Raw genomic sequence first — 72,089 nt, 5'->3', positions numbered from 1 at the left:
ATAGTAGCTTTGTCGAAGACTGAGCGACAAAAGACTATAGAACGAATTACCTGTAATTCATCGTCTGACAGAGTGCAAGAACGACGAACAAACCTCTTATATTTAATGTAATGAAACTATGAAGGAATTTAGATGCTTAATTCAACATCTGGGCCACTTAATTTACTGGTTCAAACCATAAACTGTTTTTCACCTATGCAGCATCTCAAATGCACTAAATTTCCTGATGTTTTTGAACAGAATCTGAATGGTCGTACATGCACAAATATTCTTAGTATAGCCAATGAATTTATAAACAGCTTTGCACAAGCGGGTCCAAATTCAATGGCGGTTATAATATTTTCCCGACTAACAAGTGTTTTTCTCCTTTTTTTGGTACGCCAAAACAAAATATTATTTATTTTTCTTGCCTACAGATTCATTAGAAATTGAAACAATATTGTCTCAGAAATAACGCTGGTCATGATGGTCTGTAATATCAGTCTATGGGCGGCCATCCCCGCCAAACAGACACTTAAGTCATAACGTGAAGGATAAACCTATAACGTGAAGTTTAATGTAGTAACGTGAAGGATTAACTCACAACATGAAGGTTAATGTCATGACGTGAAGGATCAACTCACGTCATCATGGATAAACCTATTATGTCACCAGATGGCGTGCCAGTCGATCAGAAATATGTTCAGTTGTGCGCAGGCGTCATGACATGGTAACGTAAATAAGTTTCTGCGTATTAGGTTCGAATCCCGCAAATTATGAAGTATCGCTAGTTTTCTTTGTTTGCCGCGTAAAAGGTTTCTTATCTCAAGTATGAAATAATAAACTTTGAAGGCCCCAGTATATATGTGTATGTGCTATCAGGTTCGAATCCCAAAATTGTGTAATAGAAAAATATGTTAGGATTTATTCTTACACCGCTATATATCTCAAATTCTTAGCTTACTGCAAGACATAACCCGTTATCCAAAAATGCGAAAGATCTTCTTAAGCAATTATCGACAAAAAACGAAGAATGCCTGATCCTGGTCCGTCCGCAGTTGTGAGCAAAACAGAGTCAATCGAGACTCACATCTATGAATAATTTTTGGGATTAATAGCACTCCTAATAGAATAAATCAGCGACATTGTGGTCATCAATTTGAAATAAGGATCAAACTACAGAAACTATTATCAAACTAATAGAAACTACAGTAACGCTCATGCTGGAGTCATTAAAGTTCACATGTCATGACGCCTGCGAACAAAAAATTGATTTCGACCGACTGGCATGCCATCTGGTGACATAACAGGTTTATCCTTGATAACGAGAGTTGGTCCATCACGCCATGACATTATCCTTCATGTTATGAGTTTATGCTTCACGTTATGGGTTTATCCTTCACGTAATGACTTAAACGTCTGTTTGGCGGGGATGGCCGCCCATATCAGTCCAAAGATCCTCGTGCTATTTCTGTGTCTGCCGTTAGTTCATATTTTCAGTATATATTTGTCTACATTAGCAAATACCCGAATCTTTAAAATCATCGAATATAATACCTCTGGCTAAATCTAGAACAGACCGGCATCATCTCTCCTCCCGTGTGTTTCTACGATCTTAGAAAAGGTAATAAACACATGAGGTTAAAGTATATAATACCGTCTCCATATCGATTTGGATTCTATTCAGGAAGAACCATTGATATAAAATGCCGTTAGGAAAATTTTATGACCTTTTACGTGCATTTGAAACAGTGAATCATAATGTTCTATCGGAAAACTACGGACTGAACTTAAGAAACTATCGAGTGATATCCATTGTCGGCGGCAAGCTACAGAAATATGATGTATAATGATTATTGATCGGCTTGCTTCCATGAGAAAGACGCCAAGAAAATGGACGTAGTTCACGTGTAGCAATCGCATAATCGCGTGTAATCTTCCATCAATTTCATCACTCTCTGGAGGTAATTTCACGATCCTTGCATATAACGAATCGAGGAATTACGTCGACGATTATGGCAAACTACACCGACGTATGCTGCAGTTCGATCTGTGATGGAAAGTTCGGTACCGGTACGTACTCATATGCTGTCTTGATGACGATCGCTCGTGCGATACTTTACTCCATTGGTATCATCTCCAACACCCTTGCGTTCATAGTTCTTCGCACCATGTCACTTAGAGGCAGCAGTATAGTGTATCTTCAGGTGCTCGCTATAGCCGATGCAACGAACTGTTTAACCGGGGTATTTGGACGTGACTTGCGAATTTTATCATCGTACAACCCGTTTGAATTCATTCGCTACGATTACATCTATCGAGCTTACGCCTACTATGTCCACTTGTACGTCGACGTAATATTCCAGATGACCACAAATACGAGTCCCTGGATTCTTTTCGCGTTAAGTATTGATCGCTACATAGCCATTAGGTTCCCACTTTCAGCCAGAAGAATATGTAGAATCGGTATTGCATTCCGTATTTCAGCAATTGCTTGGATTCTAACATTCGCCTTTGAAATACCGACAATCTGGGATAAAGAGACGTATACAGTTCATCACGATCAACCGTGTACGTACACAGGCCAACGGAAACTGTTGCTTCTGAATCGACGATATGCGTTTTATTACGATTTCATTTTCGGTCAAATAGTTCTGAAAACGATCCCCGGTCTGATTGTCTCGGCGTGTAACGTTCATATGGTTTTCCTAGTGCGGGCGGCGGCTTTAACGCGTCGGACACTGCAGAAAAGCGAAAAAGAATCGAATTCTATGCATAGCAAACAAAGTCGACAAATCACAATGACAATACTGGCTTTGAACGTAATATTCATGGCCGAGTACGTATTAGATTTAGTGAACACGTTTCTACCGGCGGTTTTACCGACGAACCTGGCACGGAAATATAGACCTTATCATTTAGGGTACTTATTACACTCCGTTAATGCAATGATAAATCTATTCGTATATATGTGTATTCGAAGAGGGTTCGGACACACACTCGTCTGGATTTGTAGCTGTCATCGTTTCGGGGCTCGGGAGTAAGTGTATAATAGTTGTTTCAGGCCAGAGGTCGAGTGAATAAAAAAACAAATATAAAAAGTAATTTAATTTCTAACTATAATATATATTCATAGTCGTGTGTATTTTTAAATATATTGTATAAACATTTATTCTAAAATATTAGTAATTTTAATTTCAAAGCTTATTGAAATTGAATAAATTGGGAACGGAGCGACCAATTTATATTAAACACAATAGAATAGATTTATATAATTAAATCTTTTCTAGTAATATTAATTTATTCCTTTAATAATTACCTTAAAATACACACGACTATGAATATATATTAAGGTTAGAAATTAAAATTACTTTTTATATTTGTTTTTTTATTCACTCAACCTTTCAACCTCTAGCCTGAAACAACTATTAAACACTTACTCTAATATTTATATACAATATTTTATATATAACATATATCATAATGAAATCAATTTTAATAAAAAATTATATATTAAAGCAAACAAGAAGTACTTCTGCCCCACATGTAAAAAGAATATAGATAAATCTCAAAAAGCAAGACATAATAAAACTAAATCTCACTTAGAAAATAAATCGAAATTAGAATATAAAGATGATATACTAGAAACTAAATTAGAAGAACTGAAGAATGAAAAAGAACTATATAAATGTGATACATGTAATCAATCATTCAGTAACAAAATATATTATTTACAACATTTAAAATCTAAATGTCATATTAGAAATATTAACAATGATATTTTAGGTGAAGATTATTTTGATAAAGATAATGATAAGAAAGAAAAGATAGTAAGAAATATAAAAAATAAATTAAACAATGAAAGACCATACATGGAAGATGTTAGAAATTATATTTGATTCATTAGATGATAAAAAAGAAATAGAAATAACTGAAGCTTTTAAATCAAATATTGGTCAAGCTGCTATTGAATTTAAACTTTATAAAGGTAAAACATTAGAAGAAAATAAAAAAATATGAGAAAATATGAAAGATATAATAAAAATAATTACAGATATAGAATACCAAAAATTAGTATATCTGCTAAAGTTAAATTTATAAAATCTGAAGATCAACCAATATATAATATAAATTCTCATTCATAACATATTACATCTAAACGGCATATAGATGATAGATTAGATAAATGTTATAATGATGTAAAAAATAAAATAGAAGAGACTTATTACAAAGGATCTGGTTTGATATTCGATGAAATAATGTTTATGACGTTACACGTGTACAATACAAAAATTAATAAATCAACTAAGCCAATAGATGAAAAAAGCCAATAGATGAAAAAAATTTATCATATTATAAAGATCCAGATATTGAAGCAACAAGTTATATTAATTTACCATTCAAAACTAATGCTGTTATAAATGTACAAAACGAAGATGATAATTGTTTTCTATGGTCAATCATAAGTTGTTTACATCCTGCAACTCATCATATTTATCGATTATCAAATTATATACCATTTGAAAATAATTATAAGATAGATAGGTATCCCGTTAGATATAAGGATATACCAGAAATAGAAAGAGATAATAATACAAAAATAAATATATTCGATTTGATTAAATTACCAAATACAAAAGGTGATTATACAAAACATTACACATTAGAACCTTTATATTTATCAAAAGATTATGATTCAAATGATGTTATAGATATATTATATTATGAGAATCATTATATCACGTAAACGGCGTGGAGAGCATTTTTCCAAGAGGGCACAGCAAAAAGTATTCAACTATTTTAAACCAAATTTAATCCCAACTTGAAGACACCATTTCTGATGCGGAATTTATTTTATCAAACTTAAACGTTTGTCAATCAAATTGGATGTGCGTCATCAACCGGCAAACCGATCACATAAGAATAAGAAAAAAGAAGAACAAGAATTTTAATCTAATGCTTTCAACCAAACTCTTGATTCGATTAATTATAACTAATTAGTGCGTCAAATCGTCGTGAACTATTCATTTCATTGTTGATTTGATATCATAAATTGCAACAAACTAGCTTGTAAAAAGCTTCTCATAAACTATTCATTTAATTCATTGATTTGATATTTCAAATAACAACAAGCAATTGGTCTAAGTTATATCTAAATTGAGCGATCATTTTCTCAATGTTTCTCACCCGATCTCAATGTTGCAGTCGGGAGTATTTCCGCCTCCATCTTTCCATTAACTAAACGAACCGATATATTAGAAAAAAAAGATATGACTGCTATACAAACAATTATGTTATAAATACCCGACTAAAACATGATTGTATGCGGGCCGACATGCTGGAAATGAATAACACAGTGTCTGATATTGCGGAAATGACCAAGAGAAATATGGAACGAATTAACAACTTAGAGTCCTATGATATATATGATGCGATTTGATGTTGGAGCCGGCGAAACTGAAAGTAAAAATCCAAACCGCAAAAATTGTGCGCTCCTCCTTCGTTCCGTGTTTAAAGATATGTTTGAAGTTAGTGACGCAGAAGGTATTCAGTTTCAACGAGTTTATAAGCTCCCGAAAAGAACGGGTAAAAAGGGGTCGCCTATAGGTGTGTGAAGTTTCCCGATGGGGAGCGCGTATCTCAATTAGCGAGAACTATAGGTCCAGAGACGGCGGCTGAGATCAGACACATCCGTGAAAAAAACAAGCCATGAAAAACGGAGATTCCGTATCCTCCAATGTGGTATCGGTGCTCGGCACAGTTTCAATCGCGGTGCCATCCACTTCCTCCAATAGCCGCGATCACACGGACACGATTTGGCTCGGGCCAAATTGGCATGGATCAAGCTCGGCCCAAATTTGGCCCGTGCCCAATTAGAGAGCGCGTTCACACGCAAACCATTCAGTCGATACTAAACAATGCTCAAACAAAGCGAAGTGGATCATTTCCGGTGCCAGTAGCAATTCAAACGCAATCATTTGTCTGGTGCTAAAATCTGGCTCGGGCCTGGTCCGACGTTTTTGGTCGGGCCAAATTCAGCCCGGGCCAAACAGGCTCGGGTCCATATGGCATCCGTGTGAACAGTTGTTCCATGCCAAATTTGACCTAGGCGTAATTTGTTCGTGTGATCGCGGCTGGTACCAGTGCTCGGCACAGTTTCCATCACGGTGCTGTCCGCATCCTTCAATATGGTGTCAGTGCTCGGCACTTCATTGTCATTTTGTGAATCTGGTATCTATTGATGTAAATTATTCAAGAAATAAATAAATAAATGAATGAATAAATGAATCTGAAACCTATTGAAAATTAAATTAATTAGTCGCACCGCTGTTCGCTTCGATCCCAATTAATTTAGTTTTCAATAGGTTTCAGATTGATTAGAAATTAGAATTATTTTTTCATATTTTTAATTTCATATATATGAATTTCATATGAATATCATTTATATGAATATCATTTATATGAATATCAGTTATTGGAAAAGTGGGTTTTCATACCAGAGGTCGAGAGGTCAGAATATCACTCAACACCACTTTTAATTTTTTCCCCTGATAAATGGGAGAGAGAAAAGTAACATCAATAAATAATAAAATAAAACCAGCAAAAAACAATTTGAAGTAAAAAAGTTAGTCGATGTTACAAAAGAAATCGAACATAAAATATCAAAACTAGAAAAGATAAAAACTGAATATGGAGAAAAAATATCAGCAAATTTGAGTTACTGTAATGTTAGTACAACACGAGAATTTAAAGGATTTTTTGTGATGAATCGGTTTCATTAAGTAAAGAGGAATTAAAAGATTTAGAACGTTTTAAAATATTCTATCACGGAAAAGATGAACACGGTCATCATGAGTTAGAAATTGTTGAATAAATAAAATAATTAAACAAATAAAATGAAAAAAAAACATAAAATAGTAAAAACATAAAATTGTAAAAGAATATAATTATAAAAACATAAAATAATGAAAAAATTAAATAATAAAAAAATAAAATAAGCAAAAAGAAAATGTAATAATAAAAATAATAAAATAATGAAATTAATTAAATATCAAGAATCCGAAATGACTTATCTGGAAAATTAAATTGCTCCTAATAGATAGACAAAAGTAGTGAGATATTTAATTAATTAAAAAAAGAAATATTTTTAGATAAATAAAATGATTTTTTGGTTAATTTGAAAGTTATTAATCCATTTTTATGGTGAATTTTGGAATTTCAGAAGTTTTTTCATTTTCAACAGAATAAGTTTCAGAATTATTAACATCATAATTTTTATTAGATTTTTTATAGCAACTACATTCTATCAAAATGATAACAATTACAAGACCGTTTGATTAATAAAAATATTTATTGAATGATTTAGAGGGAATAGAAATAACATCATTTCCATCTTTATTATCAAAAATTTCATTTTTTCTTTTTTGGCATTTTTAAATTCTTTTGGTTTGATTCCTAACTGCCGAGACCATTCAATTTGTTTCTGTGATCCAGGTTTTTTCTTCACAGTTAATTCTTTCACTTCTTCCACCTCGCTCATTCATTATAGAAAAACTTTTATTATCAATGTATGAAAATGTTATAACTCCAGTTGATAATAATGTCATAAATCCACCTAATTGTAATGATAGATATTCAATCCATTTATTTAATCCAGTCATAACTAAAGAATCATTTTTTAAATCGGAGTATTATTTATTTTCATCTTCAATTGGTAGCACATAATTACATAACTTAGAATAACATGTTATTACATTTTCTGATATCGCGTCATTAATTCTAGCTATTCCTGCAGTTTCATAAATCTTAAACAATTTAATAATTTGATCTGATTTCATTGTATCTAATTCATTATAAGTAAGACCAATAAAAGTTTTACATTCTCCAGATGCAATTAATATTTCTAATTGATGTTTGCAATAAAGATAATATTCATAATTAATTTTTGTTGTAACATCATTTAAAGCACCATTAGCTGGAGTTAATTTTGTTTCTGTTATACCTAAATCATCAAGTTTTTTCAATTGGAACATCACAATTTTTAGATTCTATTTTCTTTTCTCCACCCATTTTTATAACAAAAAATTAGTTGTGTTGTTGTAACTAGAATTTAACTAGAATGTAACTAAAAATATACTACATTAACAAGCTAGTTGAATTATTATAATTTTGATTTATTTCTTGTTGAATTTTATTTGATTTTTGTTTCAAATACCAACAACTAAAAGATAACTAGAATGTAACTAAAAATATAATAGATTAACAAGCTAGTTGAGTTTAAATAAATTCATATTTAAATGGGTGCTGTAATCGAAATAATAATTTTGATTGTTTATTATCTTTCAATTTATCCATATATTCATTATGTAAATCATGTGGAATAATATCAATTTCCTCAAGTGCATTTTTCATTGATTTTCTATCTTTATTATAGAATAAAACCAAAAATCTTATATTCTCTCTAAAATCTTTTACAATTGAATTATATTTTTGATTTAGAACCGACGTTGAAATTCTAAAATGTCTAGCAGAGAAAGCTAGGTAACATAACTCACTTTCTCTAACTTTTGAATCATGTAAATTTGCACAATCATCTATAATAAATAATGTATTTGTTCCATTATAAATATCAATTGCTATTTTAATTCAATCATCTAAATTTTCTTTCACTGTATTAGGATCTAATACAATAAATTCATTATTTCTAGTAATAGTTCTATCATAAGTTCGATTGAATTCATACGTTGGACAGAATAATACTATATTATCAAAATAGTTTTTATAAAAAGTTTCAAATAAATTTATTATAAAACATATTTTTCCACAATTCGTGACACCAGAAAATAACATATTATGAGGTTCAAATATGAATAATTCTTTATTCATTTATATATTTTTAATTTTACTTGATAGTATCCATTCATTAAATTTATCCGGCCACCCAACCCATTTTACTAAAGAATATTTTTTTCTTTTTAACATTTTTTGTTTTCAATAATTTCCAATTTTATATTCTTGTTCTAGATTGTTAGTAGTTAAACTTAATTCTTCTTCATGAAAATACCCATCAACTTCTTCGCCTTCCAAATCTTCTAATTTTAGACATATGGTAATGTTGTTATTATTTTTTTATGTTATATATTTCTCTTGTAATGTTACGATCGTATCCTTTATCAAGTATTTTTTTATACTTAGAAATTCTAACATTTTGACCAACCTTATATTTAGGCTCACCAATTGAGGCTCATCAAAATCATCTACAAGAAATGCCCCGTAATTCCAAACAATTTCAGCATTTTCAGGTTTTCTAGTTCAATAGGTTTCATTCCAATTGATGAATGGTAAGGATTATTAAAGCCTTCTATTAATTTTGGTATGACATCAATCCATTCATAAGTATTATTTGCTGTGAAATATTTTGACATTCTTGTTCTTAATGTTCTATTAAATCGTTCAACAAATGCTGCTTTCTTATCTGATTTTGTTGAAAAATTTCTAATATTATGATAATCTAAGAGTACATGAACAAATGAGTTATCAAATTCCTTTCCATCATCAAATTGTATTTTTTCTGGCTTTAGTTTACCACCTGAAAGAAGTTTGTGCAGCATCTTTTCTGTAGAGCGGGAAGCTCCACACATAACGACTAAAAATATCAATTATTTTTAATATCCACCAATAATCATTATTATCTTTTTTTAAGATTTATCATATCAATTAAATCTCCCTGCCTTTGTTGATCTACGTAACTTACCATAGTTTTACGGGTTTTATATTTTTTTTATGTGTTGTATATGTTGGTTGTTCTAACATAAATTCATCAATATCTTTATATTTAACTAGATTTTGTTGGATTATCTTATTCAATTTATCTTGTTTAACCTGACTCCATATATTTTTTTGCAGAAGAATAAGCAACCGAACTCTCGGGGTTATAACATACATTTCTTAAAATATTGTTCTTTAGTATTTTGAAATTTTTTATCCCCCATTTATATATCATCAATATTAACTTTATATTCTTAATATTGAATACTATGTAATTAAAAATTTGATGTATTTAATTGTGCATCCGATATAACATAAACATGCATTTATAGTTGAGACCTCCTTTTTTCTTTTTCATGAATAATTGTATCCCATCTCTTGTATTACGTAATTTCTTCCCAGAACCATGTAATAAGTTATCTTCAGTTGTTCTAAAATCTAACCATCATGCAAATTTATTACCAGTATTATAATCAATTTGATTAATATTACAATCTTCAGATAGTTTATTTTTTTCATTCATAAAATGTTTTTTAATTTCAACCCATTGATCAATCATTCGCATGCCCTGACAAAATATTTTATTTTTAACTTTCATTGCACCATTAGAATATGTTGTAGTAAAAAATATTAATACACCTTTCATTGAACGTCTAGGAAAGTTAATATTTTCATTGATTATTTTATCAGCCGCAAAATTAGTTACAGTTTTGAATTTGTCAATATAATCATATAATAATGAATAACCTCGATTGTATTGAGTTAGAATTGTACTCGCAATATTTTCATCAGTTACTGTATCATACTTTAAACATGAATTCGATAATTTATAGCCAATATCTTTAAAAACACTCCACAATACTATTTCATTTACGGGTGCAAAGGTTATTTCAAATATAACAACTTCTTGTATATTTATACAAAGGTGTATTATTATCTATTAATTCAAAGTGTAATGGAATTTTATATTTACTACCGTAAATCTTTTTTTATTAAATTATCTACGTCATTAGTTACTTCTGCGTTATTAGCTCCTGATCTTAATTTAGTTTGATTTTCCGATTGGTGGATGCCTTGAAATATCATATTATTTCTATTTTCTTTAGTTAACCACAAATCTTTATAATGCGCGAATAAATTATAATCATCTAATGTTAAAACTGTTTCTGGTCCAATCTTTGTAGTTTATTTTTTTGATTAAATATCTACCAACATTATCTACAAAATAATAATTATCATTACCAGTTACTTCTATATCAGCCGATAAATAAATACTACTTGGCACATAAAAAGTATATTGATTTAACCTAGGAATTCTAACATATAAAGTTTCATTTGGATTAATATTAGAAGGATTATGAGTAATTATATGATGACAACGTTCTGCTTTAATTGCATTCGATATTCTAGAATTCTTAGAGGGATTTATATAACTTCCACTCGCCATTTATTAAGAAGAAAAATTACTTATTTATTTTTTGTCATATTCACTAATCCAAAAATAATAGCATAATAATAATAACAAAAATAATAACAACGATTATTTAGAATAATATTATATGTTCAGCGGCAAAACAAATAATATTACCAGCAGATTTTAAAACAATGCTAACAATTGATGCTATAGCACCAGGTAGAGCAGCAGCTAATGTTTTAGATAGTTCCAATAAATATTTTGCTAATCTTTTTAAACCATCTTTAACTTTATCTTGTATAGAATTATTATTTGGAAGTTTATCTGGTTTATTAGGGGTAGGTGTAGATTTAAATGAATTTGATATAGCTAAACCAATTGTTGTAAATACCATAGTCACAGTTGTTAAGATTGAAAGAATTGTGATACCTTCTAACTTGAATAATAATTTTATTCTATCTTTTAATGATAATTCAGAATTTGGTTTTATCAATAAATCCTTAATAATAACTTATAATCTTTCAAATTATTAGCTTCTGATTTTAGTAATATATTTTTTCTTCTTTCTGCACTTCAAAAATATAATTTAAATCATCAATTTCTTTTTCTAAAGTTACATTTCTTTTTTTTTAAATTCAATTTCTTCAATAACTTTATCATCTCTGTCTAACTTTAACATATTAATATTAATGTAATAATCATCTTTCAAATGATTAGGATATTTAAAGTCTAGATTTCAATTTTGGTACTAAATATTGCGCACCTATATCATTTATATTATATCCAGATCTTTCAAATATAGGTTTAAAATGATGAATTAATTCATTTACTAAATCTGGAATATCATTTTAAGGATTGATTCTCAATTTATTTATTCTATCAAATCCCACTAGATTATTAGAATCAGGACCTTCTAAATTAGAATTATATGCTGTTTCATTATCGTTACTAAAACTTGTGTCAGTAAAATCGGGTGGTTGTTCATCAGTTATACCAGGTTATTCGTAAGTATCCATTTCATAATCTTCTACACCTGCTATACCTTCGAATTCCATTTACATTAAATAGAAATTAAAATACAAAATATAATATTCCGCCTATTATGATGCCTCAAAAGTTATACCTAGTATTTAGTATTTTCATGTGATGTATTATTATTACTTTCAATTATATCACGTTGAATATTATCAGTTTTAATATTTTCTGATGTATTGTAATCTTTTATTTTAGAATCATTATTTAATTTTATATTCTTAGTTTTAGTTTCTGTTGATTGTATATGTTTTTTTTTCATTTTTTTGCGACAGCGCCACGGCGCTGCATTCTCGCTTGCCAGGGGTGTCGGTATCACTCCCGAACTCGCTTCCACCAGCCCGGAGAACAGCTTTAGCGTAGTGGGTTCGAATCCCTTGACGGGTGAAGATGCGGCGCTGGAGCATATTAAGATGACCAAACCACTTGGTGTCTTCCAATACCACCACCTAGTGGGCTCAATTCAAGGTCAAATATACTTTATCAATACTTATTCAAATATACTTAATTATTACTTTATTCAATACTTTATTGTATATCTCAAACTCTATCGATTACAGTTCAATCGTCAGGAAAGACATTTAAGAAATTTCAACGCAGGCCAAAACTGCAAATTATGCTCTTTAACCTCAGTAAAAATGGGAAATATAGCTTTAATAACCACAAAGATATTTCAAAATTAATAAAAATCGCATTTTTTTGAAGCGTGGTTAAAATGTGCGGTCCTTGGTTTCACATCGTCACTGCTCCCAATTGTTGCGTTAAAAAAATCCAATAATCACCGGCAAATACCTGCATTCCAATTCCTTTAAAATGGTGTATTAATGAAGTTAATCAAGCAAGGTACTGCAGAGCTATACGATATTCAATAAAAACGTATGTTTAAAAAATGTGCGCAAATTACCGCAACAATCATGGGGACCTCGAGGGACCGCCACAAAATGGCGCCTAGAAACTGGAAACTTCTTTATTGTCTCGTCAATCTAGGGTTTATGGGTTCAAACCCTTGTGGCGACGGAGTTTCTTGGTCGAAGATTCTTCTCTGGTCCCTGCCCCATTGGGAAAAAGAAACATCGAACCAGCCTATAATGCCCTGTGTGGCACTTAGCGGATTGAGGGTGTAAAAAAAGAAGAAAAGACCTCACCTATTCTATGACTTACTGTAGCCGCTGGCTTGTGACTTGCTAGCGGGACCTTCCTGAAGTAAACATGTGTTATGTCAGAACAGATAACTGGGGTCACTCCGATCATGTTTCAGTGTGATGTCATCAGAAAGAGGTTTCCGGACTCCGTAAAAGAGCGAAGCTTAACTTTTTTTCCGATTTCGTGCAAATTGATTGGATGGATTTGACTATTGATACATGATACGAAGAAAGTGATCATTTTTTTATGGAGAGATCGGTCCATGATTTTCATCGTGACAAAATTGATTTCATCGATTTCATTTTCAAAGTGGGATTCCAGTGTCCAGTCAGCAAATGATTTGCTACGAAAATCTGCACTTTTTCGAAAATGCTGATTGAAAATTGAAAATCAATATACAGCACTACAAAAAGTGCTCGAGTTCAATCAATGTCTCAATCCACCATCTGAGAATAGATGTAAAAGGAGGATCGATAGATTCAGCGAAAAATGAAAAAAATCTTCACAGAACTTCAATACGATATTCGATTGATTATCTGATAAATTTTCGAATAAATATAACTTCAACGTTAATCGATATCTATTTTGGGGGGGGGGCTAGAATTTCCCATCTGCGGTATGTTGGATAAATTTCTTTGACTGGCAGTCTGCACAGATCGCCTCGGTAGAGTTCACAGAACATTTATTTTCGCTGGACATCTCGACGACTCGGTTGCCGTGACCTTCTGCCTGTATGGAGGCTTTAGTTCCGACGAAGTAGAATAGTTCTAACATTGTAAGAAGGGACGCGCCTAAATACAATCCTGCAGAACCGCCTATATCACCTGAAATGAGGTCAGGGTTGCTGTCAGATGATTAAATGGAATTTGAGGTAAATTTCTGAATTAATCAGGTTGACAATTTTCTAATAGGAAATCTTTGCCACAAAGTTGTAATTAACAGCCCAAGAATTTACCACTTATTGAAAGGTGTCTTTTAGTTTCGAAAAATTTTCAATTTTGAACTTTTATTCGATATCGGTCATACATTTGAATGCTATTCTTATTATTCTTCTCGCGACTAAACAGATTTACTATTACGGACAGCATAGCCAATAAGGACCTTAAACGACTGGCATTGGGGAGAAGATAAGAATTAAGAATCTTAAGATTAAGAATCTTAAGTTTCAATCTAAAGGAAAATATAACGTTACTTACATATCAGCCCCAGTAAATTATACGCCCGCGACTTAAGGATTTTTTCGTAGCTCATCGTCGTATAGTATATGTTTAACACGACGAAATTGCGTCTATAATACACGAAAAAGTAGAATCAAAAGAAATATCCATTAATCGTTAATAATAGTTACGCATTATAAATTGAGACATCTCAACCCTAAACCCTAACACATCGAAACCCTAACCCCTAAACCATCGAAACCCTAACCCCTTGAACCTTAATGTATCAAACCCTAACCCTCTAAATCCTTACAATCGAAACCCTAACCCCTAAACCCTAACCTAACACATCTAAACCATAACTATCGAAACTCCTCCGGAAATTTCCGGCATGACTCCGGAAAGAAATCCTCCAGAATTTTGTCAACCCCTCACTCCGGCGGCCAGAATTATTCCGGAAATAAATCCTCCGGGACTTTCCGGCATGACCCCGGATAGAAATCCTCCGGAATTCTGCCCACCCCTCAGCCCGGCCAGAAATCTGCCGGAGAATAATCCTCCGGAAATCTGACCTTCGGCCAGAATTATTTCGGAAATAAATCCTCCGGAAATTTCCGGCATGATTCCGGAGAATTATCTTCCGGAAGTTACTGACTTTCTGTTCTGTGTAATTTCTGGACATGAATGAGTGGGTTAAGCCACCGGTCACTAGTCTCGTCAATTGGTTTTGTACTTTTTTGATGCGACCACGCCAATATTACAAAGTTGTTAATGACTTACATTAGAGCATAGCCCAAACAGTAATCTGCGAAAAACTTATGAAGTAACGTAACGTCACATCACATCAACCGTGCGATAAATACTGTTTTAATAATGGAGTGTACTATTTCGATAACATGTAAAAAAATGTAAAATGTCTGAAGCAATGTAATATTTAGATATGAATCTGAAAACATTATAGTTTTATTCCATACCCAGCGTTTTCTTACTTGATAAAATCTGCATCGATTTTCATACTGGCGTTGAACGTTTCGAGTGTTGAAATGAGACGACTGTAGGACGAGTCGTAATCAGACGAGAGCTCCGTCAATTCTCCAGATTTCCTGTCGATAAGGTCGAACAAACCTTTCATGTTATCGATTGAATCGTGAATCCGAGCGATCACCGGGCAGTAAGGTTCGAGGTATGCCGTGTTTTGTTTTGTCTGAGCCGCCTCGCTCGTAAAATCTGTCAGGTGTTCGTTGAAATCCACCATTTCTTTTGCCCAGCTCGAGATCTTTTTCGCCGACAACGCACTATGCACGCTTTCCATTATCGGCTTCAATTCTAGAAGTTTCAACATCGACCTCACCGCTCCGTGGTCGAACATGTTATTCACGTCCTCGGAAAGTCTGACGAACTTGGCGTCGGTTATAATGCGCTGAATGCGTCCGATACGATTCTGAATCTTCGCTAGGGCTCTAATGGCCGCATTTGCGAGGGGGGTAAGTGATTTGTATTGATCATTTAAGTCCGTATACCTTTCACTCAATTTTGACTGCAGATTAACGATCTGGGACGTAAGCGACCCCGCGTATGGTAGAACTTGCGTTCTGACATACGTTTTCATGGTTTCTATAACCATCGATACCCGCGACAGTTTTGCGGTGTTCGTCGGGTCATCGAGTAATCTGGCTACGCTTTGTGTAACGTTGTCCAGTAGATCTGTCAGATGTACGGACGAAGCGTTGTAGCCGTTCAGATTGAGGGTTATGTAGCCCCCTTTATCAATAGGACCTTTGAAAAATAGCGACATGTTGGCTTGTACCGCATGCACGTTCGACAAATAAACATTCCTCGCGATGTCGTTTTCTAATCGCGTAGATCTGATGAACCCCAGGAAATTCATTTCAAACGGCTCAGCACATTCATTTTTAGCTCCGTTACTACCGTTTTTCTTCAGGCATTCCGTCGCCCGTAGTAAACTAACCGAATAGGCCTCGTCGATAAAACCGAGTAGTTTCGTCAAAGGACCGATGACCGTTACGTCCATTTTATCTACTTCTGATATCCTATTGAACTTCTTAAGCATCCCCTTCACACACCTAATACCAGCGATGAAGGCTACCGTCAACGATCGCCTCGTCGCACTGACGTTGGACACGAGGGAATTGTTAGGAAGCCATTCAAGAAATGTTCCTTGTCGCACGAGTCGACTGAGTGCGGTGCTGTACTGGACGCTCACCGCGTAGTCGTCGTATCTCAGTCGTTCGTCGATTCTATGCAAGACGTCGGTTGCGTTTCGTAACTTGCCGATAATCGCCTGGTCTTGCTCGTATATAATGGCGTCCCTTCGAGCCTGATACCGCGACATCGTCGAGTAGGTGACCATCGTCTCGTACCTTTCGACGAAGCAATCCTGCGGACATCGGTCCGTTCCAACGGTAACTAGAGACGAAATAAGTAAATGGGATAACTTATGTAAATTTAAGAACATGATACAATACATTGATTAATAACAATACAATGAAATGACTTAGGTTTCTATGTCGGACGACAAAATGTACGAGCTCCTAAAAAATCCTGCTCTTATGATCATTGGGCCAATTGCATCGTCATGACTTAGATTCAAGACCATAGTCTACGACCATTGCCCTATAATATATCAATCAAACAAATGAAGATTAATCTTAAGATTTTTGGACCACTTTTGGACGCAAGTCACGACCGTGCAACTTTTCCCGGTACATTATAACCCATTTCTATCAGATTCTTGATTCAAAATCAGAAAAAAATCTGATGGCAAAATGGAGCCTGTTTGGGTTGAAAGACCAAAACGTGCTATGACAATCAGCGTGACACCGAATTCTTAAATACCTCCCATTTTTTGTTCTAAACAGTTATTCGATGCTGTCAAATTACACACGGGCCATTCGGTCAACCACGTAGCGTACCCAGGACGACATCTACAAGTAGCTGCTGCCTCCGAAACGCTCAACCGGATCATACAGTTGTTTTGGCTTTCCGAGTCATCCACACAGCTGCCGTATGGCTTCTGCAGGTTATCAATCTGCATAAAATATAGTGAACTTGGATATACATGATGAGTCAAATCAGTGCCATTGTAAGCTTTTTAAAACTATCAATCAATGCATGCAAGAGACTAAAGACATTTTTATGGAAGCCATGAAACGACATTAAAAATTACGTTTTACGTTTTACCAATTACGTTTTACGTTTTACGAATTACGAGTTACGTTTTACAAATTACGAGTTAGGTTAACGATTTACCATATGAGCTCCCTACATTTCGTATGTCGCGCGAGGTCAAGGTCTTATACAATTAAGTTTTACGAATTACGTTTTACGACTTACGTTTTACGAATTACGTTTCACGACTTACGTTTTACGAATTACGTTTTACGAACGTTTTCCATTGACCTATTGGCTATTGCTTCAAAAGTTTTTCGGAAAAACACGGGCTTTGTAATGAAGTCGAATCATGACGAAGAATGAATCTGACTGAATTTATTTTGCATTTCGAAATATATACATGTATATATCCGTGAAATTGAGGGAGTTTCGTACGCATTTTAATTACAAGTAATAATGAGACCAAGGAAGTCAAAAATTGACTTATGATAATTTCAAATGATTAAAAGTATAGACGATGATAAAGACGATACAAAACTGGAAATTATTCGGGATTCATGGAGATAAAAAGGATTTGGACTCCATATCGGTGCAGAAACAATTCTTCAATTGTAACAAATGATCAGAACAATTCTTAGCTTTTAAATGAAAATATATATTCATATTTGAAAGCAAAGCGTTTGGGCTGCAATGTCATCCATCATCGTTATTAGTGAAGCATTCGGCAAAAAATTACAACCGATCACACTACAGCGCTACCTTCTGCCTGCTACCCAAAGCTTAATATTCACGACACGGAGAGTGCACCTCAACCTTGACCTCTTGTGATAAATTGAACTGAAATGTAGTGGTAAATCGTTGCCCAAAATGTAAGTCGTAAAACGTAACTCATAAGACGTAATTCGTAAAACGTAATTCGTAAAACGTAGTTCGTAATGTCGTTTCAGGGCTTCCATACATTTTGGATGTTTACTTACTAACGAGTATTTTAGACCAACGACGCCGTTCATCGAGGCTGGGACGGCCAAACCTAGTTCAGTTACTCGCGGAATATCTCCCGGAGAATGCACAAGAAATTTGATGCCGGCGCTCGGGTGCGTTCCGCTCATTGATTGGTATTGCTCGACGTTCAACAACAGAGTCAAACCATCGGTTGAACCTGAAATGAAACAAATTGCTAGATTCATTATATTCATTATCATTGGACAGAGTTGTTTCCCATTCAAGGGGATACCGTTGATGTACTACAGGAACAATTAAATCCATGAAATCTTTTTACTCTCCTAACTAGACGTATCGGCCCGATTACGATTACGATTACGATTACGATTTTATTTACACTCCAACCATTTCCATGGTATATGGAGGAAAACTATTACACATGTATATACAAATATTAACAAAACAACACTGAAGTGATCAAAATTTAGAGAATGAAAACGTAACAAAATGTATATACATCAACTATTTACAATACTATATATACTATTGGAGGGATCTATATACATCTAAGCCGGTCTTAATGAATTTAGCTAATTTGACCGTTTGGTTTTTCAGAATATCAAGGTATTAAAGGTATTCAAATTCAAATAGTTTTTGCGTTGTTCGTTAAGTAAGGTACAGTCAAACAGAAAATGGGATTCGTCACCTAAAGTATTACAAGTGGGGCATATTCTATCGGCTCTGTCTAAATGAAGGTTTGAAAATTTGTTCACAGGTAAAACATAGGACCCGACCCTAAATTCAAATAGACTAGTTCCTAAGTCATCACCAAGTTCTATTATATACTTCTCTAACCTAATATCATTTTTATATTGCCTAAAGTTAGTGTATATCGGATTAGTATTTATGGCAGATATGGTTTCTTGAAGGTGCTGGTCACGGAGTATCTGTTTTATTCGTTTTGAAAAAGATTTACTGTTAGTCATGAATTGCTGCGTCCAAATGCAGGACAAACCACAGTCATCAAAGGTTTTCTTTATATATGATAACCAAGGGCTCTTAAATTTATCCCTTAAAAAAAATTGAAAGATATTTTATAAAGTATTGAATTAAGTTTGGTTTGCTTTCCAGATACTGTTTTAACCCAATAGTTTATCATCCTGCGTCTAACATCTATATTCAAAGGATAACGTCCTAGCTCTGATAAAACTTTTAAGTTGCGAGAATATTTAGTCACTTTCAATAAGATTTTACAGAAGAAGCAGTGAATATTTTCTAATAAATCAAGATTTTCGTATCCCCAGATCTCACACCCATACATGGCTATTGGAGCAACACACGTATCAAATAATTTAAACATAACATCTATGGGCAATTTCGAACGTCTGCCTTTTTGAACGATCGAAAACATTGCTCTCATAGCTTTATCGTAAAGATACTTTTTTGCCTTAGCAAAGTTACCATTCCAATCAAATTTAACTCCGAGATAAACATAATCTTCAACTACCTCTAACTCTTGATCACCAAACATAAATTTCGAAATCGTTTTTATCCGGGATTTACTTCGCGCAAATACTAGTACTTTAGTTTTCTCTGAGTTTACAGTGAGACCATTAGCCGCACAATATTTAAATAAGGTATCTAAGTGCCCCCACTCCGCGCGGTTGCGCCACCGCGCGGTATTTACGCGAAGCAGCAGAACACAAACATGGCCACTCTCTCAATTTTCAATGATAGAAATCGTGTGTGCATTTCAATTATTTCGGCTGTCAGGGTTGTAAGGCACAAGTTTAAGTTGATGATGTGACATGGCGATGTTAATTAATGATAATTCCGAAGTGAAGCTAGTCATGAACGGTGCCGATTGAGTGTACAGCTGCCAAAAACACTGAAATGTGCGTAGTTGCGTAACTATTTGCAGTGAATTGCAGACGAAACATGAAGCCTTAACGGCCGTTAAAAAAAACTATACCAATCGCAATTGTAAAATAAGAATGAGATAGAACCTAAGTTAAAATTCTGGCCATTTCTAAAATGTTATTACTAATTTTTAGTCAGTGCCGAACGTTTAGTTTTCCAACAATAATGAGGGGTGGTAGGTAGTCAGGCAATTCAAGTCATCATTTATTACACGTTACTTCCGTGTTGTTGAAAATCTCGCGAGTCCTGGACCAAACCCCAATGAACAATGTGTGATCTGTGTGCTGGCCACAAATGCACACAGATCACACTACACTACCCATTACACACTCCAGTACCCACAGCTTTCATATATCCATCCAAATATTTAGTGTCTTTCTTCCTGGATCAAAAAGCCCAACGGAGACGACGCAGGTAACGCTCGGGAACACGGTTCAGTTTCCCGTTTCCGCGCTTCACAGCGTTATGTGCGTGCGTCGGGCTTAACATAAATACTACTTTATCATTTTCTTTCTACGGTGCCTTACTAAAACAAGCTGATAGCTTATGTTGGATCTCCCTCCTGCTTTTAAATGTTATATTTTTGTTTAAATTTGCGTTGAATATACTAAACAACCTCGGAGCATTTAAGTTAAGTAAATCAAGACTGAAAAATTACACTCATTCTAGAAAACGAACCCGTATTTGTCGTCATTTCCTGCTCGCGAGAATTTCCGTTAAAAGTATAACACACTCCATAATCGGTCAAACGCGTCGTGAAATTCAGATAACTGCATGGCGTCGAACGAAAAAAACAACTGGAAGAAAAACATTCAATTGTTATTAGATCACCCGATCATTATAAGATCCCAACTCACACCCCTGTCACGTGTGCGTTTACGAGTTACGAGAACTGACGATGGTGTTTGCTTCCGTGTTTTTGTGTGTATACGTTCATCATATCACTGACTAACGTGTCAAACTGGGGAAATTTCAATCATTACGATACACAATATGTCTCGCAAACACCGAGGTCGTGCAAAGACAATATTAGCACAACGCAACAATCAGACACACACATCGGATAGACTGTCTGTATGTTGTTACAGGTTGGTGATGAATTTGAGCGACGTTTCGGCTAAAAACGTACTGATTTTTTGGCTTAATTATAGTGGGATTACTCGCGTTTATGTTTCACAGGTAGAAAAATTCAAAATTCTCGACAGCGGCTAAGAATGAAATCAGCATTGAGATATAAATTCAACATATTCTAACATATCAAAATGTAGTTTAAGGAAAGTAAACATGGTTAAACACTCGAGATAACCCCCCCCCCCATAATTTTGCATATACTTACTATTTGATCATATCTTTTTTCTTGTGAGCTAACCGAAGCGCCATCTCAGTTGCGTTCATGGAGTCGAGTTCTGTCATTGTGCTCCTAACGACTCTCGTCGCGGTGTAGTATCGCGTTAGATTATAGAACAATCCGTCCCAATAAGCCGTTGACATCCTACAAAATAAAGATAAAAGGAAACTTCCTTATTGATATTGCATTTTCACAATCTTTTAAATCCACTCATGAAAACTGCTATTTGAAGGGCCGTCGTCGGATCGGTGACATCTTTGAAAAACAAAATAAATTATTCGTTGCCAATGGCGGCCTATTTTAGTCACTGAAAAAATAATTAAGAATCCACCAGCCACGAAGGTTCTCAATCGATGACTTCAAGCGCAAATAAGTATTCGCATTTCCCTTTTGGAAACTAGTGAAACTGATTGAAACTCTCAATGTTCATCTTGAGACTCTCCAACGGCAGAATCCCGCTCAGCGTGGAGTTCATTAGCGGAAATATCTAAAGCTTTGAGTGTCCAGGAACCTCCATACATTATTGAGTGTAGAGTTAAATTCTAGTAGTGCGGTTGCTTTCCTTTCGAAGTGGGCTAACCAATCGTAACCAAGTGGACAGAACCAATCGTCAACAGGGTTGGTCCGATTTGTCTCTATTCTCTATTCCCTTATATTTGACATTAATGTATAATGGCTGATAATCGGACGCGAGAAAATTGAAAATTCCGCGCATGAAAAATAAACATTCTCCGCTACAAGGAGCGGGCTTTATTTTTCAGAATCTGTGACACCATAGTTACCGTATCGATTTTCTAAAAATCGAATCTTTGAAAAGTCGTGTCAAAGAAATACACTATAAAATCCAGCGATCAATATCTCAACGAGTGCACTGTTTACGAACTGACTTTTGTTGATTCATATTATTTTCTGTTATTTCCCGGGACGTTTGCGCCGAACTTCATTCGTTGAATTATTGGAAATACATTTCGAACGAACAAAAGAGATCGCACGAGTGATGTCCTTCCTGCGAACAATCAGGTCTTTCTAACCAGTGCCGGGAGACTTGTTATACATGACTCAACAAAAGATAATCGGGATCCAGTTCCTCGCTGTTCTCGCTCGCCGTTGTAAACATTGGCCGCGAGTGATTTTACTTAATATGAGGTGATAGCAAACATCTCACCTCCTCGTCAACTGATAAACGTGTATATGATTAATACCTACACGAAGCTGTTCGTATTGCAGATCGTCACCGCTGGAAACTTCAGTTCGCTGGCTTCTTCGACTTCGATATTGACTCGGATCGGCAGGCCGAGATAGTACCCGATACGATCCTGAACTTGATAGACGAAACCGGTCGTGGCCAGCAGAAAAACGAACAGCCACATACACCTATAAACAATTGACACACGCTTTAAATGATACGGAAAATGGATCGGAGAGGCGTGTATAGGTAGAGGTACCAGTCGGTCATTCATTTATCTAGCGGATAGAAAAAACGAACCCAGCCCTTCGATATTTCCTAGATCCGCCCATGTAAGTAACCCGCACCGATGGAACAGTGCTCCCGATGAGTTCTTCTAGTTACGTTATACGAACCTCGCAAATGTAGACGACGCGTAAAATATGAACTTCAACCCGTGAAAGTTCGACCCTTCGGCGTATTCCATGGCGTTTCTGCGCATCCTGCTGTACCAGGGATCTGCCATTACGACAGCGCACGTTAGTCCAGTATTGAAAATTGACGGTTTCTTTTTGACAAAACCCAATGATAGATTTCACCGGCGTAGTCGAACAGCTTATACTTTGTACGGTTTTGCAGGTGTATCTATCATCCAATACCGTGCGTTATTCGTGTTGTTTTTTCCTTCAGTCGTTGCTGGATGAATATACACAGCGCGTCGTTTGTGCAAATATCACTCATCAAACGTCAAATAGACAAAACATTTTCCGACATATTGTTTTTTTCGAACGTTTCGCAACTCAAATATCTCATTTTGCTGATATTGAATTTGTAACTTAACTAGCACGCGATTCAGTGGCAATCGACAAACTCCGCTCTTTTGCTAATGTAACTCGTTTATCGTTCTCAACATGCAAATATCATATTAGCATCGATTTAATATTTATGAAGTTGTTAATTCATGCAGAAAACCCGAGCCACATGACATTTAATACAATCAATTCATCATGTTTGTGATTTTGGAAACAATTTAAAAAAGTCGACTCCATCCGAACTCGAGTTCAAATTTCAACCACACAGTCTTTTAACATAAATCATTATCATTATCATTATCATTATCATTATCATTATCATTATCATTATCATTATCATTATCATTATCATTATCATTATTTACGAATTAAAAAACAAAAACAACTGCACAAGAAGCAGGTGCACAGCTTTGGATGCGTAGTGGTCACAGGTTTGGACTTATTGACTGGATTGTCTATGCTTTATTCAGGATACTATAGTGAGATCAGGACGGACTCAGGGCCTACGACCAGGCACATACCAGTAGAACGTTACTAACAATTCTGCGAGCTTAGTATTTAGTATCTCCCATCTCCCCTGTGGAATCGGGCCCTGTGCTGAACACAGTGGTTTCGACAGTATTTGAATCAAACACATATCTAATGAGTCGAGTGAAATGCGATAACAAGTGATCGGGAAACAAAAACGCTGTATTTTATGATTTTTACATCCGAATCGCTTTTTGTCATTTGTTTTATTGCTGATGGATCGGTTTGAAATGGAATCGGCGATGACACGATGCAGTGTTGTCATTAATCATTCAAACATCAATTTCATTCACCCCGTAATCGACGAGGTACTTAAGTGTTTTTTTGTTTGTGAATTTTCGATTTGAAAACCGTATAGAAAAGCGTTCGATCGATATTTCTAAAATGTTAGTACCGAATGTTAATCCAGCATGATTTATTCATTAATTCGTGTTATGAAGAAGAATGAAGATAAGATGATTTACGAAGATAAATGTTTACGAAGATTTTCCTGATTACGCTATGTTTGTATACGATACCTTCAGAAACCTATCGGCCTTCGCGTTTACCGAATAAACACTGGGTAAACACGGTTCCTCTAAAACTCCTCAGTCAGAAACCTCGTGACGGATTCGTCAGATTGTCATCCCTCGAATCCCTCGACAGAATTTGCGTTCCATTTTGACCTATCAGCACCAATAGTTGAGCTACTATCGCCGGGTATCGATCGAAGCACAGCACCACGGCTGTCCGTCGAGTATGACCGAGTCAAAATTATTTCATTTTACAGTAGAGGGTATTTCCGATGTCTCGAGCCCTGGAGTCGAATTTTTACCGATTACTGATGCTGTCAAGACCCGACCAGCCCCTGCCGATACTTTATCACCATATATGATAAAATTTTGATTGTCTAGGGTTCAGGATTTCCTCTCAATTATTTGAATGAAAAATTACATTCTCAAACTTTCATAGAGTGGTCGTCAAGACATCACACGGTGAACAACTCAATGCTTGAGATGTTGATTGCATGACAGTCTTTCTATATTAATGTATAGGATGTATTTCCCTTCTCGAAAGACACATTTATGGTTATCATCTGGTATCCATCGACTTATATTACACCATATTATCATTTGTAATTTTCTAATGTAATTTAAAACCCTTTCAGTGCTGACTAATTAATACCCTATAGTGCTGGAGATAATTTGAAAATTTTTAAAGAATTCCACCCTAGGGTGTTGAATAACGGGAATACCACTATAGTGCGTCTACACCGCGGTGCAGTGTATCGTTAGTTACTAATATTTCACTATGTTTGACAGGTGCTGCCATTTTCCAGGAGAGATAATTACTAATTACATCAATACACCACAGTGCGGTGTACTAGCAAAATCTATCACTGATTTATACACCGCACGTTATGCCTGTTAAACCGATCACCATAACTCACGTGTTCGTGTACAGAATCGCTAGGCTTTGATGTGAAACAAGGTTCCAAAACGGTTCCGCATCTTCTTAAAATGGAATGACCCCCTGATGGAAATTCAGTTCTCTTCGTTCAATATGTTCCCGTAATTATGAGGATTGCATAGAAAACTGATTTTCTTTTTGTATGCAGTTATGCCGCGAAGGTTTCCCCGGGGAGACCAAGCACTACGATCTTGAAGTTTACTGAAAATGCGTTCCAGTTGCTTTATCGTTATCAATAGTATTAGAATAGTTAGAATCATAATCGCAATTATCATGATTTGAAACTCATATTTATTACTGTGCGCGACATTTATTTGATTATATTTGAGATAATTCTGCTGATTTTATTATTCCGTCGATGAAATTCGTGTGCCGTTTATGGAGATGCGACACGTTTCCAAACGAGTTATCTACAGTTAAATTGAGGGAGAAAAACACATAAAATAACAACTTATTGAATTAATACCGAATGATGAATTGAATCAGAAAACGAACCGACACCGGTAAAGACAAGAATGACATCGAACGTGAGTAAATACTTTTAAACAGTATATAGGCACATACGAGTCATACGACGTACTTTCCTGTTCATAACAATTTCAACGATTTGACCATTCTCTAGATTTGCCGTCGTATGAACATTTTCTCTTTCATTTTCTCTACCTGATGATTTTTCCGCTATCAAACAAAACAAAAAACCTCGAATTGTAATATTTTCATTCATTCAGTTGTTTAAACGTATCAGAACAAAACTATTATGTTTTTTTTTCTCAATGACCAAACATATTTTCATATATAAACGAACAGAAAAAAAATCATCATTTCGATAGCTACATAGCATTACAGACAGAAAACACGTACATGTTGAGTAAAAATGAAAATCTTAGAATTATTTTACAAATCTTTTCATTCATCCGGAAAACCATCGAAGTTTTTGAAATTCAACATAGATTTACATTTTCCTGGGTGGTTTTCCTCGTTATTTGTGCTAACTACAGATTATCGTGATATTCGATCGAATATGGCCGTATATTTCGCATATTGAATCGTTATTGTCGATTATTTTTATTACAGACAGGTAAAGCGTTACTGTTGATAATGGCCTTCATCAACTGTTCGTTTATCAACTGTAGACGAAATAAAACTAAACCATTGACTTCAAGGATGGTCTGTATAAACATAGAGGAAACGGCTATTGGTGGTATGTGCTCATTTCTTAATATCTTCCCTCAAAGAACACACTACACGACCTTCACTTATTGACCCTGCTTTGGGGGACCCGAAACTTCTTAGGCCTGGTTGTATAGACATGAAAGAGGTCATCCCAAAGAGGATCTGTAAAACTGAAACTTTTTGAGCAGCTATGGTGATTTTTAAACAAAATTGCAATGCAATATTGAAATCTTGGAAATAATTAGAGGCCTTTAAATCCGCCCTTGGCTATCATTGACCAGCATATGATATACTAATTGGAATGATATGGAATGGTGTCAGCTGACAATCTCTTCTGCTACAGTGCAAACCGTTCTGTAACGCAAGCACGCAAAAAATTATGACTTGAACCCATGAAGACTGCGTATGAAAAATACGTTTTACAACACTTTTTACTTTTCGCTTAACTTGGCTTCGATTCTGTTCATACACTCGATAAACTAGTAATCTAGAAATATCTATCACTATGAGGTTACCGGTATAAACTGAATCTTTCGTAAGGTTTGATAACATCGACCCAGTTACCGCAGGGCTGCACGGAATGTGGTTTCGGCTCATGTCCGACGGAAAACTGCTATCTATCCGAAGATCCTTGGACGGACTGGCAGATGCAAGATTGTATTTGGCTCGATTCTGAGTACATAGGCTTGCTCAGTGGAGATTTCTGCACGTAAGTTCACAAAGACCTGATCAATATCGCGGTGAAATGTTTCGAATGGAACAGAAAAACTAACGGTGAACAATAGGACGGTTTTCAATCTTCGAATTATTTTTCAAGCAGCCTTGAACCCATCAATAACTCTCAATTAGGCCATATTCTATAGAAACCAATGTTGAAAGTTGGTTCTCGGAGGTGCTTAGACTACATGTACCATCGACCGATGGAAAGAGCTAACCGGATTTGCAATCAGATTCAGGTTGGGTCATTATTATCGGTGCATACGGTGATGGATTTTTGACGGCGGTTATAGCTGAGTGAAGGAGTCCATATGCGAGACATAAATTCATCAAACTTGTTGCTTTTAAAGTCAAAGCCGTTTTAAGTTATTTGTCCATGTACTTTTATGGCAAAGATTTGCTGAATTTTCAGATGCGATCAATGTGTCATCGAGAATCCGAATTCTAATCAATGCGACTTTTGTTGAACGCTGGCAGTTGAGAAAACGACTGTTTGACAATTTGGTGGAGAATGCAGTTCATTCCTCGCGTTCACGTAATGACTATCAGTGACACTAAGCCACTGTTGGAAATAAATGTTATCGTAAAGATTGAATATATACTACTTCATTATATATGAATGATTAAATTTTCACCCGCTTATGGGACGGCTAAGTGGTATTCCATATGCTGTTATCCACAATTTTGAGCCCGACGCGATGACGTGTTATCGTAATAGTTCGCAAGTAAGTCGATGTTTGTCGAATATAAACACTCGACAAAGTTCGATCTGGTGACAAAGCGCGGCACAACGTATTCTAGAAACCGCAGTCACATTCGACAGAGGAGGCCTCGTGCTCGAGACGTTTCCGAATGCCTTATCGACCACCGGACACAGTTTAAAATACGTACCAAAACCGAGAGCGACGTGTAAACAAAAACACAGAGATACCGAGAAAGTTTATTGAAATAGACCATCGTGGTCCTTAATTTCATTACAATAAATTTCTATAAATACAGTACATTCAATACGATACAATACATTTCGGAAAATATAACGCCGTTTCTGTATCTAATCAAACATAAGTAGCGAAACCTCGTATCTGAAATAAAACAATAACTAACCTAAAATAATAACAATGGTTAACTAAGCACACGTTATTGAAGGATCGATCGGTGAACCGGACGAATTCTTCACGTACGTCCAATTACGTAATGTTTCGTCGCCGATCATCAGAGATTCTACGACGGTTCCATCGACGCATGCTCGCCGCACGAATGGATATCTGTATTTCAACAGCGCGCAACGATGCATTCCTCGTCGGCCACTGATTTCCAGTTTGTGATTCCAAGGCAGAATTTGACACCAGTCAGTCGGATGACGAACGTTTTCGGTGAACAGGAAATCCACAACGCGATACCAATTGCGCGGACAGGGGAGCCTTAATTCTTCAAAAGGTACCTTTATCAGTGGGAAGATATCGCGCTTATTCATGACGCGCCATTCGTGTGTTTCCGTCACGTCGGATATCAAACCTCCATTATCCGTATAGAAATACACGTCGATAAACGGCCAGGCCCAAGGATAGCGCCGGAAAGGTATCGAACCAGTTCGGTAAACTTTCCAAAGATGCGTCACTCTCGTGCTCCACAAAGTCAAATTACCGACGGAACCGTGCGCCCGTTCGGAGCAGTCGAAAATACGACGGAAATCGTCGGTTTGCGACAAAGGCATGAACACGTCAAAATCGTCGTCCCACGGAATGAACCCGTGATGGCGGTACGATCCTAAAAGAGACCCGCCGTATAACATGTACGTCAACTTGTTGTTCGCCATAAAGCGATCGAAATCCTTAATCAGACCCATGAACGCCCGGCGTTGATGCAAATCCAATCCAGTTTTATATTCATCGAATATCTTGCTTTCAGCGCGTGTATTAGGGAGATCCTTTTTTTACATCGTTTATGTTAAAATCCTTAATAATGATAATCTTTATTTTTCGAAGAAATTATAACATATAATATAAGTATATTAATACAAAGTACAAAGTAACTTTAATTATTAAATGTCATAATATCAATGAAAGGTGCCCATGAAAAGCAAAGTTGCTTGTAATTATGGGTCACCTAACACACACACACACACACACACACACACACACACACACACACACACACGCAGACACTCTCTCTCTCTCTCTCACACACACACACATATAGTATTTGTAAATGTAGTCACATTAAACAGTAGGATAAAATTTAGTAACGGTTAATTATGTCAATTTTGAATTTGTTTTTTAACTGCAAAACTGATTTTGATGATTTAAGGTGTTTACCAAGATTCTGCCAGGTGGCGGGAATTGAACAAAGGAAGCTTCTATTAATTATACTTTTAGTATGTTGAGGTATACGAGGGTAATTGCGTTGGCGAGTATAGTAGTTATGGTTATAAGAATTTTTTTTAAAAATATCATTAATTGGTTAAGGAATTAGATTTTTAGAAAGCAGATGTCCAAATTTCGCAGCTTCAAGCTGGATCATATCTTCAAATTTTATGACATTGAATTTTTTAAATAATAGATTAGTTGGGCTATTGTATTTAGCCTTAGCTATAATCCTGATTGCTTTTTTCTGCAGTTTGAAAATCCTATTCTGGTTAAATTTTGAAATTAACGATCCCCAAGTTATCAGACAATATATATAGCTACTATACAGCATTTTCAGAGTAAAGCTTGGTACAAAATGTTTAAGAGAATTCATCAAATAAATTTGTTTAGCTATTTTTTTGCAAATTGAGTTTACATGCGCGTTAAAATTTAAATGCTCATCAATTTCAAGACCAAGAAAGGTAACTGAGTGTGATAAGTTGATCTGGTAATCATTTATTTTCATAAAGTTTTGATGGGCTGCTTTTTAAGCATTTTTAGGCTTAAAGAGGACGAGTTTAGTTTTACCTAGGTTTAATGTAAGATTGTTTGCAGAGAACCAACTATATAGAGTTTTCAAATCATGTGTAAGGTCTTAAATAATTTAGTGAGTGATTTACCAGTGACGAATATATCAGTGTCATCCGCAAATAAAATTGGTTTACACTTTTTCAAACAGAGATACATATCGTTGGTATAAATTAAAAACAAAAGAGGTCCTAGTACAGAGCCTTGCGGAATTCCGTAATTAAGTGGGTAGACAATAGATTCTGTATTGTCAAATTTTACATACATTTCCCTATTATTTAAATAATTTTCAAACCAGGCTAGTGCCTGTCCCCTTATACCATAGGTATAAAGTTTTTTCATTAGAATATTAAGATCCTTCGTTAGTTCATCTACTTCAACAGCAGCGCTATTTATCCTAGAGCTATTATCATCACCAATTACTGAAATATTCGTCGTATTGCCTTTAGTTTTGTCGAGGTCGGTAGTTAAAGCGGAATCGTTTTGACCGTCTACAAATAATCGGGCAAAGAAGAACATCGCCGACGGTTGCCTGTCGTTGATATGAAGATACAGAACTAAATACCAGAACACGAGCACGCTGCAGATTAGGGCTAAAATGTTGGTCCCATTCATCATTCATTCATATAGCAGTATTTATAAAGCAGCACAATTGTATTCGTCTTACTATTGTTGTAACTAAGCTTTTATACTATTAGATACGCGTATTTTAGTGATCGATTTTGTATTTGTGTGAATCTGTATTACTTTCACAAAAGATGCAGCTGTTTTCATCCTTCTCAGAAAAAAAAAATCTGTACAGCAGTTCTCAAGGAGGAGAAAATCTATTATCGAGTTCATGTAGAAAATAATGCATGTGGGCCTCCAGGAACTATTTCTTTCAGCGAACGCATTCATATGGACGAGTGTGTCTTACGCACCACAGGCAACGTACACAACCGATTTCCAGGCATCGTCAAATAAGCCTTTTCACAGTTTCCAGGCGCCATTTTAGCTGTTTGAGCTAAAGATGTATGGAATCAGTTCGAATTTAAGAGGTGAAGTTTTACCGAAAACACGTTATTGCTGCTCGTAGCCATTACTAGGGTTTTCTGCTTTCTGCTGCCTTCGCAGACAGATGGACAACAAATGAAAAGTGAATTCGATAGCCCACAATAAACCAAATGAGCTGAACATAACGTTTGAATGAGAAATATCCAATTGGTAAATGTAAAAACGTCTCTTTTATTAACACGTTAATGATTTATAACAGAAGACTAATGATATCATATCCAAGACATATAGACATGTATACATGTATTTATGGCAGATCATCTCCAACAAACATGGAAGAGTTACTTTTTAGCAAAATCACAGTTGATTATTGTTAATAATTACGTCCATTATCGTAGATAGTTCATTATATTTGAAGTAACAAAATAACGATATATAACACATTGTTAATACAGTAGACTATACCCAGTAGTCGGATATTTTGTTAAAAGATTTTATTTGATTGAATTGTATATCATCAAACCGATTATCATTTAAATCGGTGAACGAATCTAATCGTCCAAAGTGCATCGAATCGAACGCAGCTTTCTGTATATATTTTAAATCTTCATCCATCACGCGCCGCTTGCACATTTTTAAAAACAATATATAAATCACAGCTGGTCCGGTCCCATTATTCGACCCAACTCTAACAACGACGGATAAACGTTCGTTTTGTTCAACGATGATCGTTTTGAGATTTTGCCACAAAATCGCCATTTGCTTATCATCAACATTTTCAAATGCCACCGATAACCGTAGAAACTGTTATACGACTTTCCGGAATGATTATTCTCGTCACTTTTCTGCTGTTCGAGGAAACATAACAGAATACACCGGATGCGATTGGCTAAAATTCTGTCACCGGTTTTCATACGATGGATAGATCGGTGGGGGCCTCTCAAAAATCGCCGCGTAGAAAGAACACAACAAAACAACGATAATACTAGTTCGGAAACTCGAAAATTCTGTACTGGCACTGTTGTGAACGACTTGTCCGGTTAGCACGCTATTAGGGTCGCTGTTTTGCATATTCCTCAACACGTCAACGGCTGCCGCTCTCAGAGTCGATAGAAGCGGATCCGTTGTCAAGGTCACGTCGTTTGAGTTGATCAGGTGGCACAGCATCATCGCCGGAAATATACATTCCTGTAGAAATAATGTACATGCGTTAAAAGCGGCTCAACCTTAGCTATTTTCCAGAATCTCAATGTACTGAATTAGGCAGCCAGAAAAATTCATCCCAATCACTCGCTTGACGGTTCAGACTGAATGGAAGATTGTTTGCATGAACCGGAACCGAATTTCCAATTATGTACTCCGTTTAAAAAAAATTCTGTTAACTCGACCGCCGATCACACAACTATGTCTGCACTTCGATTTCTGATTTCAAAATCAAACCCCCTGTTTCGCTCCCGGCAGGTGTTGTTGGTCTGTAAGGGACACTCAATCGAAAAATCAAACGAAATTTACCAACCAAATAAATAAATAACGAGGACAATCCCTATTTTAAGATAAAAAAAAAACCGGCCTAAGAAACGATGTGCGACTATAGATCCTGTAAGTCAGAGAATAGTTCTACAAGAGCAGCACATGTCATGGGTGGCTTTTTGGGGAATGATCTCTGGGTCCGGACCCTTTCCTTCCCAACGAAGTCCCACAAAATCAATTTACGATGGAATGTAGAATGATTTGAAATAATTTAAAAGATACGTTAATAAATTGAAAGAATATTCAGAAAATAATGATGTAAGCTTTTTCCAAAGGATAAAGGATACAACTGCTGCTAAAATGTTCGATTTTGAATTTTAAAAAGAAAACGAATTAACACAAAATCAAAAATATGTTATTACAAATATAGACAAAGTAACGTAAAACAATAATTAGTTACTCCCCATTTTCAAAACTTATTTTAGATACTATAGACATAAATTTGATGTAATCTAAGAATTGTATATTTTTAATAAGTCATTCCCCATTTCACTCCTCACTTCTTGAAATTGATACTTAATACATTTTCAAAGATATTGAATTATTTCTCTCTTTTAGAAATATTTCTATCCTTATTTTTTCGACCCTTCGACCTTTGGCCTCAAAGGCCACAGCGCTTTTTCGTATTTAGGATCAAATATAGAGTCTACTTTCATAAGTCATCTTACCTTGGGAACAATTTGTCTGATTCGCGTTTTAGAAGATAATACCTTGAAGATAAAATTCCCGGGATACGCAGATATCATTCTCAAACCACAACCCTGTAAAACAGAATGATCTTGTTAACTTCCAGCCCCAGACCAGGCAAAGTAGAAGTGAGATGTGATTCATTTGGCCACCGGTGTATTTGGTTCAATCTCAAACTAACCAGATGTTCGTGGTTCAGGTTGAGATGATGAACTAAACGTCGAGCGAGAAGTTCGTAGTCAAACGGCACGCCGTACGTCTCCATAATCAATTTATCATTCTGGCTATATCCGATGTACAAAAATAGACCTACAACCGATAAATACTTCGTTTCGTTAGTCGAGTCAGAGATGAGGCTAAAACTCTCACACAGCTCTTGCGTAGAGGATAGATCTTACCGCGACTTTGTCCTATCGTTAGATATCCTTTGGCACAGATGATTTCCCCTCTATCACAGTGACATGTTCCTCGATCGTCCGAACTAAAAACCGACCCATGCCCTGTATAAGTGAGAATAGTGATTAGAAATATTTTTCTGTAAGATATGTCCGTTATCTATGGTTATCTCCAGTACAGCGCATTTCATTTTGTAGTTGGTAACCACACGACTGTGGTTTAGTCTCTATAAACAAAAATTTACCACTAACTCAGCATTTCCAAGACATCATTTCGCCAAAATTAATTATTGTTGCAATCCTTTTACTCTACCTTAACTTAATAAGCCATTTTATTCGTCATATTCGTTATATTCAAAAAAGCTATATAATGAATATAATGAATAAGAGGGTAATGATAAATTCTTACCGTAAACGACTTTGCCTTCGCGACAATGTTCAGGCGGCGGACAAGGTAAATATCTACAGACCATTTTCTCATCGGGAAGACAGTTACAAAGACTCGAACAATCACTACCCGTTCCATTACTATAAACCTTAAAGAATATAACAAATCCTTTAGATAGGAATTTGACCGCTAACAAATCAGCTACAGTCGATGAAATCTCCCTTTGTGGTGGTACTTACCCGAACCATATGTTTTTCATCGTCAGTGGCGTTCCACAACGATGAACAGACCTCTGCAAACAAAAATATCGAATCAATGCATGCGCATGTGATGAAAAGGACACATTCCAAAGTTTGTGAGGATGGATGGAATCGCCACCTTTAGCCAACAAAATACACTATATCGAGCTTGTCCTGCCATTAAGATTTTACTCATTACAAGTTCCATCGTTGTAATGGCATTATTTTGTCATCTAACAATAACGCATGGATTCAATATGCTGCTTATACAATGATTGCTTTATTTTAGAAGTGTTAGAGAAAACACGAGACCGACAAAGACAAACCTGCAGATATACTGATATACGGTGGAGGGATTGCGTACTGTCTTTCTCCAAGTACTACCAGTTGGAGTCTTTTACGTGTCATAATCTCTTTCAGAGCTCTCTCTGGAATATATAGATACAATGCGTGCGAAGCCATTATAAAAACGGGAAAAGGAACGAATGAGGAAAAGAATGATTCGGTATAATGTCTATAAAAGCAGCGCCAAATTGATTTACCTCGGCACTTGTTATTGTTAATGTTGTCTAGATGATCTAAGCACCATTTGTTCAGGGCGTGTTCCGGGTTCGTGTTGGAGCAAGTACAGTTGAGACTCAACGCTGTGCCCGATATCCCAACCACCGCATCTCTGCACAGTTGAGTACCGTGCACGCAGAGTCCAGTACCCGGCTGACTGCCGCAGTAATGTTTATAGTTCTGCCAACGTTTCCTACACGTACAATCAAAAATACATAAAGAGGACATGTTTAGAGAGTCTTTATGTATTTTTGGTACAATAGATTCCTTTTAGAGCTAAAACAAGGTCTTCGTACTAAAACAATTTATATGATATCCACCCGTACTAACTTTTGAAATGAATTAACCAGAAAATATTCAATATTTAAACAGTTTAACGTCACTTACCTGCATCCAGTATCTTCTTGACAAGTTTGCACCACCTTTTGGCAGCTAGGCGTAGGCACGTCGGCAGTCGAACATTGCGGGTGAAGTGACTGGCGCAACGATTCACATTTCGCATCACCCTCGATGCAACCACAGAATGCGATTGCATGCGCATTTCGTAAGGCGACGTTATGGTAGAAGGCCGACATAGCCGACAGGCATGCCTTTCTATTGCACGGTTTTGAACTTGTACCCTCGCAATTGGAGATTAAAGCCGTTAGTTTACGTCGACAGAAGAAGTAGCTATTGCACTGTTCACTGGCTTCTCGGCAATCGGTAACTGAGAAAATAAAAAGTTTGAACCGTTAAAAAGATTTGAGAAGAATATAAAAATATAAGAATATACGAGATACCTACAACCCAGTTCATCATCGTCCGGCTCATCCATCAATTGTTTACTCAAAATACCATCTTCATCCTCAGCAGCAGTATCAATAACCGCTTCTACTGCTCCCGGTTTTTGTGGTATCACATTATTCTCTCGGCCAACCTTTGCGACCTTGTTAGCAACAACTGCACATAATGAAATAGGAAATATCTTTCGTATTTGAAAAATGTATTTGAAATAGAATGTACCAATAATCATCGGTGCTCAAATAGTTTGTGAAGATATGGAGCGAATAAAATCTGAAATGAACTGATTGAAAATAGATTCGATATCTTTCGATAGTGCATAGAAAATTGGTAGATTTCGGACAAAAAAACAGAAGTTATGCTATGGTCCATAATATTAGTTGTACACGTTGATACCAATGCAAAGCTAAGTAGCTCAACTGCTTGAATTGATGTAACATACAACTATTGCTAATCAGAATTCTGGATTTAAGAAATGCGATTTGAGAATTTTTTTCATTTTTCAATTCTAAATCAATCTCTTTATAAATTTGTAGAATAGTTTTTTAAAAATATTTACCTAGGCACATGTTTTTCTGTAAACGTCGCCGTAGTGCGTGGCATTTTTCTCGCTCCAATCCGATATGGTTTTCACACGAGCACTGGAACAATCCGAAGTATCGGAGATTTTCGTACGCCTGGATACATTCTTCCCTATAATAGAATAGGTAGTTAAAGTGACGTTGTTATTCAGTTTCCAAGATACAACGTCAGATAAGTATAAGTAGGTTCACCGAGACGTTTTTTACGAACACCGATTTTGCGTATTTGCGTCTTTCGAACACTTGATCATTTAAATCGATCCAGCAACAGAGACGAACGCAATCTTCCTTTCCGCATTGCTTTAACTTTATCCCGCGATTCAGTCGAGATCGTCGCCATGTTTACGGACGTTGACGCAAAATCGACATAAATCGTTTATGAAAACGATCGCAAATAGCAACTGCCCGTAAAAAGCCATGTTTGCTTCGTAAAAATGGTATTACCGCATTTTCACACGGTGGCTGAGATGCTGCTTGCTTAAATATCATGTTATTAATCATTGGAGTGTCCTAGCGATATATGCGTGCATAGAAAATCGGGTATATTCCGAATCATTCGTCAAAATAAATTGCTAAATTAGTTTCTCCGTTAAAATTAATTTTCAAAATGTGTATTCTGAGTTAGACCTGAAAAAAAACCATGACCGCTGATGGTATGGGAAGGAGTAGACGCTTTCAGCGTTGCATCTCCACGGAAAGATGCCTCAATATCACTACCCTCCCTCCCCAACATTGCTGGTTCCCTAACGTGTCCATCTTGCCGGAGGTCCGTTATCGCTCCCCGAACTCGCATTCACCAATTCGGGGAACGGCTTTAGTTTAGTGGGTTCGAATCCCTTGACGGGTGAAGATGTATTACACGCTGCTTCTATATTTCACCTTGTTTCCGCTTGACATTTTCCTCGCCGGACTTTGCACGATTTTCGGAACTGTTTAAGTCGTGTTTCGCACAGAGCGTCGTGCATACACTCGTCTCTAAGCGCGTTACAGCTCGGACCTTTAACGCGTTTGTTTGACATGTCGCGCCAATCGTCGCCCATATCGTAGTGTACCTCGAATTCATCGTGGTCGCTCGATGAATAGGAATAACCGTTACCTGCAATATCACCAAGAAAAAGAAAAATCTACTTAGATTATGGTCGAAGAAAATACATAGTTGACAGGACGAAATATTGATCTAAAAAGGTTAAGATCGGTTCTTTTCAAATATCAATTCTTTTCAAGTAATCAAACTAAAAAAATCTTAAATGTTGACTGAGAGCGGCTATTTACAAACATTTTTAGGCGTCGTTTTGGTGCAGTCAGGAAAATAACTAAACGTCAACCACACCAAAAACTTAAGGAGGCCAAAAAATGTCGTAAAAGATGTAGTAAAATGAAAGTGCGATTATTGCTCGGTAGAATCGGCGGACGTGTGAAAACCTTGATGATTCTCTACAGACTCCTCCTGGAAATAAGATGTCTGCCTTCTGATATCAACAAGTTGCCCGGTTCAAACAACAATACATGAATTGAAAGGTCGTCGATGCAATCAGTTAAGGGCGAAGGGACAACACGCCGTAATTATATTTGTGTATCTATGCTGTGTGCGGTGAGGAAAAAAAGATATTATGATGATGAAATGATGTGACCGCCGCAAGCCGATTATTTTCGAGAGAGAAAAAAAGCGTGGCTCTTCAGAAACGCTGTAATCCTCTCAGAGGCTCTAAGCTGGTCACAGTTCTTTCTGTCTTTTGTTGTTATTGTTGTGTTTACGTGGTGCGAAGCTCGGAGATTAGTTGATAGATATAATTGTGGTCACCAATGGCCTACATCTGCGGGTTGCTAGGTCCGTAAGAATTAGATTCAACTTGTAGGCGTGGGTATTTTGAGGTTTGAGTCTTTCTTATGGGATATAAGGGAACATATATGATTTAATTTGACTTCACCGTGCAAAATTGATGATGACGTAAGTCGTTAAAGCAGTTCATAAATTTTCTAAAGGCCAATATTAGAGAACGCCGTGGCGTCTCTAAAGAAAGTAACATCTACTTATTTTTCGTAGAAACCTTTGATGAAACGACAGAAGAAAGGCATGTATTAGTTATTGGTAATCTCTACGGGAATTTCAGAAATTTTTTATAGTTAACTTAGGTACAAACCAGATCCGAGTTCTGAGCACGGGTGATGGAAGATTCTATCTCTGAGTTGTTCACATTGCCGATACGTTTCCATCTCTATCGGGCAGTCGCACGTCCTCAATATCGGTATAGTTTGCAGATTCTTCAGCACCGACCGACAGTGACTCATGTCCTGGGCGGCACAATGAAGCCGATCTACAAAAATGAGTTAAGTTATGTTGAGAACTAAGTCCTCCATAAGTCCAAAGGTCTTGCAGATGACGCCATGTTTTGTTTGACAATCAGCTCTGGCCATACGTACATCATCGTACCAGTTTCACAAAACAAACAAAAAACAGTTCTCACCGGGCCTTCATATCAGACTCGATTTCCTCTGATTCGTTTAGGTAAATATATGGACTTTGCCTCGGAAATCGAATCCCGACCCGTTTTACGAAAATGGTTTTACCTCTTAATCCACTAAATTAAATTTAATGAATACTTGTTTTGTGAAATTGTTCCCAGTTGTTAAAAGTTTGGTCTCAATTACCTTTTTAATATAACCTATAACTGCATATTAAAACCTATTTTGTGGAACTGAGCATAGCTATTCGACGAAGAAAAAAGAAAGTTCGTGCGATCGTACATCTAATGTAATTCAAGAAACCGTATTGCAGCATGTGCAATGGATAACGCACCTGTGTTTCCGCAAACTGTGGGCATCGTATTAAACCAATACTGACAGTCTGGGTCAATTCTACACGTATCTTTCGCCTTCAAACAATTAATGAGGCATTCGAAGCACTCGAGGTGAAGTCCCAGAAGCAATACTGAAAAAAGAATCCGATAAGAAGCACAAAACATCTCGATTATTCGTCAGTCGAAGCTATTTTTGCCGCTTCTTCTTTGAAATGGAAAATGTCAGGAACATTTTTGATGAGCGAACAAGAGCAATCGATTTTTATAAATTTAGAAGACTTACTTGTCGTCCAAGCAATAAAACCCATGGCTAACTTGTTGCTTCCACATCAAAGCCACGGAAACGAGTCATGTTTCCGATTTAAAACCGCTCAAAAATCCATACTTTCAAAGTAATTTTCGTGTTTGTAGATCTGCCATCTGATCCTGAATCAGTCGGTAATTGATTGCGTTCAAATGTCATCTAGGGAATATGCTTTTTTTCATCGAGAAACTGGTTGCGATTCTTATGCGGAAAACGAAATGCCACGTCGTGTATTAATGTCTCTAGTAATCATAATTACAATTGGAGTTTCTGTCGTCTCGAAAAAAACCCCAGATAAGCTCAATTCAATGGTTTCACAGTATTGCGTTTTTCAATCGATCCGTCAAATATGTTCAGCAATTCTGCTGGTATTTTTGTCACCGTTATTGTTGCATATTCGTTATCCGTCGTCGAAAAGAGTGATCTGAAAGATTAACGGAACTGGCGATCAAATATCAAATGAGAATATTAGTGACGTTGATAGTTACAGCCGAGATCATTCGTTTTCATTTGCTGATGATAGATTTGTTAAGGGTTCTGCGTATATGACGCGCTCATCGGCGAGTGTGAGAACGAAGGAAACTTATAAAGAACGATTTAACAGCTTACAACGAGATTTAGAGAACGCCGAAGAATGTTAACGTTAGCAGTATGCGCGTGGGGAGATCGCTTTGCTTTATCATAACTAATAATTGTCGTTTCTAAGAATTATTATAAACATTCCACTGTCACCACATCTTGGGTAGAACCTCTTACAATACAGATTTTTCCTGAATAAAAAAAATTGATGTCACGTGGACTAAATGTTCTAGGCATGTTACGTCTCTGGTTGGTTATAAGTATTAGATTTGACGTGCAGTAATTAGACGATGACGGTATACACCGCGCACCTGCGCCCCTCTTTCATCTTCAACTTCAAACGTTTCTCAGAAGAAGAATATAACAGTAAATAATATACTACATAGCCTTATATAACGCATCATATTTCTATGTGCATCATATTCCTAGTTCGTTCACTCTTGGGCCGCGCTTTCAATTAAAAACACGACCATCTCCCAGAGTGGTCTTCAAATTTCAAACGTCCAACACGCGCTGATATCTGGATATTTTCACAAAGAAATAAACCGTCATAAGCAATGTATAATGTTGATGATATCTATACGATGTTGAAGATGATCGATGTAGATAGAAAGCATGCAAACTAGGGGCTCAGGCACACCATTCCCGATTTGTTGAATGCTTGACAATCCGACACGAATGCCAATGTTCAATGCCCTTGGTTAACATGAATATAGAATTATGACCTTGGAACTCACGATTAACTTAGAACTAAAATGTTAGCAATGATTCGTGGGTACCGATACTGATGTAAATGAATTTGACATTTTCCTTCTGGTGACCAAATGGACATATCGCTATATCCGGTGACCCAATAGACGTCATAATCCTCGCTTCTACATCGACGTGGTCAAGGAATAGTCAATATTATTCAGGAGAAATCATTCAATATTATTCTTTTCCCCATTTTCATTATCAGAAACTTGCCAAGCTAAGAAGAGCCATGTTTGCCCCCCAAACAGATAATTGCGGCATGCGAATTGAAGGAGCAACAACATCGTTCATTTACCGACACAGATTTCGCTGTAAGATATGTCACAAGGAAAAAATCTTAATACCTTCTGCGTGTTAACGCTTTCATGTCGTTTCTTGTCGCGCCGAATCAAATGTTGATTTTTCAAACACAGGATTTACTTATCGAGACAAACTGGCAGGAAATGGGCTTTAAATAGCCAGGCACAAATGAAATGTTAAATGTAATCTGGAATACACGAAGATCGAAATGAACAGTGAAAATAGCTTGAATTTTTTTTTGAATGAAAGTCATTACGAAACAAGCCCGAGCTTTAGGTAAAGGCAATATAAACCTTGTCAAAGGATTTTTCATAACGGGCGAATATTTCAAGTCTGTTCTCATATCGATTTTATTCACGAGACAGAAACTGCAATTTCACTCCATAGCTTCAAGCATCTCTGATTTCGCACAGCGCGTGCGTCAGCGATCGTGAGGATATTCGATCGCTTCCCCCAGCGAAACAGATACGAGCTGAACGCCCCGTTTTTGAAACGCTGCGCTGGCGATTAGTTCTTCACGACAGGCTAATTTACCTCGGGAAATCGTGCGCAAGTTTTCTCGCGTGTATTAATTTCAGTAACCAGCATTCGTCTGGTGTATCGTCCCTGTCTGGACACGGTCGCAGAAACCTTCGCAAAGTGATACGATTTTCCATTTTAGAGACTGTACTGTAGTGAAATTTAAGATTCATGTTCAGACGAAGTTTCTCACCTAAGCTTCATTTTGTGTATACATATAATTGCTGGCGAGATCTGTATTCGTGATGGGGCGGAACACTCAACAACGTAAGCCATTTTTGAGCTTATGCAGTCGTAAACTTGATGACGTCATCAACCGTATGCTAAAAGCCTTAGTATCAAAACATAACTTCACGCGTCTCCAGATTTAGACCCGATTGACGAATAAAGCTTAATTTTTATCTGAATCACTTTATTTTCTTAACTGCCCGAAGGATTCATAATCCTATCACTCCGGGTCTAAAAAGCAGGTTTTTGGCAAGTTTTATTTGTGTGAAGCCGGATATTCGTGTGCTTTATATATGCGAAAATATATTCTCTTCGACTTCGTTCAATGGTAATTTCATTAAACTCGGTTGGGTAGTTTTGAAACTTGGGAGCCCTGATTTATCTTCGTTTTCATATACCTGACCCTTCGTGCAAAGACTGGAACGCTGAAATGAGCTTTGAATAAGCATCCAAGAATGCCGTAAGCGAATAGGCATTTGATGGGTGAATGACCAATGCGTTATCCAATGACCCGGTGATTCCACTAGAAAAGCCATTACTATTTATGAATAATAGTAGCAAACACGGGCAATTCTTTATACACGTTACAGTCCATTTTGTTACTAGCTTTCTTGCCTTAACTGCTGTTTATACGATTTTATACGTCATTTTGTAGGTTTAACCTCGTAATTCAGTTCAAAGGCTTCAATGCAGTTTACAAAGTCCTGGTTCCTTAAATTATTGGTTATGATATGAGGTTATGTATTTTGGACAGGGGAAGTTTGGCCTAGATGACTTTTGCTATAATAGAATAACCTATCGTCAGTCGAAAAACTTGATTTTGTCAGTCACCAGCCTCGTTTAATTTGTACTGCCCTAACTTGAAGAACGAATGAACTTCTGATTTGTATGATTATTAGAAATACCCGATGAAACCATGGCTCTTAGCAAGTTTGGTGCCGTATTGTAAACCGGGTTACGAAGCTGTTTCTGCTACCTTCAAGTTTCAAGTTGTTTCGTCGATTCTCTCTCGGGATCTATCAAAATTATGAACATTTGTCGAGTTTTTCAAGATATGATTCCAGTAGATAATAAATTGTGATTCTAGAACTATCGCTTTAATAAAAGGTAGTTTCATTAAAAGTTGACACTGACCAAAATCGAGTCTTGGTGTGTTTTTCTTTTTCTCCAAATCATGACCCATATACGTTACGAGGCACATATTTCGCCTGAACAAAAGGCCGTGCGTGTATTTCAACTAGAATCGCTGTGACACTGAATGCCGATATGGGATAACGTAAAATTACAGATAATCCTAATTCTAAATGTTCTGGCGTGTAGTGCAAGCGAGCCACGGGACAGATGGGACCCTTTTGGTTGGTGTTATAGTTGCTTACCAAGAACACCGTGACCCTGGGCCTAGGTGTTATCAGTTTAGTCCGATAGAATTACAGATACTCATTATACCTATACACTTTACCACTTAAAGGTAAAGTGTATAGTAACGCGAGGCAATTCTCGACTTTTCCGGATAATAAACCATTTTACAGTTGCTAACCGCCATTTTGTTAGGGTACTTTTGTCCCGTATTGTTGGGTCATTTTTTTCTATTTTTTAAAAACTATCCGTGATGCGTGTTGTATCATATTTCATCTGTCCATGGATGGATTTTGACAACTTCAGCAACATTCAAACCGCGTGAATTTTTAGTTTTCAGTTATGTAAAAATCATTTCTCAAATTTACAACAATGCGACATGAGAGCGATATAAAAATCGGTGGTCAGTTTTTGCCGTGCGCATAGAAATCAAGGGTACTGAACTTTGAAGTTCGTTATTTTCAGAAATAATTTTCTAAAAAATCCAAGCATTTCAAGAACTGTGCGCATAAATGCCCCCTTTCAGGTGAACTTTGAAATTTTAAGATATCTTGCCTAGTTTTTTTCCTATGGCACTTTAACTGCAGCGCGTGTATTGTCATTCCGAGATTCGGCGCTGTTTTCTTTGCGTGTATTTCAGTATATGGGTGTTATTTTTTCATTTTTACTACACTTGTCTCCACGGAAAATGGTTTTAATTGTTGGTACGAGTATCAGGTTTTAATATTACGTCATTTATGCAATATAATAGATCGAAGACATTAGAGATGTTGGAGTTTAAGGGATTTTTTTACCAGTTTTAGCAGCGAGACTGAACGGCATTTTGATCACGTATTCGAAGTTGCGCGCGGGAAGAGAATATATGGGCCTATATTGAGATGGAAGAAGAAAAGAAATATAACACTCAAAATCGAGTATGATGACCATTTAAATCAGTAGTCTATCAATAAATTTACATAAAAATCTACTGAAATTAGATGGATTGAGAAGTGGTCAAAAAGCTGGACAAATGGGTTGGGGCAAATATTCAGCTACTTTCTATGAATACTTTCTATTAAGTACACACAAGATTGATTAGATTGGGAAGAAAATATAGGAAAACGTTATCTTGCTTTGGTGGTGACATATCAAGTATCAAGTCCTAATGTCAGACACAGGTGATAAAAAGTAAAAAGTGACATCTACCATCACAAAATCGCAAGAAGTGTGTGGATTGCATTTACAACAAAAGAGTGATATTTTGGGTTTTCTTGGGTGCATGTACGTAAGCCTCTGCCTGCTGTAAAAGCGGCTACCAATACAGCCATTACGAACTAGCGCCGGAGAACGGAATACAGTATTAATGCCGTAATATTAAAACCTGATACTCGTACCAACAATTAAAACCATTTTCCGTAGAGACAAGTGTAGTAAAAATGAAAAAATAACACCCATATACTGAAATACACGCAAAGAAAACAGCGCCGAATCTCGGAATGGCAATACACGCGCTGCAGTTAAAGTGCCATAGGAAAAAAACTAGGCAAGATATCTTAAAATTTCAAAGTTCACCTGAAAGGGGGCATTTATGCGCACAGTTCTTGAAATGCTTGGATTTTTTAGAAAATTATTTCTGAAAACAACGAACTTCAAAGTTCAGTACCCTTGATTTCTATGCGCGCGGCAAAAACTGACCACCGATTTTTATATCGCTCTCATGTCGCATTGTTGTAAATTTGAGAAATGATTTTTACATAACTGAAAACTAAAAATTCACGCGGTTTGAATGTTGCTGAAGTTGTCAAAATCCATCCATGGACAGATGAAATATGATACAACACGCATCACGGATACTTTTAAAAAAATAGAAAAAAATGACCCAACAATACGGGACAAAAGTACCCTAACAAAATGGCGGCTAGCAACTGTAAAATGGTTTATTTCGTACGAATCATGTGCATTAAACGATTCTAGAAGCAAATCGAAGAAAATTCAACGGAACATTCAAACGAGCGATATTACGAAAAATGTATCTATATTCTTTGTATCACAGTCACCGGAAACCAGTTTGAAGTGGTTTTGAAAAACACTCGTGTTGACAAGATAAAAGCGTCACTAATGCAACTTGAAATAAGTGACAGTTTGTACTTCCGGTCTGTGGACTGTCTCACTCGGACTGCACGCGCTGCTTCAAGTGATTCAAATCGTGAATACGATTATATACATATATGATATATAGTGAGTCACGCTTTAATGGTTTCGAAAGTAATGCAATCATAAATTTAATACTCGGAATTCTTTTGCTTATCTTTCACCGATACATATACATATTCACAAAGGGGAAGGTGGGGCAAAATTACTTTATCAAACCAACCGGATAGTGCACTGAAGACATACCAACTTGTCATACACAGATCGTTTCCGTGGAACAAGTGAAGTTTTGAAGTTTGTTCGCCTGGAAAATCTAAAGCAGGCACATTGTCAGACGCATGCAACAGATTTATGAGCGATTTTTGGTAATGTATATAAATTATAATAGCTAATTAGGATAAACTGCCCACGAGCATGAAATAATTACTAATCCAATATCAATTTGGTGGATCATGTTACATCAATTCTTAAGTTCATAACGGGCAATATCATCATGTCATATCATATCATATCTTATCATTATTTACCATCAAAGAAGGCCATAGGCCTATGTACAGACAGCCTAACTAGTTAAGATACTAAATGTCCTTTGTGATATAAGTACTTAAAGTACCACTCTGAAACTGCAAAAACGGACCTTACATTAGGGGTGAAATGGAGCTCAATGGAACGAAAGACAAGGCGATAATTCAATGCCGAAAGTGAAGCAAATGCACATCTTGCAAGTCCAATGGTAGATTAAGACCTGGGAAACCAATTACCTCTAAACTGTGTTTATAAACTGAAAGTTGACATTTTCATTAAGAGTTTAGCAAAGGTTTCATTTTGCACCAGTGTCGAGAACAATGGTCGGGATTGGTTTTATCAATGTGTGCATTAAGATGAAAATTGTTTCTTATCATTATTAAAAGCCTTCCGTCTAAGCCCCGTGTGGCATTTATCGAAAGTCGGCATAGATGGTAATATAAGTGGTTCTAAACCGAAGTAAAAGAAGATCATTGCTAATTTCACTTTGAGAAAAGCGTCGCTAATTATCGGGAGATATCTCGATGGATTTCTATCGCTATAACGACGAAATGAATGATATGTATGTACGTGTATGTCAGTCTCTGCACCGGTGATGAAATTAGCCACCAGCCCGTTTTTAATATTAATAAAACTCTCTTGTAGCCAGTTTCGACGAGCATAAAGAAAATATCGATGTTTAGTATTGACGCCCGTAGCCCCGGCGTACAAGTGCTGATAGAGTGTGGCAGACCACTCGACGTTAGACGCTTAAACTCGATTCTGATGCAACCCTACACCGCCACATGGACTTGTCACGTTTGCGGATAGTGATCTTTACAGACCCTTCAAGAAAGCATGTCCGTCTCCATAAAACCCCTTTGCTGCGTAGACCTAATTGTTATGTTGACATATGATTAATCACACATTTTGGTTCCGGACTGAATGAATTCAATCAAGAAGATCAACGTTGATTACTTTACTGAGATAAAGCCGCATTATCATCTCAACTAGAGCAAACTTCGTTGAATACAAGCAACGTAAAAACTTATGAAAAATTCAAGACTACAATGTTTTCTCATTAGCCGTCACCACAGAGGTCATGTCACGTATATCAATAGTCATTGAAGTTCGAAGCACGTAATTTAAATATTTATACATAGATGTATTACATATATATTACACATACATGATGTCCATCTGAATAAATATCTTCCTGTTATCATTCACGTCACGATTTTCGTGTCAACCAAAGGGAGTTTTCTTAAGCTGAGGATTCAACTATGAATACGCGTCTCGAGTATCCCCCAAATGAGTTTTTCTGTTTACTATTAATATGTTTACACTATTACAGAGATATGTATCGTCCATAACGCAAGTTTGTTTCGCTTAGCAAATACAATATCGATTGGTTTTTCTGGGGATTTTGTGTTCTGTCACGTATGTTTGTGAAAGCATTGTACATCCAGCCACGAAAAAATAATTACAAATTCCGCTACCATTTCAAGTATGAATGCTGTGCAACTCTACCCACGACGGAATGTATTCTGACCTGGAACTCCGGGTTTCCCAGTGACTTCTAAAAATTCCAGGCAAAAATTCCAGAACAAAGTTCCGGTCATTTGGCAAACAATCGATAACAAAATTAGAAAATCTCCACCAATTCATTCATTCACCCGGCTCTACAAAAAAAACAGCTCATCAATATATATTGAATATTCATCCCCTCCCCCTCAAATATTCTATCATGGTCTGTTTATGTTATATAATAGGTATTGTAGTATTACTATTGTATGTTGTATGTTGTTTTGAAAATAGCATACCATGGATAAGCTGTATAATATTGACATTTGTATCATTGTCATCATCCATCCGCTCTGTCCAGAGCTACAGCCTTCAGGCTCTGGACGAGTCCTCCATAGTTCATTGTGGTATTTTGTAAGATAAATAATTATATCAAATTATGTTCCATGAAAATAAAATCAATCAATCAAAAAATTATACCTTTTTCTTTTAAACATGTATACCGATATATGAAACAAGCTGATACACACTGACATGACACGAGAACGATTTCTTAAAAACCGACGCGGCATATAGCGTGAGAATGATGTAAATTCCAATAATTCAACGACCACTTAAAGTAAGCTCTTGAAAATGTGCCTACGAAAATGATTAATATCGAAAGCAAAGTACGATATTCAAGTGCTGATGATTATTCGGATTGAACATACATTTTATTTATCACGGGTACGGTGACAATGAGGCTCAAGACAAGGCCCAATTTCAACAGCAACAACAACAACAACAAAAATATCAGCAAATTACGTCACTTAGAATAAGAATTAATAGAATTTTCCTTCGTGAGCGAGGAGGGAATTGCTTCCCTGCATTTAGTAAGCAACTACAATAACCAACAGTTTAAGCGCGATAGTTAGATTTGATTCTGAATTTATCGAAAATGAACTAAGTCCTAACCATTGGTTAAATAATATAACTATTCAATAGTCTTCGTGTAGAGATAATTCATAAATACATTAAATCAATTTCAAACGCTAACGGTCCTTTCAGCTTGACCTGATCTCGGTTTTTGAAACGTAATGCATTAACTCTGAGGGTTTGGCCAGGGCTGTAGAGATAGGGCAATATTTGTTGTATAATGCGGTGAGAAGACCAATTAGAGAGCTCTTGCAAAATCGATCGAGGTCGGGTTGTCTTACCGCGCTTACCTGTGCTCGTTTAATGAACTTTCCGTGTCGGCGATTTGCAAGTGGTTTTGCCAACGTCAGCGCCGACATTCATTGATTTGTTTTGTAATGCATGATTTTTATCGTTACTGGTTACGGAGCGAACTATAAAGGACAATTCCATTCCCATTCCCGGTCTGCCCAGGAACCCCATTCACATTTTGTGGCACAAGAGAGGGCCACTTCCCCCTTCTAGGACAATGGTTGTGGTAAGAGTTGATCAAAGCCGTCAAACAAGGTTCATGTGGTTATTGGCAGGATCCCTATACCCCTGGGTGGAGTCCATTAAATTGTACGCGTTGACATTCAAATCAATGCAGATTCTTCACATGGGCAATAAAGAAGTTTTCAGTTTCTAGTCGCCACATTGCGACGGTCCCTCGAGGTCCCGATTGATGCGATACTTCTCTCTTGAAACAACAATTTTGATTGTATATCAATTGGCTCTGTAGTCCCTTGCTTGATAAACGTTATTCATACATCATTCGAAAGGAAATTAAATGTAGATTTTTGTTGTTGATTCTATTGCTTTGCGGTCGCATCAATTGATATAACACCAAGGACCGCATAATTTTACCGCGCGTCAAAATATTCGTCCCTTATATCTTAGTATCTTTAAAATCTGTATTCCCAATATTTTCAGAGGTTCAGGACCTTTTTTGGATTTGAGTCTGCATTTTGAATTTTTCAATATATTTCAAAACAACTGATTTTCAATCACTTGAGTTTGAGATTACGCTCTGGGGATTTCCCACTGCAAAGCGCCATTTCACCGGACATGGAGATATGCGAAAGAAATCTCAAAAATAATGAGATCAATATTGTTGTGATTATTGATTATATCTTTTTATGGTTATTTGGCTAAAAGAAATCGATACCTTGTTTCTACCTCCGCTGAGCTTATAAGTTGACCCGGCCGTCCACCACTCTATCCCTGTACATAACTTAAACAGAAATCATCATCAGTCTAACCATAACAGACCCAGCAGCTATTTAGAAATGAACTGATTACAAATTTTATTGTAGTTCGCAAAAGTGACCGAGCCGCTGCGGAGAAACGAGGTATCGTTTTTGATCTTACAATAGGGATTGTCCCCGTTATCTATTTGGCTGGTAAATTTCGTTTGATTTTTCGGTTGAGTGTCCCTTACAGACCCACCCCACCTGCCGGGAGCGAAACAGGGGGTTTGATTTTGAAATCGGAAATCGAAGCACAGATATAGTTGTGTGATCGGCGGTCGAGTCAACGGAATTTTTTTCAAATCGAAGTACATAATTGGAAATTCGGTTCTGGTTCTTAGCCTATGTGACCTATATTTATGGTTGAAAACATCTACATGAGAAAAGTACTCGTTTAATGATTTCCTAAATCAAAAAATTACGATTACTAGCAACTTCTATCTAAAATAAGATTACTAGCTACTACTAACTACTGGACAGCATATTTTCGGGAGCATAAACTCGTAGGACATTGTGCGAAGATGCTAAATAGCCGAGTTTCGATTATGCTTTCTGGGGATCGATTGACTCGATTCTCTCTATACCATGCGGTAATGGCTGACTTGAATAAGTCTTTGGAAACGGTACTTTCTTGGGTACTCCGAAATAAATAGTCGCCACATGATACCCTCTTCTCCAACCAGTTGCGTGTTAGTATCGACGATCATCGATTGTTGAGAACGCATTCGAGATCATTCCGGCCTCTTGAGACCGCTGACCACATCCCTTATCGACCGGAGACAATGCGCCGCCGAGCTTCCAGACGACAATCATTTCCCAAATTGTGCCGAGATCCTCTATTATCAACATAGCGTCCGCGTCGATACCGAAAGCCGGTTATATCAACGCGTAAACTGGATTTCTCAGGTATACCGAAATATCAACGCCACATCGATAATATCCGAACACCTGAACCGATCAGGCGCGGATAGACGTGACCGAGCCATCGCAACAAACTACTCGTCTAACGTTTAACTAAACACGTCGAATATTAGATAAGCGGCCATTTCACTGACAAGGCTTAGGACAGTGTGAGACTGATTCTATCGTCAGTTTATCAACTTAAGACCAGTTTTAGAATTTACCGACCTCTCTTGCAACTAGGTCTTGGATTTTTATTTCCAATAAAGAAGATAAATCTTGGCAAACGACTAGCCTGGACCAATAATTATGGATTTATTTCTTTTTTAGATTGATTAGCAGGAATTAGGAAAAACGTTTTGAATAATCTCTAGGAGACGTCAGAATCTTTCGCCAAAAGAAAACTGTACATCAGTTGCGTGTACCTGAAAATGGCTGTTAAAATATAGCCGAAATGTTTTCCAAAATGTCGTCCGAAAGTTATGCTACAGGTCTGTTTATCAACATGGACTATTCGCTTATAGTCCACGGTATTAATTACGAGAATCAAACTACGGAGAAAGTTTGAGAGTAGAAAATCTAGCAAAAATTCTTCAGAAGAAAATCTCTTCCATTATTCAATTCATGAATGTCTGCACTATGGTCCAAAACAGTTTAATTCCTATTCTTACTTGAACTCGAGGCACATCTATACAGATAAATTGAAGATAACACCGCAATCAGAACCATACTAAAAGATAGCATATACAATAGCAGCATTATTTCTTATGTTCAGTCTATTGGAAAAAGCAATAATTACTCGGGAAGTAGGAAATCAGGTTCTCTTTCAAGAACTCATCCATTTGTTACATTGTTCGGTTTTCACGGATAATGAAAATCCGTTGAACGAAACACTCGAATGTCACTGACAGGAAATTGAAATGTACTTTTTAAGAGTATATTCAAAATACCTGGGCAATAACCCGATTCGACATGGCTATACCACAAGCCGTACATATTTCATTTATGATTTAATCTATGACATAATAGAAAATACAAAATATTGTAAAATGAAACGCCAGACAACTCAAAACTTAGTTCATTTTAGTTTGTTTTTTTAATTACTTCCAATCAAAACAATTAGCCGCCTATATAAAAAATGGCAAATGATTTCTCTGAATATTCTCGGATTGATATCTAAGGTAAATTGGGCAATATTTCTATGGACCATACAATGAATTAGTGAAAATTGTTTCAATTGAATCTTAGAAGAGATCTGGCATCGTTTTCCTTGTTCGGACTTCCATTCTAATGACGTATCTTTGCGATCATCACAGTCGGCGGTGGAGTATCTCGTACGATATAGTACATGATTGATATTTGTCGAGCCATCCCGCCTTAGTAAATTGAGATGTATCGAGACTTGTAAATTCGAGAATTGTTTAATTGCCAATGAATTGATTATGTTTTGGATAGGTCCGTCCCTGGACCGATGTAACGTATGTCGTGAACTATGTCGAGGATTCTATAACTACATGACTAAATAAACTTGTGGTAGACAATTAGAAAATGTAGAAGATAGATCTCATTATTATCATCATTATTAGTGTATTTATAGCACCTGTCCCTTCATGATGTGATCTAAGACACTATGTACATGTAAGTACCATAGATGCGTTTGTCGCCTGAAGATCGCTAAACTGTCTGATGCCCTCATTAATGAGTTGAAAAAAGATAGGGCCACTGCAAAATATATATTTTGCTTTAGAATATAATTTAAAAACAACCGAGGTAACAAATAAGATCCGAGGCGCTATGAGATATTCAGACTTTAAGTCGGGAACTGAACCCTAAAGAAATGTCCAAATCTTACCTGTGTATAAACCCCAACCTGCTGCTACTCCGACTGTTAGTTGGTGCGGTATGTTTGATCGAGGGTTAATTGTCTAACAAGCTTTGGCTCAGTTTAGATACTTGTTGCAACATGGTTTTTATCTCTGGTAACATCACATATTAATAGATCCCGCTAGATCGGCGTGCATGTCCAAGCCATCCCGACTTCATGTTCGTTCGTTCGTTCGCTCGCTAGTTTTCCACCGCTCTCGCGCACTGGCGAGTTGATTTCGCCCTCACGCTGCAGAGAGAACATTTGTGGCGATGATAATCTACTTATCATATACATATATATGTGTATATCAACGAGGAACCGATACACATGACGTAACATGTGAGAGTTCGATCGAAGGGTTACGATTTTTGTCCCCAAGACACAATTCAGTTTTTGCGAGGCGCTACTTCAATTGTTAATTCGACTTAATCTATCAAAAATACTAAACAATTGGTATCAATCAATCAAATAAATGAAAGGGATTAGTCCCCGTTTAGAAACATAAAAAGAGGGAAAACAAAAAATTCTGGGTTTCGCTCAGCGGAACGGATTATTTTCTTGTTCTGACGTTCTGACTTATTTGCCTTTCATTATGGAATTTTGCGCTGTGATCCGAATCAACAATCATACATAATACATAAAACAGTTCGTGTTTTTTTAGTCAACATCAACCGACGACTTTTGATTTTTGGATCAGTGTGTTGGGAAAACACTACTATTATATGTCCTGCCTGAGCATGGTTTAACCAGGATTCGAAACCACACCCTAAGATATGGCCAACACCTTATCCACCGGCCCAACACCTTATCCACCGAGCCACGGACACAAGACAGGGAAATGAATTGGTCAAACTTAACCAACAACTGTGAAACCGGGTCCAGAATCTAGCTACGTAATTTGCCTTCAGACGTCTATATCAGAAAATATCGACCAACGAAGATAAATTGATGAAAACTAATTAGAACACACGTGATCGCGACTATAAGAGCTGGCTCTATGTTGTAGATATTATGTGTATATTAATTGTTCGCTTTCCGATGAATAATACGAAAAGAGATGATCATTTGCGTGTAGCCAAATCCCATTCGTCCGCGTTACCCGATTTAGAGTTTAGTAAATGGAAACTTTTACCGAAGAATGATAAAGAGGCGACCAACATAATTGTCTTTATACATGACATTAATGCGTGTACATATGTACGCCTATGTTCGAAAGAATATGTTGCTGATGCAATACCGAGCTGTACAGAGAGACCACAAAAAAACATTAATTAATGCAATCAAAATGATAGCCTTATTCCACTGGGTAGTGAACGATTCCCAAGCAGACCCGTTCTCTACGAGAGATATGTGACTACCTCGTGGCTCTACTGATTAATTGCCTCTTTTATTTGCGTATTTATAAAAATGAGGATTTTCGCGTACGCGGCAGCTGCGAATTCGAATGCCAAATATCGTCGTCAGTAATAAGCCCCGCCGATTCCGATGGGAAAACGAACGACGATTAATATATCGTGTATTAAACGCGAAGGATGGATAACCACCGTCCTACTGGGATTGATTCAACTACTTTGATAGACGCGCGAGGATCGTCATTTTTGAAAGATAGCCCAGACTCTCCCGGCGATTCATCAATAAAACAAACGTATATTGCCAGTCATGGAAATTGATCCAGATCTAATTCAAAAAGACGCAAAAAGCATCGTTAAAGCTTTTAGATTAAAAGATCTGAAACGAATCGAGTAAAATCTGCTGCTAAGATCGTTTTTTTCCGATAATAAATGTCTAGACTTTGAATGTCTAAATTATCTCTTAAGATATCGTTATTTTTAACCGCATCAAATTTTCAAATAGGATCCAAGAGGAGATCCCGAGTAGACAGTACATTAAAGAAATTCTCAAATCAGCGTTTAACTTCAGTCATTGATTGAGTTGGTAGCTTGCTGTTGCTTCAAAGATAACTGCATTGGTTTCCATGGACAAGCGGCTGTCTTTGAAAAGAAACCCTTGATAAAACCCACTCACAATTGGTTCGAAAAGTCACTAAACCCGCATTTTTGATGTATCATGATTGGGGTTTCTTCTTCGAGCTAACTTTTACTACAAAGCAAGCCTTCATTTGATATTAACACATCATTGATATCTACTCTGAATAATATCTATATATTACACTGTTATTCATTTGAAAACGAAATTCCTGGTGATACAATTACTGCCGTCGTTCATCGTACAGCTAGACATTTTTACCAATCTTTGGCGTGCACTGTCCAATTTATATTCAAGCATTCGTCGATCAAAATGAAAAATCACGGCGAATGTTTGCGGCAGCTTTTGTGTTTGTCGAACGGTTCCGATTTCCGGAATAGACCACACATCGAACGAATGATTAGAATTTAACACCGGCAAATGTACGCTCAGTTTCAATAAATCGACAGCCACTTCTTTGACGTCATTATGAAAATTCGAAGACCAGCTGCGTGCAACTCGTTATGAACGCAACTACTACCGAAAATTATATTTCACCCGATAAAAACAAAACACAATACTCCATATGAACTACGCTATAAATCGACAACATAATAATTGAATGTAACAAAATACTTTTTGTTCTTTGGGGGAGCAAGTCAGGTTTCTGAGGTCAATGAAAGTATAGATAATTTTTCGGTAATAAGATGCAATAACGAAGCAAAAACAAAATATCATTATCATCTCGTAGTACAAGAAAATGTAAAAATCCATTTGAGTAAGGTTATTCATGTATATCATGATCCTTTCTGGTGTAGGCCTCAAAATGCAGATAAGTTCAATGAAAAGGAAACGTCTTTTAAGGCGTATTGATTTGTTGAAAATAGGTTTGAATTTTATATAAACTCGTCTCTATTTCGAGGTATAAAGTCAATGTATGTGTACCTCGCACACTGGCGATGGCAATGGCGTCTTTAATTAACGGATACGAGCTAGTCTGGTTAGGAATTTGTATGGCTTCGACCGTAATTAAAAGCGACTCGACCACAGATTGAATCATATTCTATCGTACAATCAGTGTAATTCAGTTAATATACAATATACGAATTAATCGACGTCTTTACACAAGTCAGCACCAAATCCTTGGTCGTGTCCGCTAATACCATAACTCTACACGTCTGCTGCAAGTTCGTTTGCTATAAGACTAAGGCCTAGTCTTATAAGACGAATATAAGTAAGACAAATCCGAGGTATATTGACGTTTGCTGTTCGTTGGTTGAACTATTTACTATATACGTAGAAAACTACTAGTCAGTGATGGACTACATGTAACTACAGGAATAAAAAATTGAATAGCCATAGTTACAAGTGCATTTATATAAGGTTATTTAAAGATTCCATATAATAATGACCGTATATTGATGCTGTATTGCTGTGATTGAGGATCAATACCTTTGTGTCTTGATATGTCCTGCCTAAGCATTTCGCTTCTCGGGCACCTTCATCGATATTATAACTTTTATAACATATTTATATATCTATCTAATTATGTATAAAACTGAGTGTTATATTATGTTATAATTTCAATGTAAATAAAGATCATTATTATTACCTTTTCTGGCTGGAGGTTTAATAATTTCACGGGAAATTACTGAACAAATCCAAATTAAGACAAATTCATTCCCTTTCCAAGCAATAATTGATATGAATTATCAGTTTTCTTGGATGGAAGCCTTCAGTGGCCGTTCTCTCCTGGTTAATCGGCGATTGTACCTTGTGTTAAAGTGTTTCTACAAAGAGATATGTCATATATGTCATATATCCTTGTGGAAATGTTTTTAAGTACCTGAAGTATGTGTGATATATTATATACTAGAACTATCTGGAGGTTGTTGTTACCACCATATAATATGTGTATTTGTATTGCCTCATGAAATTCCCACTTTGCAGGTACCAGGTGTCCCAAACTAACAATAATATTATCAATATAGACATTTTCACAGAAAGCCGAATTCGGTAAAAACTTTTTGAACTCGTTGTTTCATCAATACAAATACTAAAGGAAATTTTGGAACATCTTAACACTAGCGAATAACATCGTCTTTAGTTGAAGATATACACGAGAAATTATTCTTCTTATTACCAGAAAATCGGATTTATGTATATGAATTTTGACAGCGATCACTATTTCAACATTTCATATATTTGACTGCGAGTCGACTGTTTTCTTTTACTTATTCTACTGATTTATTCAAGGCTCTATACTCTATGTAGCTAACGAACTATTCTCCGTATTTTAACACATTCAGCTAAACTCAGTAATTTCCCAAGGCGACTCGCTGTTGCATTCTAATTCACTTAATGGGTGCATTATCTTTAAGACGTCATTATCCAGAATTAGCAATTAATTTGGAAACATACTTAACTGGGATTTTTGTGTAACGGGAAATCAATGTGACTGAACTAACGCGTATATATATATATATATATATATATATATATATATATATATATATATATATATATATATATATATATATATATATATATATATATACATATATATATATATATATATATATATATATATATATATATATATATATATATATATATAGATTCTCGAAGACCCTGCCGCTGCAGCGCCGGCTTTGTATACGACTCTGTTACTTTCCCCTTTCCTGCAATTAATAGATTGGCAGTTTAGAAATAATTGCTTTCATCCAAGCAATAAACTATGGTTAATGCAGTGTTTGCTCAATTTCATTGACCCCCCTATTCGTAAACACAAGATCAAATCATTGCCGTCGGAGTCTCAGCAATTTATAGTGGTATCCATAATAAAAAGCGTTGATTGGTAAAAATTACCCGGCAGTAAGTCGTCGTTATTGGCCACGTATTATACGTCCCCTGTCGACTTTAATGTCGGCATCAAGAGCTTGTCGGTATTGATCTTGGGAAATCTCGTCAAACGGCCGATTCTTAGTCGAGAAGCCTTGCGATGGACTCTAAATGGCGGTTAATGGCGACTTGAAAACCACTTACAGCACCGGAACAAGCGGGCCTTATTCAAGAGGGTGGATTTGTACGGACAAGCTTGCCGGTTAACCCCCATATGACTAAAGCGAGTGGGGTGCTTCTAGATGTGTCATTTCTGGCTAGCGGATTACACCATCAGTGCTGAGAAAAGTCTTCTCGCGATGTGTGCGGGTAACATCACATGTGATGGAAGCCCGCGAGCGACTGACTTATCCCATCGCTATCGTAACCCTCCCCCTCCCCCTGATTCGGTCATCGTGATATTCAGAATCCGATGATGAAATTCATTCAAAAGTTGTCATTATCAATGATGAAAATGGAATGGTGGCGTGAAAAATCAATATTGTGATTATATGAAAAATTACCTGTCTTTATGTATCCCGCTTCTTAGAGTCAGATGGCAAGTGTTGATGGCTTCGGATTCTTACGCTGTTGATTGCGACTAATCCAATTGCGTAATCAGGTGTCTGCGGTTTAGTGTCGTAACTAGCATCCCCAATACATTACTGAATTGCATGTTGGACATTGGAAGGTCTGTTATAGGTTAGGTCTATACGAACTGTACTAGAGGCCAGATTCCCGAAAGCTCGCATTGTTAATGTTTGACACTACCAACCAATTAGTCTTCGCGAGCTTTCGTGAATTTAGCCCCCAGAACAATTTGCAGACTTTCAAATAATCGCCTCGATTGCACATCGATTGTCATTACACTCGAGACGTTTTCGTTTCACCCGTTAGATTTCCCCTAAAGATTAATACGCGCTAATTGATGATGCATTTCGTTTCATGCTGCAGTGGCTAAATGTGGATGGAGACCAGAATCCCGGATCGCCCCCAATCGAGCATTTTTTGCCGTCAAATGACTGCATCAGTCTTCCGCCTGCCACCTCCACTTGTCGTCGTCTGCACACGTTCTCGTCACCTTATCCGCTATACGACTAAGTAATTGGATCAATGGTGAAAAGATGAGGGTAAATTTTCATACGAGACACGCTACGCGGAATATCGCGGTGATTTCCTCATCTCAATGATATTACCACCTTCAGCGGTGGGGAACAGGTATACGTGTATTGAGAGCGAATCGCATATCAGATTAATTTCTCGATCGACAGGTGATCCGGTACAGCGGTTTCAGCATCATTTAAAGAGGAAAATTCTAACAAAATACTTTTAGAATAAACATAACTATTATGAACGTAATACATACTTATGTTTATTTACAGTTTTGTCAGACGTGATGTAAGCGAAGAAAGTCAACGGATAAATAAGACAATAACAATTGCCCAAACGTATTTTTCGGTATAAGTATATTCAGTATGAAAGCTTCTCCCGAGAACTTAGCAGTGTTCTAGAAAGAAACAACAGGACGTGCCTCAGAAAGGCAAAGCGCCCCAGCTGCAAGATTTTGATTAGAAATCACTATTATATCTATGTATATCATACTATGACGCCATAAACGCCTTATAGTCTAGGATCAATTATTTTTAGCTGTTTCCGACGTACAAACGAATATTTCAAAGTGCAAAACTACAAATAGAGCACAAGACTTGCACCCGATGATCAGAAGGGTAATACAGTGGAACCTCGTAACAACGAACTTGGATACAACGATTCATCGGATACAACAAATATAGAATTTTGTCCAAAATAAGACAGTTCGATTAATTGCATACTGGATATAACGAACTATCGGTTATAACGAACGTATTTTCTGGTCCCGTGAAGTTCGCTGTAACTGTTGCGGTCGCGTATATCTACCAGTGTTGTGGTAATGACTTCTCTCGACGATGTTGCGAGGGACACTCTCTTAGGCCGGATCACAGTCCTTGTTCTTGACTTTCTTACACGGCTCCAGGATATAACTTAACAATTTCTGAAGTTATCTTTCCGTTTATTTTCTCTTATGAGATGTACACAGGATCATTCCCCGGAGCTCTCTTCTCTCCAGCCTCCCTCTAAAGCTTTCTTAAACCCTTTTATGTTATTTTATCTTTAGTAACGTGTGCAGGCCCTCTTCCACACATGGCTTGGAATTATGGATTTGACGTATTCATACGTCACAACATTCCTCCCATCCATGTATGGGTGATGACGTATCTGCACACGTCACAATTATCTATAAATATCCCTTTGCACTCATCAGAGTCCATGGCCGCACCATATTACGTTTACCTACGTAGAAACATACGTCACTTTCAGACTTGTTTATTTATATTACTTATATTTATGTTTATGTATGACGTACGCATCAACGCAGGTTATCTGGCAATAACAACACTGGCCATGGCCTCCAGCTTCCGTATACATTTATCTAAACTACTGAACTATCTGCGCAACATAACCAGGTTCCACTGTATATTACATTTTAGTCACCAAATCGCCCTGAAGCTCAAAATCTAAGAAAAAATCGCCGGAACGATTCTTTGGCACTCGGCGATACGACGGATTTCTCCCTGAAAAACTATAAACATGTTTTAAGAAAATAAAAGAATATCTAATATTTCCCCTGTGACACTTCCGTCCGCACGTCCATTATTCGGCTGATATTCATATCGTACAATTATGAAATAAGCGCCGCATTGATATTACCAATATACCAGCAGCGATCCCGATCAGTCAATTCAGTCAGTCAGTCAGTCAACAGGTCTCTACCGATTTAAGTAGCGTAAATGTAACTGCAATATGAAATTGACAAGTGAGTCTATTATGACTCGTGGAGCGTATATTTTACGCACACCTCAGGGATGTCTCAACCGTACCGGCTTTCATCCTGCTACCATTATATCGTAACATATAAATCCCTGGCGAATGGAACAAATCGAGTTACTCCAGTACTTTTTCCATGCCTCTGATGGCGAAACTCGTAATTGAGTCGATAATACGCTACTCTTGATATTTTTCCGTCCGGACAACATTAAGTATGTGAGCTTTTTTATTGTTACCAAAGCGATGCGGCTAAATCCTGCGAGTTTTACGCTACGGGGACTAAAAGCACCGAACCGGTTTACTCAAACTTTCAACCGAAGTTAGTCGGACAGTTCGATCGATGATCGACCAAAGGGAAAGATATTTACAGACTGGACTTTCTTGCATTGGCATCGTTTTACTCGATTATGTCCAATAGTTATTTGCTAACTCAAAAACTAATATGTGAAATTGTAGTACAGTACTTTTAACACTTTATTTTCGTCGTTGCTGACAATTAATCTACTAGAGCTACGCAAGCAATAACTCTCGGCCGAAATATGAATGATCTACAAATATGGCCGTGGCAGCCATCTTGGCTAACGTACACATCTCAACACAGACCTCATCCTCCTACAATCACTTCCGGTCGAGGGGTTAAAAGCGGTTTCAATCTAAAAGTGCGTCTTACATCAATTAGAAAAACCTCTTTATAATTAGAATCATTGGTGCTCAACTAAGTATCACAGGTCGGTGTGGATTAATGATCCATACGACGCCGTACTTTGAGAATACAGCGAAAACCGTCCGAATAACTTCTGAAATATTGTTTGCCCTGATCTAGAATCGTGTTCCTCTAAAACCTCTTCTTCTCGGCCTTGCATTGCTATTTCCTCTTCATTCTGATCGCTTTCATCTTCACCATCGTCATCATCAAATTCTTCTGCATACTCAGTACCGGGAAATGCATCGTCGCTTCTTCCGGTTTGTGACGAAACATCGCGTCGTTTACGACGACGTTTTTTGTTATTTTCGGAACCGGTCTCAAATCGCGCTTCATCTTGCGTGCTCTAAATTAGCAAAACAAATTTCCAAATTAATACATTCGTAAATTAGTTAGTCATCTTGAAAATCTTCGAAAACAAACTGATTTGCTAATAATGCAGTCGGAACTTAGCTTGACTGTGTGTTTTGTTTGTATACCCATAAACCATGAAATATTCTACGCGAACGTCATTTACTTAATACGTATCACGTGTTCATCTTATCAATAGGGCGCCGGCACTCATGCGCAACAATTCACATGCGTGGTTCGTAGTGAAAATGAGTCCATTTTCAATGAAATTTGAACTTGATTTTTAAGAATTCCAAATATGAAAATATCCTACTTGCTATCGCATAGATAAATAAGATTCGCTTTCTCATCCAATAATTGATTCCAATTCAAATGAAGTTTGGAAGGAATTGAAGCGTACTACTAGTGAATCTGGCGAAATCATCGCGAAATCCTCGCTTGCCACAGTAGCGTTGCCGGTACCCCTATATCAATTGAAGCCGAGATCGCAGTAATGGCACGTTACCTTTACAAATTTCGGATTACCAAACATTAAACCGTGTCGATTGTATTCACTTGTATCCAGTAATTTCGAACCTATAAAATGAAATTCTCGACGTAAACTTCGAGAAGAATCGAGTAGATGAGACAGAAATATTATGATTCACTCCTGCCTCTCACTTACTTTTTGAATTAAGATCCATATTAAAATGGGTGACCACGTATCGCTGGTGCTTCTGCCATTTCAGGAACGGCGCTTTTAGATGGTCCGAATAACTACCAACATCTTCAGTAAACACAGCCCGATTGTACAGTCTTACCTTAAATTGTTTCAAATACAAATGAAAAATATTTCGTCGTTTGCCCGGAAAATATCTTCTATGTATTAATACAAACATCGTCCATGTCTCCGCGAAAGAATTTGCGACTCTTGTGACCATACGAACCCAGATACAAAATCGTGCCGTTTTGCCGAGTCTAGAAAATCGAAAATCATACCGTGTAATTTCAATAAATAGATATCTTCGAAAGGATGATAAGCACCAAGTGGTTCGGGGATTTAAAAGATTTGTACTCAAAACGCAAGACTAAACCACTGGTGGTAACATCAGACACCAAGGTTCTTGGTAAAATCAACCTTCCTGATGTGGAGAACCCTGACTGTCTGTCCTTTTTAATTTCGTTCATTCATACTTGATTGACTTGTTATGACATTCCATAAATTTTGTCAAAAATTGTGTAGTTATTTTAGTTAACGATATGCACTGGTGGTTTACTTACTAGATTATACAGACTAACACTTTGCGTGAACTTTACTTGAGTAGAGTTGACAAACATGTAGAAATTTTGAGCTGAAAGAATAAGATTGTAGTTTCTTTTGGAAAACATTCTTCTTTAATTTCTTTATGCATTGCGAGACTTTAACAATTAAATTCGGAAGTCCTAGTTTTACTCTTTGAGCTTGAACTCAAAAAGTCAAATGTAACGTTACACAAATGCGTCTGTTCGGTGTAATTCTGACAAAGTCTTGCGTCCCAAATAAGGCAAAAAGATTTTTTTTTCAGATTTCTCAACTCTAAGAATTGATCCACCCATTTCTGATCATGTTTAAAAGTAACAAGGGTTATTGTAAAAAGTACAAGCCATAGTCAGCAACCGTTCTCTGGTGTTAGTTTCCAGGACCCAGTTCCACAGTTCCGAGTTAAGAATTGACTCTGAGCTAACTCATCGAAAATGAACTAACTTTAACTCTTACTCACCACTGTGGAACTGGGTCCAGTGTTTTTATATATGTTGTACCTTGGGCCAGTAGCTGAATTTTGTCAAGATAACTTTTTGAATAACGACCCCGTTCCTCAGTTATGAGGTCATCGTCAAGGCCATGTCGCTGCACCGTGCAATTAAATACCCATACCAACAATGTACCCAAGTTCCACGCACACACGCATATGCAAACGCACACGCACATTTTTATTATTTAAGCCTAAATAAGAAGATTTAAAATTTGAACATACTTGGTGCATGATACATCACTCCTAATGCTGTCCAACTGTACATAGGAATCTTAACTCTTCTCCTCGTATAAAACTTATCCGAATTTTTGTACAAAACAGCAAACGAACCATGTCGCAGAAACAAGCCGAATGTTCTCTTAACGTTTGAAATTATCGGTACCTTGCTCGTTTTGTATTCGGGGCTTGTCGGCCGAACCCAGACTGAGATTGTGAAACTATTGAGAAAATAGACGAAACACGGATCCATTTATGTTGGTTTCATAATGAAAATGGAGGTAAAAGATAAAACATAGGTCTCAAGTAAGATCAATTGGAACTATTCGGATATCTGCATCAGCGGGTGTAAAAAAGTGAATTGCTACACCAAATGTTGTCATCTTCATGATTTCACGATTTCCAGAATTTTGTGAATAAACTTTCTTTTTAAACCGGGTCAAGATTGATATGAAACCAAATCAATAAAACCGGCACCTGTTAATTACCTTTTATCTATACCCATATCAGGCAGTGTTTCGGGAAGCTGAACGTAGTCATCAATTCCGTCGAATCGTAGGGCATCATTTTCCCTGAAAGGACATGACAAAAATGCTCGAAATCGATATAAAATTGCACATAAGACGGCATAAATGAAATGCATTTTCTGACCTGTCCTTGCAGACGATTCTCAAATTTGACCAAATAGCTCCATTTTGTGAGTGTGTAAAAAATCCAGTTCGCCCGCCTCGAATATCGGCGTGATAGATATCTCCAGAATCGATAATCATACGTTTCGAGTCGTGTATCGTTATTCTGAATGAAAAAAAATATTTAACCTTAGACCCGTTCCTCTTAAAATGTTTTTCAATTGCTTTTCAAAAGTTTTTGGGCACAGTTTAACCAGTTAAACAGTTTGCTTTGGTTTTCGTATACATTCATGGTTATCAAGAAAATCTTTAAAATCTTGATTTAAAAAATTCTAAAAGAAACGTTGATGAGTACTGAACCGAAGTCTTTTTACTTTAAACTATACGCGTATAAATTGCGTTGGATACCTTATTGACGCTCTAGATGGCCTGTGTCGAACCTTCCAGCGATACGCTTTCTTACATTCCCAGCCGATCAAATTCGGCTCATGCCACAAAAGATCGGTCATCCATGTCGAATGCGAGGCGTACAAATATCTACTGAATTCATCGCCGAGCTTTTTATATGCTTTCACATACTGACGAAAACACAAGATGTACAATTGAAAATTAACATCGCGCGTGAAAATAACGCAAAATATTCGACGAAAGGCCTACTGCGCGTTCGGTATGAATATGTACGCATGAAATTAATTACATATTAAAAGGGTAATAAAGAGAAACAGTGTTCACCTTGAGTTGCATGCCTTTGATGCCGGGAAAAATATGATTTGAAGTATAAAGTGGTTTGTAATTATGTCTCCACATGACGACGTACATTTTGTTTATGCTCTGGTAGCCAAACACGAAACCGATATACCCATCACAAACATCAGAATCCACGAACATCGTACCCTCGAAGTCAACTTCACTAAAACGCTGCATTCCTTTAAATGTGATGAAGTTATTTGAGATTTATAAGATTTAAAAAATCGATCGGTCGGTCATTCGGTACATGCGATTCATCTGAGGATCCGTGTCTAGGGACGGATATAGAGGGGGGGGGGCGTTCCGGGACTCCCTTTTTCTGACCAAGTGCCCTTATTAGAAAAACAGGTGAAAAAGGTCACCTGTCATTTTTCTTTGACAAAAGTCCACGGTTTGTAGTTTCATTTTTATATCGGATTCAGAAATATAATTCAAATCTATTCTGTGTTTATTATTAACCATAGTCGATGGAGACCAATTTACCTCATGGTCAATCACAACATGTCATCCTCATTGTAGGCTAAAATCGCTTTTCTTTGCAGGGAATTTTCACACCAGCCCCACTTGGGAAGTGGTTTTGAAATGTATAGAACGGCATGAATAGACAAATTGTATATAATTCAATATTAAATTCCCCCGGGGGGGGGAGAACAAAGAATTTGGAAATCCCAATTCCACGTGAGGAGATGAATCCTATACCAGTAGTAACAGTTATCTCATAGGTTAAAACTTGAAGACTATATGTTAAAACTTGTTGATATTTTCGTCAGAAAAACCTTTCTCTCTCTACGATTATGCACTAAAATTGCATATAATCTACCGACATTTTTAAAAATTTACTAGACCACATAAGGGCGCATCGCACCTTCGGAAATCGCCGGGACACTCGTCAGGACTATAGAATCCCTATCTATTTCATGTGAGGCGAAACTCCCTCCTTTCTTCCAGCCTGGATCCATCCCTGTAGCCAAGGATTCGAGTTCACCTCGATTAATAACTCACCAATGAGGAATGCTCCTGCAACTCCTGTATTGCTTGTCTGAATCACTTCGCGGCCATCGTGCAAAACCTTCCAAGTTGTAAGTCTCTGATATTTGGATTTACAATCGAACTGGCGGTTTTCCTCGTAATTACATTGATGTATATTTTTGTTCCATACACAATTGTCGATCCTATCAGGAAAATTGTCGCCGTCCAAGTCTCCTTCGCAGTCATCACCTCGCTTGTTGTCTACAAAGAGTGCAATTATATGAAAACTTTGTGTGTAAATATCAAAACCAAATATCACAAATGACCTCTGTGTAACCCCTCCAGCCGTACCACCAAGGACATCTTGACAAACATGATTACTTAGTAACATTTTTTCTTCATTTTGGGCAAAATCTTTAATTCAGTTGCGATCACTTGCCATTCTTATCGATCTGGTCGGGGTTTTTGGTCAGCGGACAATTGTCGACGATATCTAGAATGCCGTCATTATCCGAGTCAGTGTCGCAGGCATCACCTATAAATGCATTGGACACAGGCTTATTACGATAAGCAAAGGCAAAAAAACGTTTCGGAGCATTTAGCTGGTTTTGAAGTCTGTGTGAAATTTGTCCAACGTGTTTGTTATTTTTCTCGAAACCTCGAGCGCTATATGCGACACTTATTTATTTCCACGAGAAGCATAACGGATTATTTCATTACCAGTGCCATCATTATCTGAATCAGCTTGATCTGCATTCGGCAAAACCCTGCAATTGTCATTCATATTTACTACGCCATCGCCATCGCTGAAAAGCAACCATATTACTCATGAAATCACGGACTCTTCAGGAGTTTTGATTGGTGTGTTTCTCAATCACAACCAAAATTATATAAAAACTCAATTACTCATCGAAATTATATGACTTTTTCTGACAAGAATTTCCAATCAGATCCAGGTTGGCGTCGTATTGACTTTTATTCTTAACAGTTGGACAATTGTCACAAGCATCGCCTTTCGAATCCCGATCGGTGTCTTTCTGAGCTGTGAAATACATGACAAAATAACGCGGTGCACATAAACGTTAGAATTGTACGTGGTATATCCCGCCGCACCAACAGACTCAAGGTTACCTTTATTCTTGACCGTATTACAGTTATCTTTTTTATTTGCAATACCGTCATTGTCGCGGTCATTATCACATTTATCACCAACGCCGTCAGAATCAGTGTCGACTTGCGAGGGATTCGAACCCTTCTTACAGTTATCGCATGCGTCGCCTACCTCATCTCTGTCACGATCGTTTTGCTTTAGGTTAATTGTAAGCGGACAGTTATCCTTGAAAAAGATTGGACATGTTGTCATTTTTACTTGCCAGAGTTTGGTTGCCTCTCACCAAAGCTCATACAGTATTTTGTGCTGTGCTGGCACGAACTTTGATGGGAGGTACTAACCAAACCTTGACAAGTGAGAATGGTATTAGGTGTGTCCGCTATAAAAGAAAGCTAATGAAAACTGCTAGCATTATTCCAAAAGATAAGACTACACATAATCTAGATTTACTTGTTCCTCGTTCGAAATCAAGTGAAACAAAATCTTGCACGATACGTGGTATAATCATTACATGTAGGTTATGATTTACCGCACGTACCTTTTCGTTTGGAATTCCATCATTGTCACTATCCCATTCACAAGCATCGCCGATTAAGTCATTATCACAGTCGCCTTGATGACTATTCGGAACCAGTGGACAGTTGTCCTTGAAATATGAAAAAGAGTTGTAGAGAGAATCCCACAATGATAAGAAAAAGTCCGAAAATGTAACTTCGAGATAGTAGTTTATTCAACTATCAAGAATCTTTAATTTCATAATGTTTTCATAATATTCATACGATATCGTTTGTAGTAGTTTAAATATAAGTTCCTTTGTGGTAAGGGTTCTTTTGGGTGAATTCCATCTACCAGTTTCATTTATCTTCTACCAGTTATCGGGTGGGGAATGGGTAAAGTTAACTTGTTATACCCGACCCGTCGTTAGGATTTGTAAAACGTTTAGTTTTCCGCAGGATGCTCGAATTTACCCTTTGGCATCTCCAGCCAGAACACGACAGCGGTTCTGTCGGCACACCATCTAAATCAGGATCCTCTCCGCATACGAGTCCGTTTCCAGCCCAACCAAATTTACACTGAAAAAACAAACAGCGTCAGACCAATTAATATATATCCTGCGATATTCTCAAGATTTCACATGAAGCAAAACATGTCAGGATTTTCCTCATACACATACTTCACAAACGTATGCGCCGGGACCTTTGTAGACGCATTCGGCATGTTCGTGGCACTCATAGTTTCCGTTTTCACAAAAATTTTCTGGTAGACATGTCTCAAAGTCACCTCTCACGTAGCCTTCATTGCAAATGCCGCAGTGGAAACTTCCCTAAAATAAAACATTCAAATTACCGGTTTGATCGAGACTTATATCCTGGAATTATTTCGCAATTCGTTATTGCGTACATATGTTTTTGCATCAGGTTTTCATCTCCATTATGTTTCATCTTACAGTGTTTGATTCCTTTCCCACCGAACACTTACAACTGTATTCGTACAATTTCTGTTCGGGTCACAACCACCGTTGTCGATCGAGCATTCGTCAACATCGTGGCAACGTTGATAATGGATCCAGTCGTGTTTGATATTCTGCTTGTAAAACGTGCGTCTGGTGTTGTTGATGGCGATCGCGTCCTCGTACGTCCCTGTATATCCCACTGGACATTCGTGACATTGATATCCTGGCACAGTGTTCACACAGGACGGCGGGTCGTAGCATGGATTATACTCCGCGCACTGAAAACCATCATAAAAAATGCCGTATTCATAACATCCTCTCTCAGCAGGGATTCGAATCTGGTGGCATAACTTCGGTTATCGGAGTTAGTCGACTGTAGTCGAACTCAGTGAAACCGAATGTACACTTAGTCGGAACTAGTCCGGAAATGGTCGACCACGGTATTGAGCACGGTCGCTGTAATTCGGGCCTAGTTTCAATATGGCCGACATTGCGTAATGCGTTACGGCCAAACTAGAGTGCGCTCGGTAATTAATTCCGACCACTAGTCGACAAACTACGAAAACCGAAGTTCGACCGTACCAACTGTTAATCTCTGAGGTAAATTTCACGGTTAGATTACCGAAAAAACCTAGGCTGAAATAAATGCGATTTCAGATTAGTTAATAATAAAATCATCTGAACTGCGCCTACAGCTCTCTACTCGGGCTAATCGGGCAGGGTTTCAGGCCGTGGCAGTGTGTGAATCACTGCCGATGGCGGTGGGTTCACAACTGATCACGAAATACAACTAACCTCGTCGATATCGATACAAGACTTTCCATCTCCTCTGTATCCTGGTGGGCATTCGTCGCAAGTAAACGAATGGACATTACCCACTTTCGCGTTGAAGCAACCGTCACTGTTGAAACAACCGCTAAAATCACCGACCAAACACGGGCACATAGTCGTCGTTAAACAGGACATACACGGCGTGCCATCCCCGCTTGACCACGTACCGCGAGCGCACGGGCCGCAGTGCTGTTTCCGTCGATTTGATCCGTACCCGGCTGGGCAATTTTTGCACAAACTTTGGCCGATCTCATCTTGGTATTGTCCGGGAGGACACGGCATACAAAACTCTAATAACAAAGAAACGATGATATATCAAACTAATGAAAGTTAGATATTGTAGGGTTGGATAATTTTCAAAGTTAGGATTACCCATCGGTTCATCTGCATAGGTGCCAACCGGACAAACATATTGCTGGCCTCCTCGACAAGCGTGGCCGGGTCGGCATTCGGAGCAAGCATCTGGACAATAAGTTTCGTTACATTCAACGTAATGAAGTGCTGGACATGGAGTGGCATATCCATCTTTACAAGTCTACAACAGATGAAAGGGGGAGATCGCAATATATAAAAATTGGACATCATCTGATGGTATTTATATCAAAGAGTTTTAAGGTGTCCCACCCCATCAAATGACCGCATGTATAAATCATTACCCAGCCTTTCGGACAGTCACTGCATTCGGCAGCCTCGCCGAAAGAATGCTCATACAACGGTCTATCGCAAGTCGGTTCGGGTGGGTCGCAGCGACCGCACGAGCGTCTAAGCCCGTCACCGATACAATACCACGTAGCTTCACAACGAACGCAATTCGAATCGTCTGAAAGATAAAATTCGATCATCTATTGTCGGAATAAGCACCGTTCACGACAAAGTGAACTAGACGTATTGAGTACATGAAAGTATAGCAAACCAATATTATTCATTTTTACAAAACGTACTTTCTTGATTTGGCAGTTTCATTTTTGGAATAACTATGTCATGGTAGACATAGATTTGATCTGCATGAATATAGCTTTTAAAACATCAGAGTTACATTTTTGAAAAATAGCATTTTATCAATCATTTTATATCTGAGATTATTTTCTTGTTTCTCTTTGTACCATTTATGACTGCCAAGCCTAGTTACTCTGGTCTGAGAAGCTTTGTTCTCATAGTATCTTAAAGTCAACAAACCACAACATTTGCCTAGATACTTAATGGTGACACTAATTACAAAGTTTGTTTTCTTGGCAATCTGGCATCTATCCGTTGTCAGAGCCCAAGTACCTGGATCCTCCAATCAGATGAATCTTTGCTAGATTGGGTTTGTAGGTGGAGCCAGAATCATCAAGGTCCAGCTCAGGCCTAGCTGGGTTATTCTGACTTTGGATTTCATCAAATAAACCCAATCTGCAGTTAAAGATTCACACTCGTATTTTCATTGGATTTTCAGGAATTTCAGGATCACAAAACATAATTATAACCGCGGTGGTTCATCCCAAAAACCTCCGCATTAAAAAAGTCCGAAAGGTCAAAAACCAGTGTTTGTCATTTCGACTTTTAATCAGTTAGCCTACGGGTGTACATGAATTCAATAATTACTCACAGTATTGTTGCTTCATATTAGCGCAGCCGATCATATCGAACCGCAGACCGATTTGATCGTTCCAGGATTTGGGATGAATACGGATGATTTCACTAATCAGTGGAGGTGACAACGATATGTTCACTTGCGTCTGACTGTCGGTTGAAGCGGCAAAAACCTGAAAACCGTATATCATCATGTTTTGAGTATTGACATGATAAGTTAAACCTTCATAAACATGTCACGATTGAAGCCCAACGCACACGCCAAAAGATTTGTTTCGCCGAAACAGAAAACACGTTTTGCAAAACGTTTTGCCCGCAAACGATAAAACGTCCAACGCACACGGCATAACGAAAACGTGCAGAAAACATTTCTTGCATCATGGAATCCATGGAGACAACAATTAACTCACTCACATCAATCTCAAAATGGCGGCGTCCATGCGACAGCGAGAGATTTTATTAGCAATATTGTTAATTTTGCGAAATCGACGGCATAGAAGTGTCAATCGACGAGTGTGGCAACACACAGGACGAAAAACGTTTTCCACTACAAAAAAAAAGTTTTTCGCAAATCAAGCAGTGCTTGTTTCGCGAAAAACGTTTTTTGCTCGCGAAAAAGTTTTTCAGTTCGGTGTTTTATGATTTGCCTCCAACGCACACGGCACCGAAAAAACGTTTTTTCACGAGGAAAAAACGTTTTTTCGGTGCCGTGTGCGTTGGGCTTGATGCTTTATCAGATTAATAAATAAATGATGTATTTGATGACCGTACGGTGGCGCCAGTATGATCTCCATATGTATCCCACGTGATCCTACGATCAACACTATGTTTGAGGTTCAATTTAGTAACCCAGTACGGCTGATCCTGTCGACCTTGGACGACTAGATAATGAATCTTGTACAGTTCGTGGAAGTCGATCTCGATCCACGGGTCAACATCGGTTGGATCGGGTGTCCATCCACCTGACAGATGATCTGGAAACCCTATAAGATAAATCTAAAATTTAACCAGAACGAAACTTTCCATGATGGGTTTCAGCATAGGCCGGTTACTGGTGGAATAAAACTGTAGCATTCGACACATTAGTTTCATGTGAGGATTTTTCGTCTAACGACGAAACAAATAAAAAAAGTCATCTTAAGTAAATCGCAGTGGAAATTGAAGGAACAACCAAGAGAGTAGTGACGCTTCTACTGAATTCTATGAGCCATTTTTAAAACTAAACTTCATCACAGTTTGAAAAGTAAAACGTCACTACTCTCAGTTCACTTGTCAACCCTGAGCGAAGTATCGTCATCTAAAAATATCAACTTA

At 37.1% G+C, this 72,089-nt stretch overlaps 4 protein-coding genes and 2 long non-coding RNA genes across 7 annotated transcripts; 2 read left to right on the top strand and 4 right to left on the bottom strand.

Annotated features, from left to right (window-relative positions):
- The first annotated feature begins 2,150 nt into the window (after positions 1-2,150).
- LOC141912989 (FMRFamide receptor-like) lies at positions 2,151-3,023 on the top strand. The gene has a single exon (XM_074804428.1). It carries the CDS (start codon positions 2,151-2,153, stop codon positions 3,021-3,023), a length of 873 nt encoding a protein of 290 aa, XP_074660529.1.
- Positions 3,024-17,113: 14,090 nt separating this feature from the next.
- Positions 17,114-23,526, bottom strand: LOC141912987 (acid-sensing ion channel 4-A-like). Its single transcript, XM_074804426.1, has 7 exons — positions 23,417-23,526; positions 23,042-23,209; positions 21,824-21,979; positions 21,166-21,284; positions 18,603-18,784; positions 17,350-17,542; positions 17,114-17,127 (listed from the first exon to the last, which is right to left on the bottom strand). The coding sequence occupies exons 1-7, from the start codon at positions 23,524-23,526 to the stop codon at positions 17,114-17,116; spliced, it is 942 nt and encodes a 313-aa protein (XP_074660527.1).
- A 5,279-nt stretch (positions 23,527-28,805) lies between these two features.
- Positions 28,806-29,495, bottom strand: LOC141912986 (ribitol 5-phosphate transferase FKRP-like). Its single transcript, XM_074804425.1, has one exon. The coding sequence runs from the start codon at positions 29,493-29,495 to the stop codon at positions 28,806-28,808; it is 690 nt and encodes a 229-aa protein (XP_074660526.1).
- A 2,578-nt stretch (positions 29,496-32,073) lies between these two features.
- Positions 32,074-38,980, bottom strand: LOC141912985 (uncharacterized). Its single transcript, XM_074804424.1, has 13 exons — positions 38,908-38,980; positions 37,646-37,862; positions 36,745-36,878; positions 36,189-36,344; positions 35,793-36,111; positions 35,387-35,598; positions 35,171-35,272; positions 34,845-34,897; positions 34,627-34,753; positions 34,221-34,322; positions 34,004-34,131; positions 33,804-33,896; positions 32,074-32,793 (listed from the first exon to the last, which is right to left on the bottom strand). Exons 1-13 carry the CDS (start codon positions 38,978-38,980, stop codon positions 32,506-32,508), a joined length of 2,004 nt encoding a protein of 667 aa, XP_074660525.1. The 3' UTR covers positions 32,074-32,505.
- Positions 38,978-39,868, bottom strand: LOC141913192 (uncharacterized). The gene is made up of 3 exons (XR_012620238.1): positions 39,848-39,868; positions 39,564-39,695; positions 38,978-39,081 (listed from the first exon to the last, which is right to left on the bottom strand). It is a non-coding gene; the product is annotated as an uncharacterized LOC141913192 (long non-coding RNA).
- Positions 39,869-45,976: 6,108 nt separating this feature from the next.
- LOC141913191 (uncharacterized) lies at positions 45,977-47,472 on the top strand. 2 transcript variants are annotated; one of them, XR_012620236.1, is made up of 3 exons: positions 45,977-46,098; positions 46,645-46,824; positions 46,908-47,472. It is a non-coding gene; the product is annotated as an uncharacterized LOC141913191 (long non-coding RNA). The 2 variants fall into 2 exon arrangements; XR_012620237.1 differs by having other exon boundaries at positions 46,904-47,472.
- The last annotated feature ends 24,617 nt before the right edge of the window (positions 47,473-72,089 follow it).

This window comes from Tubulanus polymorphus, chromosome 11 (genome assembly GCF_964204645.1).
Source record: "Tubulanus polymorphus chromosome 11, tnTubPoly1.2, whole genome shotgun sequence".
Classification (NCBI taxonomy): Eukaryota; Metazoa; Nemertea; class Palaeonemertea; order Tubulaniformes; family Tubulanidae; genus Tubulanus; species Tubulanus polymorphus.
This window is presented reverse-complemented; position numbering and strand designations above follow the sequence as displayed.

Coding starts and splice junctions, on each gene's coding strand:
- LOC141912986 (XM_074804425.1), bottom strand. CDS start 29,495: ATGGCGAACAACAAGTTGACGTACATGTTATACGGCGGGTCTCTTTTA.
- LOC141912987 (XM_074804426.1), bottom strand. CDS start 23,526: ATGGCAGATCCCTGGTACAGCAGGATGCGCAGAAACGCCATGGAATAC. Junction 23,210..23,416: donor GCGTCGTCTACATTTGCGAG/GTTCGTATAACG, acceptor AATTGTTTATAG/GTGTATGTGGCTGTTCGTTT. Junction 21,285..21,823: donor AAAAAAGATATGATCAAATA/GTAAGTATATGC, acceptor TTTTTCTTCCAG/TTGTTTTTTTCGTTCGACGC.
- LOC141912985 (XM_074804424.1), bottom strand. CDS start 38,980: ATGGAAACGTATCGGCAATGTGAACAACTCAGAGATAGAATCTTCCAT. Junction 36,879..37,645: donor AAATGTCAAGCGGAAACAAG/GTGAAATATAGA, acceptor ATTCTATTATAG/GGAAGAATGTATCCAGGCGT. Junction 32,794..33,803: donor TCAGACAAATTGTTCCCAAG/GTAAGATGACTT, acceptor TTATTTCTACAG/GAATGTATATTTCCGGCGAT.
- LOC141912989 (XM_074804428.1), top strand. CDS start 2,151: ATGTCACTTAGAGGCAGCAGTATAGTGTATCTTCAGGTGCTCGCTATA.